Genomic DNA, 72,089 nt, shown 5'->3' on the forward strand with positions numbered 1-72,089 from the left:
TGGCTGGCGGAGACCACCCACATGGCAGTAGGGCTGGGGCGGCTTTGGTGGAAAGATTTATCATAACAATGGTGTCATCAGAGTTTAGGGACTCTACACCAGCAAGACCTGAACATGCCAACACAAATGAAGCAGAAGAGAACAACCTTAAAAACAACTTCATGAAGATGGTAGAGACCCTAAAAGAGGAAATGAGAAAATCCTTTAAAGAAATTGAAGAAAAAACAAACCAAAAATTGCAAGAAACAATTCAAGCAGCAAAATATTTGAAAGCTGAAATACAGACAATAAAAAAGACACAGTCTGCAATAATGCTGCAACTTGAAAAGATGGGAAAACAATCAGGAACCACAGATGCAAGCATAACCAACAGAATAAAAGAGATGGAAGAGAGAATCTCAGGCTTTGAAGATACTCTAGGAGAAATAGATTCATTGACCAAAGAAAATCTTAGGTCCAAAATATTCCTAACACAAAATATCCAGGAAATATGGGACACAGTGGAAAGGCCAAACCTAAGAATGATAGGTATAGAAGAAGAAGAAACCCAACTCAAAGGTGTAGAAAACATATTCAACCAAATTGTAGAAGAAGACTTTCCCAACCTAAAGAAAGACATACCAATGAAAGTATAAGAAGCTTACAGAACTCCAAATAGAGAGGACCATAACAAAAAGTCCCTTCATCAAATAATACCAAAACACCAAACATACAGAATAAAGAAAGAAAATTAGGAGCAGCAATGGAAAAAGGCAAAGTAATATATAAAGACAAACCTATCAGAATTACACCTGACTTTTCCATGGAAACTCTGAAAGCCAGAAGGTCCTGCTTAGATAATGTACCAACACTAAGAGACCATGGATGCCATCCCAGACTGCTATACCCAGCAAAGCTTTCAGCCACCATAGATGGAGAAAATAAGATATTCCAAGACAAAAACAGATTTAAACAATATATATCCACTAATCCAGCCCTACAGAAAGTATTTGAACTCCAACCTAAGGAAGTTAACTACACTCACAAAATCATAGGCAATAGATAATCCCACTTTACCAAAAGTCAAAAGAAAAAGAGGGGAAAATCCACACACACCACCACCACCAACAACAACAACAAATCCAAAACAAACAAGAATGAATACTCAATGATCTTTATTTCCCTCAATATTAATGGTCAAAAAAAAAAAAGACACAGGCTAACAGAATGAATACCAAGACAGAATCCATCCTTCTGCTGCATACAAGAAACACACCTCAACTTCAAAGACAGACATTACCCCAGAGTAAAGGGCTGGGATAATATTTTCCAATCAAATGGACCCAAGAAACAAGCTGGTATATCTATCCTAATATCTAACAGATTAGACTTCAAACTAAAATCAATCAAAAGAGATGAAGAAGGTCATTTCATATTCGTCACAGGAAAAACCCATCAGGATGAAGTCTCAATTGTGAAAGTCTCTGCCCCAAATTCAAAGGCACCAGCATTTGTAAAAGAAACATTATAAAACGTAAATCACACATAAGACCTCACACAGTTATAGTGGGAGACTTCAACACCCCACTCTTACCGTTAGACAGGACCACAAGACAGAAACTTAACAAAGAAACAAAGGAACTAAAAGAAGTTATGACCCAATTGGTTTTAACAGACATCTATAGAACATTCCATCCAAACACAAAAGAATATACCTTCTTCTCAGCACCACATGGAACCTTCTCTAAATTCGACCACATCCTTGGCAACATAGGAAACTTCAACAGGTACAAAAAAATTGGAATAACCCCACACCTGTATCTTTTCAGACCATCATGCTTTAAAGTTAGAATTCAACAACATCAAAAATTGCAGAGACCCTACAAACTCCTGCAAATTGAACAATTGCACCATTCCTCAGTCAAGAAAGAAATTAAAGTCTTCCTAGAATTCAATGAAAAGGAAGACACACCATATCCAAATTTATGGGACACTTTGAGAGCAGTACTAAGAGGAAAGTTCATAACACTAAGTGCCTACTGGAGAAGAGTCACACTAGAGAATTAACAGTACAACTGAAAGCGCTACAACTCCCCTGAGGAGTACATGCTAGGAAATAATCAAACTCAGGGCTGAAATCAATAAAGTAGAAACAAAGAAAACAATACAAAGAATCAATGTAACAAGTAGTTGGTTCTTTGAGAAAATCAACAAGCTAGACAAACCTTTATGCAAACTAAGACAAACCTTTATGCAAACTAACCAAAAGGCAGAGAGAGAACATGCAAGTTAACAAAATCAGAAATGAAAATGGGGACATGACAGCAAACACTGAGGAAATCCAGTGAATCTTCATGTCATATTTTGAAAGGCTATACTGAATAAAATTTGAAAATCTAAAAGAAATGAACAGTTTTCTGGATAGATATCACTTACCAAAATCAAATCAAGAACAGATAGCAATTTAAACAGACCTATAACCCCTAATGAAATAGAAGCAGTCATCAAAAGTCTCCCAAACAAAAAAAGCCCAGGACCAGCAGATGGCTTCATTGCAGAAGTCTTCCAGAAGTTCAAAGAAGAGCTAAAACAAACACTCTTCAAATTGTTCCACACAATAGAAGCAAAAGGTTCATTACAAAACTCTTTAATGAGGCTACAATTACTTGGTACCCAAGCCACACAAAGAAACAACTAAGAAAAAGAACTACAGACCAATATTCCCAATATCACTCATGAACATTGATACAAAAGTACTCATTAATATACTGGCAAATTGAATCCGAGAACACATCAGAGAAATCATCCATAATGATTTGAAAGACAAACACGATATGTACTCTCTCATATATGGATTGTAGACGTAGAGCAAAGGATTGCCAGCCTACAATCCACACAGCCAAAGAAGCTAGGAAACAAGAAGGACCTCAAGGGAGACATACATGGTCCCCCAGAGAAGTGGAAAGGGACAAGATCTCCTGAGCAAATTGAGAGCATGGTGGAAGGGGAGGGGAAGTTAGTTGAAAGAGAAGGGGAGAAGAGGAAAGGAGAGGAAGACATGAGTGAGCAGGAAGGTTGAGTCGGGGGAAGAATAGAAGAGAGCAAGAATAGAGATATCATAATAGCCCTTATATGTTTAAAGAGAAATCTGGTACTACGGAACTATCCAGAGATCTACAAGAATGACCCCAACTAACAATCTAAGCAATAGTGGAGAGGCTACCTTAAATGCCCTTCTCCGATAATGAGATTGATGACTACCTTATATGTCGTCCTGGAGCCTTCATCCAGCAACTGATGGAAGTAGAAGTAGACACCCACAGCTAAGCACTGAATTGAACTGGAATCTAGTTGCATAGAGGGAGGAGTGATGAGCAAAGGTGTCAAGACCAGGCTTGTGAAACCCACAGAAACAGCTGGGCTGAACAAGAGGGAGATCATGAACCCTAGACTGATAGCTGGGAAGCTACCATAAGACTGTTCCAGACACCCCGAATGTGGGTGTCAGTAAGGAGGCCTCGGAAATCTATGGGGCCTCTGGTAGTAGATCAGTATTTATTCCTAGTATAAGAATGGACTTTAGGAGCCCATTCCAGTAGCTGATGGAAGCAGAAGCAGACACTCACAGCTAAACACTGAACTGAACTCCTGGAATCCAGTTGCAGAATGGGAGGAAGGATGACCAAAGGGGTCAAGAGCAGGGTGGTGAGACCCACAGAAACAGCTGACCTGAACAAGGGGGAGCTCCTGGACCCCAGACTGATAGCTGGGAAACCAGCATAGGACTGAATCAGACCCCCTGTTCGTAGGTGTCAGTGAGGAGGCCTCAGCAATCTATGGGGCCTCTGGTAGTTGATCAGTATTCATCCCTAGTATTCGAATGGATTTTGGGAACACATTCCACATAGAGGAATACTCTCTCAGCCTAGACACACAGGGGAGGGCCTTAGGCCGTGGTCCAAATGATATGACAGACTTTGACGATCCCTCATGGAAGGTGTCACCTTCCCTGGGAAGCAGAAATGGGTTGGAATAGGATGTTAGTATGGGGCAGGGGAAGAAGGGGGAGAAAGGGGACTGGGATTGATATTTAAAACAAGCTTGTTTCTAATTTGCATTAAAAATCTGAAAATTGGTTATTTAAATTAAAAATAGATTGTTTTCTTATATAATATATCCTGGTTATAGTTTCCCCTAATTTTCCTAGTTCCTCTGCCGTTCCCATTGCCTTTGGATTCACTCCCTTCTGTCTCTCACAAGAAAAGAACAGGCTTCTAAGAGATACTAACCAAACATGACAAAATAAAATATAATAAAATAAAGCAAGTTCCATCATATAAGTTGGACATGAAAACCTAACAAAGTACAAGAGACCCACTTGTTCTCACTTGGGAGTCTCATAAAATTTTGAAGCTAATAGCTATAATATATACACAGAGGACCTGATGCAGACCTGGATAGATATTGTGCTTGCTTCTTCAGTTTCTGTGAGCTCATATGCACCTTGTTTAGCTGATTCCGGGAGCCTTTTTCTCCTGGTGTCCTCCATCCCCTATTGCTCTTACACTTTCTGCTTCCTCTTCTGTGGGATTCTGTGAGCTCTCAGGAAAGGGAATTAATAGACACATCCCATTAAGAATCTCATTCCATGTAATGTCTGGCTGTGGGTCTCTGGATCTGTTCCAATCTGCTGCCAAACACAGCTTCTATGATGATGGCTGAAGAAGGCACTGATCTATGAGTGTAGCAGAATGTCATTAGGAGTCATTTTATTGGTACTTTTTCTTTGACCATTAGTGTTTTATTTTATGCTAGGTCTCTGGTGTATTTAGTCTCTGATTCATGGTTACTCAGGCAGTGTCAGGTATATGTTCCTTCTCATGGACTAGGCTTTAAGTCAAATCAGACACTGTTTGGCTACTTCCACAGGTTGTGTGTCATCATTGCCCTAAAATATTTTGCAGGCAGGACAGATTGTAGGTCAAAGGATTTGTGGCTGGGTTAGTGTTGGCATTTCTCTTTTGGAAGCTTACAGGGTACCTTACTGCACCATAGACATCAGATAATAAGGATGAAGCCTCCATGTAGGCACCAGCTTGACTTCCCCATGTTCACCAAGTAGTGTGGATGCTGTCCTCAGCAATGGAGCTCCACTATCAGATTGCAGAAAGCAACAACCTGGGTTATTTGGGGATTTCCATGGGACAGCCTTGGCCAACAACTCAATTGAATGTATTCCAGTTCCACTGCTGGAAGCCTCCTTTGGTGAAGAAAGGACCAGTTGGGAATCTGCATCTTCTGTTATTAGGATACCTGGTTGGAATCACCTTCATAAAGTTTAGGAAATCTCCACTGTACTAAGTTTCCATATCATCCCTCAAATGGCCTCAATTCCAGATGTCCCTCCCTGCACTCTCTTCCTCTACCATATCTCCCCTCTGCCTTCTTACCTTATCCTCCTATTCCCATTCTCACCCACCCTAGTTCACCCATAAATTCTATTCTATTTCCTCCCAGGAAGATCCATGTGTCCCCCACTCCCAGAACCTTCCTCTATGCCTAACCTCTCTGGGTCAATGGATTATAGATTGGATGCTAGGCATGTGCTCTCTACTGAACGCCCAGCCCTACCATGTTAAATTTTTAAAGGCACACATATGTGGGTTATAAGAGCACATAAGCATCCATACTATATTTGTCTTTCTGAGTCTGGGTTAACCTTGAGCAGCAGAATGATTTTTCTAGTTCCATCCATTTAACTGAAAACCACATGATGTCAATTTTTTAAATAACCAAATAATACTCTATAGTGTAAATACAACATATTTTCTTTATTCATTCTTCTGTTGAGAAACATCTAGGTTGTTTCCAGTTACTGGGTATTATGAATAAAATAACAATGAACATGACTGAAAAAGTGTCCTTGTGATAGGATAGAGCATCCTTTGGGGCATATGTCCAAGAGGGTATAGCTGGATCCTGAGGTAGATCAATTCACAACTTTCTGAGGAACTACCATCTTGATTTCCATTCAGGTTGTAAAAGTTTGCACTCATACCAGCAATGAATGAGTATTCCCCTTATTCCACATCCTTGACAGTATGAATTATCCTTTGTGATTTTATCTTAACCATTCTGACAGATATAAGATGGAATCTAAAAGTGGTTTTGATTTGCATTTTCCTGATGGTTAAGGATGTTGAACATTTCTTTAAGTGTTTCTTAACTATTTGAATTTTCTCTATCAAAAATTCTCTGTTTAAATCTGTACCCAATTTTAACTGTATTATTTGGTTTTTGATATCTAGTTCTTTGATATTGAGTTATTTATATGTTTTGAACATTGCTCCTCTATTGGACATGGTTTTGATAAAATTCTTTTCCCATTCTGTAGGCTGCTATTTTTTACTATTGACAGTATCCTCTGTCTTACAGAACCTTTTCAGTTTCATAAGATCCCATTTACTTATTGTTGATCTTAGTGCATGAGTTAATGGTGTTCTGTTCAGTAAGTCATGCCCCGTGCCAATGCTCCCCACTTCCTCTTCTAACAGGTTTACTGTATCTGGTAAAACCTTCAAATTTCTTGTCTTCAAATAAGACACATATCATCAATTATCATTCTTTGCTATTAATTTGTACTTCTTTATGCTTTTCCTAATTTCTCTCAAAGAATATATTAGCTTTCTCATGTAAATGGGATATTTGTCCTCAAGTAGAAGATTAGCCTTGATTTTTTCCCTGTAAAGACAGTGATCTGTTTTACTTCACATACTCATTCTGAACTCCCTTGTGTGGAGAATTAGGGTTGATGCCATGTGACAAAAATGGCTACATCCATAGACTCATGGGCTTCTAGGATTGGGAGCAACTTTGGGGATATTCTATTTCTATTTTCCTCCACTGCAAGAAGTCCTATCCTTCCTTCCTAATGATTCCCTGAACACAACCAGGGCAGAAAGCATCTTCCTCACTGGGAGCCATTTCCATTTCACAGAACATCTAATTCTTAGAAGGCACTTCCATTTATTGAGCCAAAATAAGATTCCCTGAACTTCAAACATTGATCCTGGCTCCAGCCTGCAGTGTTTCAAAGATTTAATCTAATCCCTCTTCAAATATTGAAAGGCAGCCATGGTTCCCTCTAGGTATCGCCTATGGCCTATAAACCTGACTAAATCTGTATCAGCCAACCCACATGTGTCTATTAACCACAAGGACATCAGGAGAGATCACTTCAAAGGCCTCACTCATGTATGAATGCCAACATTTCTTCAACTACCAATTTAATAAAGGAGAATTGGTCATGATCACTTCTAAGAAACTCCTGTTGGCTCTTAGCACTCACTGCCTATTTCTGTGTGCACATAACAATCTGTTTAATAACTCAATAGAAACTGTGCTCATTTTGTTTCCAAAATCCATTTTTCTCTTTGTATCAGTCACAGCAAAACCAGAAAGGGAAAATATTCCACTTCAGTATTTAAAATTTGGGGGACAAGTAACCCAAGGATCTCATTACACAGAAACAGAACTTGGTGAACAGGATCCAAAGGGAACGGTAGCAACCCAGTAGCACTGCTGAGTCTGGAGGGGACAAGGCAGGACAGAAGTCAAGGTTAAGTAAAAGTCTGAAATTTTGACATGTATGTGGAACGATTGTCTTAGCTCTACTACTGGAGATATTGAAAAAAAAAAGCACATGTGCATTGTGAGATTAATAAGTAACAGAGCTTTACTATTCTTCTAGTTCTTTGTTCTCCTTCAGGCATCTTGATTTTCCACTGGATGTCCCCCTAGAAGGTTATATGGCTCAGAAGACTGGAAATGAAGCCTTTAGAGACAAGGCAGAACCAGAGGGATAGGGAAAGCTATGTATATACTTTCACAGTTCTCCACAACTCAAGTCTACAAACACATTAAGCACTTCAAATAACTCATTGTTTCTTTGTTTTGTTGTAGAGGTCACGTTCTAAGTATTCTCAAGATGCAAATGAACATGAACCACATTTTATTGCTGCTGTTATTTACCTATATTTAACATTATTGTTGTGAATTTACCTACTTGTTACTCACAAGAGATACTGAATTGCAATGATTTGCTTCATTCTTTAAAAAAAATGTAGTAATCCTCCCTTGTTTAGTGTCTAGTTTCTGCTTAGTCATATTTTCATTATGACCTTTCGCTGACAGTTGGTGCAGTTAGCTGGAGTTTAAAATCTAACTTTCCTTTGTAAGGAGTTAATTTGACTCATTCATTGCCTGTCTTTGAACCACATGTACTCAACTTTAATTGAGAGGAACAAGAAATGAATTACAATGCTCAAGTGAATGTTCAAATGATGCCTATCAAGTGGACTTCAATATTAAATTTCAATTTTTAGAAAGATTTCTTCTTTATTTTGATATTTGACTAAACAAATGTTTACATAGTGTCTCTGGCACAAACATTTTTACATTTAGCAGCCTGTAGCTTTGTTAAATCATGTCAGCTGGCTCAGTCCATGGATTTAACTAATCTTAACAAAATGGCAGGCTTTAACAGTAATTTCCAAAATGAACAGCAATCAGGTCATTGTGTTGAGTTAAGATGCATATCCTGCTTTCCCTGAGTGTCCAAAGTAAGCATTGTGCCTGACATTGTACCAAGCTTCAGATGGCAATGTATGGATCGCTGCTGTCCCACACTAGTCACAAAGAGTGACCAAACTCTTGAGACATAGTGCATCTGTATTGATATGTACTGTGAGCCTGAATTATTAGACATGAATTCAAAGCACCTTGTTCATATTTTATATTGATTGCATTGCACATTAAAATGATAACTATTTCTGTGGACACAATTAAATTAAATGGTAATTTCCTACTTTCTGTAAGTTTAGCTCTCAGAAAAAAAATGATACATTTCATTGAAATAAAATTACATCACTTTCTCCCTTCCTTTCTTCAATACAGCCCTTCCCAGCTATCCTCCTATGCCCTACCACTCTCATGTTTATAGCCTCTTTTTATTTTATTAGTCATATATAAATGTGGGTGCACAAATATATATGCAAATATATATGAATATATATATACATACATATATATATATATATCCTTTTGTATTTAACACTTGACTCTATGTTTCTCTGCTGGACAGTGTGGGTCTGAGTAAATGACAAAGTAATTGTTTGCTGAGCAGACTATTGAAACTAAGGGAAAAGCCATCTCTCCCTTTAATTAGTTTTGTAATTGCAACAGATCCAATGATGGACATTTAAAAGAGACAAGCCTATTCTCTTCAGTCAGGCAAAAATCCCACTGTGCTTCCTAAGAGTTCTGCCTGAGTGAAGCAAATAAGATTAGGCCCATGGTGTTTCCTTCATACTGAAACATTTTCTCTCTCTTCCAAAACTTTTTTAGTGTATTTTTGGCTACCAGGCTGCACAAGGATGGAAGAACAATAACGGAATGACTTGAAAGTGTTGTTTTGAAACCTGTAACTACTGCTGTCAGCTGCTGGTTCTTTCCTCTTTGTACATTTACATTTCCTGACTGTAGTTTAAGAACACTTCACTGCATGTAACTATCAATCATCCTTAACCCAGAAGTGCACTGTACATTAGTAACAGTTAATTGACATATTTAAAGCAAATAGCTACTTAGTTTTGTTGTGAAGGCTTTGCATACAAATCTATAACACCACATGCTTTGTTTGTTTCAATAACAAACATCCCTGTCTGCAGTATTGCTACTCCTGACAGTAGATGGATAGGGATGCAATCCCACTAAAACACCCAGAAAACCACGTGACAGTCTAAGTAGCTTGCAACATGAAAGAAAGTACTCTGCCCACCAAAGGATGCCCATGTGTGGAGAAGAATACAATGATAAGAGATGGCAAAGTGGAACTTTAGAAGAGTGGCCAACAAAGGAAGGAAACAAACAATGAAAGTTAAAAGTTAGTCTATACCTTTTGTACATATTAATGAGCTAAAAGGTAGATTTATTTCATCAGGCATTCATTGGGCCATACTTATTTATTCAATGGCAAGTTCATAATCAGTAAGCAGCAGGGTTTCTATAGTTCAGGGGAGTACATCACTATTCACTACTCTTCTCTGTGTCCAATAATAAATAAAATGGGCCTTATTCACTGGACAACCATGAATGGGTTAAGTACTTGATGAAAGAAGATTGAAGGATAAGGCCTTCTTTTCAACATAGATTTTTAAAAAGTCTATGGTAAATCTCTTTAAAGTAAACAATTCCTACTATATTTGGGTAAGATTCGGTGTCTCCTAAATCTAAAAATATGGATTATTAACTGAGTAAAAGCATTTCTTTTGCCACCTGTACCAAGAAACCAAAAGAGATCATCTGGAACAATTGTGTGTTTTGTGTGGGATTTTGTTTTTCTTGGTTTGTCTGCATGCTTTGTGAGTATGTATGCAAAGGTACATACATGTAAAGCAACAATACACACTATATATAATGGACACCATCATAGTCCATAAAAATCCTATGTCCACAAAATGATTGATGTAGAATTAACCAACAGTATAATTAATTATAAACTGCAATGATAATACAGCTGGCAGTAAGAATATTATTAAAACTCTACTAAAAGTTTAATGAGGAAAAGAAGACTTTACAGAAATAATCTGGAGAGTTAACCACTACTTTCTAATGTTAGTAGCAGAAGGGGAATTTAAATTTTACAATAATTTTGTTTAGTAACATCACTTAGTAGTATCCTAACATCCTCATTATCATGGGTAATTCACTAGTTTTATTTTCTGTAATCCCTAGCCAGGGCAGTTCCTCAAAGCTTTGAAAAGTGACTGCATGACTGACCCACAAAGAAAGGGGCAGTAAGGCATTTGTCCTTTATCCATTTCCACATAGCATCAGCCTAGTAAAGAAAAAAAAGAAAAGTTGCAAGTAGTGTTTTCTCAAGCATTGGAAAATATGAAGAGGATAATTTCTGTTCTCAGTAAAAGTATAGAGAAGAACTTCCCATCTGTTCTAAATTTCTAATATTGAACTCTTCAGTTGAGGCCCACAGTCTTTCATGGTTCACTGTGAATTTGTAAATAGATGTTTTTCCATTGCTAACGCAAAGCTAAAAAGCCAGAATTCTTTTTTCTGGCCCTGTGCTTTTGAAGCCTCCCTGCTGCAGAAGTTTCTGTGTCTGATCCCATCACCCAGGCCAGGGTGGTTGTGGGGCAATATGCGCCTTCTTGTCATGCAGCCCAGTCAGTATGTGATTTCACTCTGTTCCTTCATCACTGAAATGATGCCAATAATGTATTCTTTCCTCTTCACAACCACCACAAAAGTTCCTGAGCATGGGTAACACCAAGTAGAAAGTGGCTACACCCTTCCTCTCCTGCATGGGTTCATTGTCTCTATTTTAGTCCACCTTCAATGAAATGATGGCATTGTAGACTCTAGGTCTCAACTATTTCTCCACAAAAGTGAATAAGGTTTTTATTTCACACAGTCTGTACTAGGTTGATATTTTGTAAACTAAACACAATGAAGTGCTGGGAAAGGGATCACTTGTCTGTCACAGCTGTTTGAACATTTCCAAATTCTGTCATCCCATGTTTGTATTGTCTCATCCCCAATCTCTGCCTGTTTTCTGATCACAGTCAGTCTCCAGACCACATTCCTAGGAGCACCAAGGAGTGCTGCCTATCTAATCATGCTTATTTTCCAGGCTTATTATTTACATCTTCTTTGTTGAGACACTCTCATATTTGTTATTTTCTCAATGGCTGAGTTTGTAAGAAAGACCTCTTTTCTCCATTATTAAACTTTTTGCCTTAAAGCACTTCAAAATCCTACATACTTGATAAAATTGGTAGCAAAATATGGATATCTTGATCAAAGTATATGACTGCAGAATATTTGACAACATTGTAGCAAAATCCTATAGAGAAGAAGAATCCCATATAGATACACACACACACACACACACCACAAATGCACACATCTACACACCTATGTGCACATATGTGCACATACACATATGCACACCTCATCCAAGAGGTTTCAGAAAATACTTAAAATTTTCTGCAAAAGGGCCATAGCTGTACCCACGTTTTTATTATAAAGATCACCAATTAGTATCAAAAGTTAATGCAGGTATAATGTTGAAGTACTTTCCTTCTTTGCTGACACTTTTTCATACCATTGAAATATTTTGTGCAGTATCAACAAAATACCCAGATGAATTCCTAACATTTTACCATATTTACTGATGTTAGTATGTTACCGAGACACAAAGAGAAATCTCAGCAAGATGCAGATACCTCAGTATGTCATTTGTTTTATAGACAAAAATGTAGATAGCATTGCCCTCATCCACAGACTCGAAGGCTGATAATAAGCCCCTTCCTTCTGGGTTCCATTGCTTCAGCCAGATTACTTTTCATACTGTTGCTTCGTATACTTTGCAACACGATCGCATCACATTTTTCTTCAAAACTCTGGCAGATTGTTTGGGCTAGAGATAGATGGAGACAAGAGGCACCATCTGGTGCAAGATCTTTATTCCTTGTTAGCACTACAGGAGTTCTGGTATTTTACATGGTTCAAGCAGTAGCAAAGATTTTTTTCTAATGCATAGATGGAAAAGGTATAAGATGGTCAAATGGCCCTTGGCACTGCCTGATCATATCTTGAGCATTGCTTGTTTAGAGTTGAGGGTGTTTTGAAGGGAGGGGGTCCTTTTTTCCCATCTTCTTCAACTCAGACAACCAGTGGCATATGGTTTCATGATTCACAAAGATGATCCTGGACCATAGATTTGACGATCTCAACATAACTTCCAGGCTTGCCAGGGCTGTTACAGCAGAGCAAGCAAATAACTCATGGTATTTCTCCTGTGATGAGTAAGCTCCAAACTCTCAAGCTGAAATCTAATCTGGAATTGAGAGAAAAGAGCCATGTCCTTTCGTGCCAATGTCGGTACTTTCTCTTTTTCAGATGAGAGTGTGGACTTCTGCACTACTGGCCAGTAACTTTCAGGAATCTCGAAGAGCCTTGAGCAATGCCCAACTCGATTTTGTTGACTCACACTTAATGGGAACTGTCACTGTTTTTTTTTTTATTTTTCTACTCTCTGTACATTTATACTCTTTCTGATGTATAACTATTATTGTAATAATTTGGTGTTTTTACATGAAAACATTAAATGTAATAGGAAAAATGCTCACATTTCATAAATAAAGTCATCATTCTCTAATGGAATTAACTAAGCATTGGGAAATAGATTTCCTGGTGACACTAAGAAGCTAATTCAGCTACTTTGTCAGGAGAAGTGAGCATATGAATTGGAATAGAGTTCTGGCATTCTCTAGCCCCCAACTACCTCTGTTCTTTCTACCCCTGGTATTCTTCCCTTCTCCTTTAGTACTACATATGTTCTACCATACCACCTGGCACTCAAAATGCATGCTCATACATGCAAACACACACCCACACACATATGTGCCCAATACAGGCAAACATGCATATACATACACGTGCACACATAAAAAAATGAAAAAAACCAAGTTGTCTTATTGTTTAAAAGAATTAATCTATAGGAGTGACAGCAAAAATAATCAGGACTGACAGCAAAAATAAAATACACACACTAATGTCCAGTGAGAAAATGCTGAAAAAAGAGCTTGGCCTGTACACTCCCAGTTAAAATCCAAATGAAGCATTTTCTTGAGTAATAGGGACAATGGAGTAGTCTAGAAAGAATTAAAGACAACAAAGCAGGAAACCAATGACAGAAAAACAGTAAACTAAAACAAAATTCATACCAGCTGAAACGTTATATCTACATAGAAATAGTGCATAAATTTCTTATGCCATGGCATCCATTTTCATTTAGCCAAATTCTTGTTAATTCAGTCTGCCAACCCATTGTAAGAACTCTTCCTCTTGAATCAACTGAGTGCTTAATTGAGCTGAGTGCATGCTTGGGTATCAGAAATTTCATGCATACTTAAGAATGATCCCACTCTATTTCTCTTTCAAAAATAAAACAACAAGAAACCAAAGCAAACAATAACATAACCCAATAAGACAAAAAAATAAAAAAACAAAACCAAATGAATGCAAAAAATGGAGTTCTCTTTGTGGTGAAAACTACTCCTGTGCATAGAGCCTGCCCTGGAGTGTGGCTGATATACAAAGGGACACTCCTCCGTTGAAAAAAAAAAAAAAAAAAAAAAAAAAAAAAAAAAAAAAAAAAAAAAAACTAAATTTTCCCTTTCCCAGCAGGCACCAGTTGTAAATAGAATTCAAGGAGTTCATAGCTCCACAAGCATTTTCTAGGATTCAGGTAATGCAGTCTGGTGAGTGAGCACCAGCTCTCCTCCCCTGAACTGTGCATCCCTACTTCTGGAAGCTGAGTGATCAGCCTAAGACTTCACTTTCCTGTCCTTGCTTTTCCATGACACCATGCGACTACTCCTAGTCAAAGAGAACTGAGTTTAAGCCAGACAATAGCATATCACCTTTGTGCCAGCAGAGACAAACAGGTCTTCGTGAGTTCAAGGCCAACCCTGGCTACACAGTGAGATCCCATCTCAAATGTACACATGCATATGTACATACAAAAGTACATACATACATACATACATACATACATACATACATACATACATACATTCACAAAAAATTAAGTACCGTAGGCTATTTGGGGATGAAACAGCTAGAAAAGCTCACCTCCAAAAGTCCTCTACTCCTGTGTACCAGGCTTTTCTTCACAGGCCTAAACCACTGCTGCATATCCATCACTCAAGTTGGAAGAGATTCCATGAAGAGAATATTTCTTTCCCAAATCTCACATTTGTTCATTTCCTCTTTTCCACTTAACTCTTAACAGGAAGCCTAGTTTTTTTTTTTAAGTAATTATCTGGTGAAAACTGGGACCACTAACCATGAGAACTAATTCAAGGTTTGATTTTAATAACATTTATGACGATAGTGATGATAGGAAAGGACTGTGATGTTTGTTTTTAGGGAAAAAAACATTTAATTTAACTTTTTAAGGAAATAGCATGTATTAATAGCTTCTCATTTTAGTCTTTCCAAAGAAAAGAATAAGTCAAGCAATACTGAGCTAAGCCGAATTTAGGAAATCACTCTACAGCCAGAAAAGGCAAGTTCTTAAAAGCTATTGCAGTTTATCCCCTCAAGGTGTTCATTGTAAAGGCCTCCGGGGCATTAGTGTAGCATGGTTTGAAACTTATAGGCTTGAACCACAGTCCATCCAAGTCAGTCTGCTGCAGTGCCCATGCTATTTTGCAGTGCAACGAACAGCATTGTCTTCCAAAAGATCTGATTTTAAATGAATGTATGTGCACTCTTACCTGCCTTGCAGTATCCTGGAACTGGCAAGATCACCCAGGAGCTGGACTGGAGAATAATCTAGAGTCAAGGTAAGAATTGGAAATAGGGAGTCAAACTTAATGTGCCCAAATGATCTTGGAAATTAATTTGCCTAATTGTTTCACAATTTCTTTAACTGTTTGCTAATATTAGCACTTATGATGGAAAATATGCAGTAACATAAAATAAAATCTCATTATTTTAAATACAGACAACTTCCCTTTGCTTAGAACTGAATTCCCCCCCCAAACTTGTGCTATTATTTGGGGTTCATAAATACAATGGAGTTTTTGGACATTCTTAATTGCACCGTAATGGGTGTTAGGTATTGGGAAGTATGCAAACATACAGTTTCCTAGTCTTTGACTGTTCCTTGCCTCTGGCCTCTGTCAAGGAGGCTTGCTAACTGCATCTCAGGGGAGCAATCACACAGCTTGACTCAGCCTGTGACTCTGACTATTGGGACTTCCTGAAGTCACAACCACTTTGGCGTCCAGAACTGGGGCACGGCATGTCTACTCTTCATGAAATGCAGAGTTTGTAAGGGGAGTGTGAAGTATGGGAGCTGATTAGGGATGCACCTTAAATGGTATCAAGGGAGTCTGTTAGTAATGCAAAATATGAGATAATATAAACATAACATTCACTGCCTGACCCTTGATCACTCATGTGTGCACCACAAAAGACAAAACATAGGGTGAAAAAAATAAAGGTGATCAGCAAACAAATGCAAGACTTCTTCAAATATAATTGTCCATAAAAGTTCAGTTTCACAGGCAAAACACATAATAAAATGACATAAAGGGTCATGCTGGTAGATGATGATATATCCATTTGTCTTTCTCAAATTTGCATATTCTTTCCTCATTCTAATAGGCATATCTACTTCTTTTATATACACATCTTTTCCTTATAGCAAGTTATTGTTAGCAGAATTTACAGGGAAAGCATATAATTATTTTGGCTCTCTTGAATATTCTATAACTACAGTTGAGTTATGTACATTTCACTAGTTAAAACGTTGAGGTAATTTTTAATTTGGGAGTTTGTAAATCATTGATTTTTAAGGAATACGACATCACAGCTAGCAGAGAAACCCTTTTTTTGCTTGATATTCTCATACAGATATTCTCCTGTCAACCTAGGCTTTCACGGAGAAGAGAAAAAAGTCTTTCTAAAAGCCTTGGCCTAATTAACACGAATGAACTAGATTTTATGATGAACAATTTATAGGCAGTTAATAGAGCTCATATACGGTAGCCAGGAGCTAGATAATTTATCATAAAAGGAATCTCACTTACACTCTAATCCCTGTTCTCTTAATATTGCAGCCAACTGTATTCACAATTGCCAGTTTTCCAAGCTTTGATTTACTGACTAGTAATGCTTTATATTTTACAGTCAAAACAAAACTTCTAAGCACAATAAATACTAATATCTGTGTCCATTTGCTTCAAAGCACTTGCCAAATAATTTGCTCTAAATTGTTGTCTCTAGACAAACATAATTTTCAAAGATTCCCTAGGACTCTTCATTCCTACTACAAATGAAAATAAAAACAATAGCGACATTGTTTATTAACCACCCTAAGTATTTGTTGAGAAGAAACTGACTTACCCCTAAAAAGCCAGCAGCTGCATAATCAGCTATGAATGGGCAGGGTAAATACATCTCTAAATTGGGAGATAAAGCAGCAAATGTCTCAAAGATATCTTTTAAAAAGAAAAATGTCAAGTGTGTGTTAGCAGTTGGTGTCCTACTGCTGTCTCTGTTTTAAAGCTGAGGGAAACTGAAACACACCTTGGACAGGGCAGCACCGAGGACTGGGCATCTGTAACCATCACTGCATGATAGCTCATTCATCCATTCCTTTCCAGCGGGAGTTGGTGAAGCCTTCAAATCCCAAGGTACCTGCTCCAAGAAGGTGTACTTGATTGTAATGGAGGTTTTTCTCTGGCTGGCCAGTTACAGAATATACAGTCAGAGGCTTAATATTAGTTATAATTGTCTGGCCAGTGGCTCGGGCATATTATTGACTAGCTCTCACAATTAAATTAACCAATTTCTATTAGTTTATAGTTTACTATGAGGCTCATGGCTTATTACCTCACATCTTGCTTCTCCGGCAGCTACGTGGTGTCTTCCTGACTCTGCCTTCTTTCTCTCCATATCTCTCTTTGGATTTTCAGCCTGGCTCTATTTTGCCTGGCCACTGCCAAGTCAGCTTTTTTCAGCAACCAATAAAAGCAACAGACACTAGCAGCATACGGAAGGACATCCCACATTACTTGACCACTTCCGTCCTTCCCACATGACTTCAAGGGTGAGATTCATCCCCCTACTTCGAATCTACATGCACCTAGGTTGTAACCGTATGATTACCATTCATATCCAGATTGACTGTGAGCTCTGGGATAGAAAAGGCCTCTGTGTTACCAGCAGAGCCCAGTATATGCTTGCAGCAATGGATGGTGTTCCACTTTCCAAAACTGTTACTGGAAGCATAACAAAAATCGTCCTAGAGGTAAGTTTGACCCAGCAATACATTTCCTTGTGGGAAGTGATAGAGAACTACTTTTACTTTAAATCATAGAGAATTAATTCACAAATCAAGAATTGTTCAATTTCTTTCTCATGGCCAACTTCATATTTGTAAGCATTATGTTCATTTTAGTTTTTTCACATTTTAAAATAAATATTTTGGAGCAAAATACAGATAAATGAGTAAATAGAGTTACAATAAAAATTCAGATGAGGAGTTCAGAGAACTATGGTTGTTTAACCCAAAGCAGATACAGATACTATGACATGAATCATGACCTGTGGGGACACCCCAAAGAGCTGCTCATTCTGTGAAGAGAGAGATTCATTGTAAAGCTGTTCTTCCCTGGAAATAACAGCTTCCTGACCTAGCATTCATGAAATGTGAGACTGTGTGTCTATGGGTTCACTAAGCAGGACATTTTTCAAGTGATTAGGGATTTGTTTCAGCCTTCCAGGCAACCAGATTTGTCCAGATGATCACATTATAGGCAAGTGGTCAAGCTGATTTTATCACCAACTATTCTCAAATATCAAATGTATTTCTCTTTCACCCAAGGTTTCTTATCTCTTAGCTGGATGTTATGAAGATGGATTACATTGTTTTCTATAGACAGATAGTTTTCTGATTAAAAAAGAAAGGAAGAAAGAAAGAAAGAGAGAAAGAAAGAGAGAAAGAGAGAAAGAAAGAAATGTCCCCTTCTCCTTTGAATTGTCTCCATCATGACAGAGAAACTGAGTCTCTAACAGCTGTACCAGAAGTCAGCCCCACCACTGCCAAAGCACTTACCAGAAAATGCACCCTTAGCAAGCCCAGAGTGGCCAAGAGCACAGGGGAATGTAGCATTTCTCTGTATTTTTCCTGTTTTGTTTGATGCGATAAAGTGTAGGGATAGAAACAGAAGATGCTTCCAGCAAAGTCTACCAAAGATGCCACCCCAGCAGGATTGTGCCAACCCTAGACCTCTAGAAGCAGATGCCCTGAACCAAAAAAAAGCCTGAGAATTCTGTCCCTGTGACTCTTAATGTCAGCTAAAAATAGCAGAGGTGGCTACTTGACACCTAAGCTTCACCTGGGAGGCTTTCCCTAATCATTCATATCCCCCAGACTGTCTTTTTTTCAAATGGAGTTGGTCATTGACATGTGCATGTGCTCCTAATAGCAAAATAAAAATATTCCCTGCCTGGAGCATTATAATGAAGTTGTCTTTCTCCATTTCTTTGTCTCACAACTTTTAATCAATTGACATAAGGCCTGGGGTAGGTCAAAGGGAGCCACCTTATATTACAACATATAATCGCAATAGTCAATAACTTAATATTGCTATGTTAATATTACTTTAACTTACTTTGTACAGATTTTTCTACTTAAGTTAATTAATATTTTTGTGCTGCATACTCAGTAGGGATTCAATGATAAAAATCTAGATACTTAAAAGTTCGTGTTAATTAAAAAACAAGTCAACCTTACAGAAAATTCTAATGTTGACAAATTGTCCAGAAAAAAAAAAAAAAACTGGACTTCCATTTCAAATTTCCTACTCCACCTACTTTCAGGTAGCTAAGATCTTTCATGAAACTGCTAAGTTGAAAACTAAATGAGAAGTTAAAGTAATTTTATTATAACACATAAACAGGCACGTATTCAAAACTCAAAGTCTGCAAGCTCCTTTAGTTCTCTAACTCAGGAAACAATCTATTATCAATTGTTTTCAAATCTATGAAAATATTGATCAAAATTTAACCATATGGAGTATTATATCTTCTCCAGGTATAAAGCATAGTTTTGCCTCCACATGAAAGAAATTGTATGTGATGTTTGTGGATGTATGTTCAGATGGTAAGTTGGAGAGGGAGAAGCAAATGTGCATATACAATTATTAAACTAACACAAATAGTTATTAGGTCCATCCACAAATAAAGCCAACCTTGGCTCCTTGGCTCTTTGCTCTGGGTCTAGGCAGGGTCTGGCTTCTCTGTCTTTATCTTCACAGTTAACAGCAGGAGGCTGACGGCCCTATCTCAATTTTGACAGCAGCCAGCCCCTTACTGACAGTGTAAGGGTTGTCTCAGACAGACAACGGGAAGGAGATAACTGTTTAAAGTGCTTAATTCCAAACATGGAAATGAATTAGCTAAATTGCTTTGACAATGATTTTCCCAGATAACAAATAGCATGAGGAGATGCATTCCATAGTACAATGGTATATGTAGCAAATTCATTCACTGAACCACTCTTTCAAACATTGTGACTAATGTCCTATCTTTGGAACATATTGTCTTCATTTTATTGTGAACTGGTTGTATTTTGAATATGTGGGAACACACCAGACAGACCTCCTCCACCCAAGTACCACAAAATATTATTATAAACAAGAGCTGACTTGGAGAGTCTGCATCCACATCATTTTTACCACATGTGAATTGTGTGCACATGTATATTCACCTGCAAATTCTTTGTTGAACATAAGTATACTCACAAGGCCATTGATTCTCTCTTATTTGTGTAGGCAGAGAATCTACTTAAACAAGAACTAAATTATACATACAGCTCAGGGCAACTTTGAATGGCACAACCTCTCTACAGAAAGTGGGCCACTCATCCAAGAATCCTAGTATTTTGACATAGGTCCTGTCAAATGGAAGATTCCATGCTACCAGATACACTTCTTTTGAAAATGTCATCCAAGGTATAAATTGATTTTCTGTCTCAAATGTAGCTGCTGCTCTGAACTACCTTCTATCCTGTTAAAAGTGCCCCCATTCCTCTGTCATCTAGACATAGAATATATGATGGAATTGGCATCTGTAGAATGCTAAGCCCTCAGTGATTCATTCATTTATTCAACTATTGTACACAAATCACTACTTTAGACTCTGAGAATGCAACAGTGAACAGGATGGCAAAAAGGTTCCATTCTTACTGAATTAATTCCTGGTATGAAAAAAGATAATAAATAATAAGCAAGAAGATTTTAGAGTGTATTTTGAAAGTAACATGAAATAACATAAAGTAATGAAAACAGACTCTTTGAATTGAACAGCCAATAACAGTCTTTCCCAGTGTTATATTTTAGTAAATCAAATGTAATAAACATGACTGAAAATATCCGCAATTCAGAAAAGGTCTCGGGTTCTTTGTTTTTCAAGTCTTTAAGAAAGAACCTGAAAGCCTTCTGCTTTTTAATGTGAAGTTGGTAGCCTATTGGGACATTTTTCAGTATCACTTAAAAGGTTCATACTGGCTCAACTTGATAACCTTTTCCATTATGATATTTATATCATGACTAAACCCCATTACATCCACCTTTCTAAATATGAAGACTCTAAATCAATGGCTCTCAACTCCCTGTGCATAGTAGAGTCACCAAAAATCCTTGCAGAAAATACCCCTATAGCTTCAATTCAGTCTGAGGCTGAGAACAGAGACTAGGCATTGCCATTCCCTCGAGTTATTTGAATGTTAACCTTGAGGGCATTGCTTTACAAGTGGAGGAAAGATTAATTATTAGGAAAGTCTTGCAGGTACAATTTTGGGCAGTTAGAAAAAGAGAGCAAGAGGGCAGAGATCATTCAGGAGATATAAAGAGCGATTGTCTCTAGATGTTCCCTTGTCTTTCATAAAGTGAGCTGTATAAACAAAAAGAAAGAGAAGAAACAATCTAACAATAGCCTCACACATAATTTACCCTAGATAATTAAGCAAAAGATACCTGTATCAGAGGTTAGAAATCCTACTTTGTTATTGTCAAGCAGTTTCAGACTGGACTGCAAGTGATAACGTGTGTGTGTGTGTGTGTGTGTGTGTGTGTGTGTGTGTGTGTGTAAAACCAACTTTTTAAAGTTATACAATAGAAATCACACCCTCTTGAGGTTAAATACTGCCCTACTAGCTTCAAGAGATTTTAAATCTCTCACCTCCACTCACACATTAAATTATCCAAAACTGAGGGTGAAGGTATCTGAGGTTAGCATCACTGTCTTGCATGAGTTTTTCCTTGCACTGCCCATAACAAATGCCTTTACCTTTGTGCCTGTGCTTCACTTGATTCGACATTAATGTATATTCAGGATGTTCTAAGCCTTGCTCTGAGCTACATGGTGACTGGTTATTTGGAAGGCCCAAGGCTAGATTAAAACATGAATCAGGCACATGTAAGTAAACGAAACACCTGTAAATCAGTGTCTTCACTCCTGAGACTTTCTTACCTCCCAGTACCAATGACCATTTATTTTTCCAAACTCAATTCTACCTTGCTTTCAAGGTATTATTCTTTCTACATTTTCCACTCTACTAACCTTTTAAGATATAAAATTTTGCTATCAATGGTGCACATTACCTTTCTAATTGCTTTATATTTCATATGGTTAAAGTTTTAGCTCCTCAAGAAAAAGTATTTCAAAGCCTATCTTTTGCTGTTATCCCCTAATAGTGTTTCAGTAATTAGGCGAGGGTTTGATGCTAGGACACTCTTGGAAAATAAGCAATAAGTGGAACTGATTTCTAAGGAGTCTTCATGCTGAGAGCTGTAGGATTAGAATTGTATTTAAATCATGGGTTCATAAGTCCACAGTAGAACAGACACTATAGGAGTGTTCCTGGAGTGCAGCAAAAGGAAAACAGTGAAGCACCAGAAGCCATAACTGGATTTCTAAAACCAAGCACAGAACGATTAAGATTGTATGCTCTTTCTTAGATGTTCGTGGCGTTCCTGGTTTATGGAGAGCTCCTTTCTGTTTGACTATGGAGCCCTGGGTCAGAATTCTTTTTGACATCCCACCCAAGGTGAAAACTGGTGCCATTGCACTAACAACCTCTTCCTTATTTATTCCTTAGTTATTGGTGCCTAAGATGTATACCATCAATTGACCTAGCCAATTACAAAATTATGATTAAAAAAAAGTCTAAGCTAGAGAGTACTGGAGATTGAGGGCCAGGGAGACACATCTTCATTTTTTTAATTTCCAAAAGGAATTTTGATGACTAAGAAACCTTTCCAAGTAAGGATCCATGAAACAGAGCTAATTTTGATGTCTAATCCCTCTCTCCTAAAAGCAAGAACAGACTAATCCAACCTCTGCCAGAGAAGATGGGAAATTGGCATAAGAGATTCCCTAATTTGTCTTTTTCTAAAACTTGCTGTCATCTATCTGAGAAAACTATTAGACAGGTTAATAAGTATTATAGTCCTCTAATAAAAATCATGTTACAGAAAATAAATTTTTACCATTAATATGCTTATATCACTCACCTTTCAATAACTGATTCAGAATAATTCCCCCTTAGAAAGTTTATCATTTAAATGTGAAAACACCAATAAACTCAAAGAGTAATGCAATTTTTTTATTTTCCTTTTCCATTTTTCCTTTTGGATTATATATTATGGAAGATTTTATGTAGCAGGTGGTGACAAAATATATTTCTTGTTAATGTATAATATTTGCTACATTAATAATTTTATGTCATTAATTATTGATGCAAACTTAATTGTGCCCCATGTCCCTTTTTCTTGCAGCTCAATAAAAACTATATATTTCTTTAATTAGGCTTCACTTGAAGACTGGAAAACAATACAGGAGTGGCGTTTTGCTAATTCACCTATACACAGCCAGGAAAGAAATGAAATTAGTGTCTTGAATGTGATTTAGAAAGGAAGCATTGAGATGTTCAGAAACTGTGGCTTTTCCAAAACAATTAACCTCACCCAGAGGCCAGGAACATGAAGGCAGCTAAATCCCAGCACTGTGGGAGGAGAAGGTTTTCTCCCTTCTGGTCTAGAGAGGTATCCCATTGATTGCAGCAGAGACAGAAGGAGAAAACTGGACTTAGCTATATGGCTATCACATCAGCTTCTCTCTTTATGTTGCTGCTTGATTTCAATATGCTGCTGTGGTTCACTGAAAATCACTGGGAATGCTTTAACCACTTTTTTTTTTCCATTCCTAAATGTTTTATTACAGAAAATGGTGTCTTTGAAAGAAATTAGCATTTGTTAACCATCTAGCCCAGGCTAAAAGAGGTACTTTTAAATATTTTTTGTTCTATCTTAAGATGTCAAAGGGAAGAAGAAAACACACTGGTATTGAGAAACAAAGAACCCTCTGGGCTCCATTTTTTATTTTCTACAACTGATGGAGAAAAAATAACAGAAAGAAAAGGTTATCCTAGTACAACCATAGTAGGACAGCATAAACAGCAATCAGCAGTGAGCATCAGGCCAGCATAGAGAGCAAGGGGCTGTGCTAAACTGGAAGGTGGACTGCACATCCAGATGAGCCTTCCACCCCAGCCGTGTTGCCATCTAAGAACACTTGCTTTGAAAGGCAGGTCTCAAATGAATAAACAAGATGACAAAGTTGAGTTTGTGTGGATTTTTCTTGTTTTTAAATGGTTGTTTCAATTTTTCTTAAAAGAATACAAACATAGCTACTGTTGTACATGGCCTGTGAGTTATTGGTCTGAAATCTGTGTAGCTGATCTAAACACAGCTAAAATACATAGTTGTGTTTTACTTTATTTCAACCATCCAACAACTTCTCTTAGGCCTAGTATAACATTACCCTGGATTTATTCTCAAAAAGCAAAAGTTCTTAAATATGATTTTCTTTGGGAAAAAATTTTGAGCACAGTTTTTTGTTTTCTTATATTCTTAGAATACCTGAAAAATGGAGAACAAATAAAAAGTAAAATAAATTACCATAACCCTGTCATGCAAATATAATCACTATAAACAGTGTTATATATTTTCTTCCAGGATTTTGAATTTCATTTGTATCTCATGATATTTAAATCACACCATAGACACAATTCTACATAAGTCTTCTCCCTTAACTATACTAAGAATCATTACATAGCACTTACTGTTTAATATATTTAAATGGCTATATAACATTCACTGAAAAGTTTTATACTAGCATGCTAAATCAACCTGATTTAGGTTTGTACTTCAAAGTAAATCTAAAAGTTACAAAAACACATTTTTGCATAAAATACTTTACAAGTAAAATCTTGACTACAGACTTTAAAAATATTATGCTGCTATTTACACACCTATCCAAGGCATAGCTATCAAATACCAAGTCCTTTTTTGTCAAGAAAGTATTACAAATTGGTACTGTAGAATATCAATCTCCAGGTGTTAAAGTGCCCTTTCAGCAAAGATAGTTTTGAAAACAATAATAAAGTTTGTAGCAAAGAGTCAAAAGTCTTTCCAATGCTAATTGTAAAAACTTGATAACACTCAGTTGATCCTTTGTTTATTCATTAATTTTATGCATTATTAGTGTTTTTATGAACATGATTGAGATTTTATTTTTAGGAAAAGGTCTATGAGTGATAAGGCATACATAACAGTCAGTCACATACAATCCAATACAAGTTTTGATTCACAGAGATGTTCTGTACAATTCTTTCTCTTCTGGGGACCATTGTAATTTACTAGAAAGAAAGGTACATGCCATCCACCCATTTCAACCTATGACAAACAAAAGGATGCAAATGTAGGTAAAGAGCTATCCATAAACTTTATAACACAGATTACAACCATGGTACATATTTGAGAAATGCTTATATTATTTCATACACATAAAAATTGGATGAGAGGAAGGAAAGCTTTGGAGGAAAGACAGAAATTCACTTGCCTTCTGTATCACTAACATATGAAGCACTATAATCCAGTGTTACACATGACTTGTATTTGTGTGTGCATGTGTACACATTTATATGCATGTATGTGTATGAGAAAAATAAAAGTGTTGTCTAATATTTCCCCTGTAAGCTTCACATACAACCCCTTTCTCACAACCTATCATATGTTACTTTTAACTTTACTGATTTTGTATAGTGTGCACATGGCATTCAAAATCCTTGCCTGGAGTTCACCAAAGAAGCCTGCTGGCAGTGAGCCACAAGGACTCTCCCATCTGTACTTTCCTGTGCTCAGAGTAGAGGCATACTCCACATCCATTTTTTTCATTATTTTTTATTTAAATTAGTAACAAGCTTGCTTCACATGTCAATCCCAGCTCCCTCTCCCTCACCTCCTTCCCTGCCCCACAGCAACTCCCCCAAGTCCCCACTGCATACCCCCTCTACACCCCAGGGAGGTTGAGGTCCTCCATGGGGGATCTCCAAAGTCTGTCATATCATCTCAGAGAGGGCCTAGGCCCTCCCCCATGTGTCCAGGCTGAGAGAACATCCCTCCATCACACCCACTTTTTTATTTAAATTAGAAACAAGATTGTTTTACATGTCAATCCCAGTTCCCTCCCTCTCCCCTCCTCCTTGCCCTCCACTAACACCCTACCTACCCACATTTTTTAGCACTAGTTGTGGAATTCAAACTCACTTTACTGATTGAGATGCCCTAGATTATGGTTTTGTCTTTGATTTTACAACTGCTCTCCACATACAAACCATAACCTCTCATATGTGTGTATCCCAATGCCACAGAACTACATACCAAGAGCTAAGTCGCTGGCAACAGCAAAATTTACTGTCTAACCATTACTTGTCTAACTATTGAGTTTGAACCCAAGTTAGTCTGCCCCAGGTGTAGGCAGACTATTCTGCCCCACCAGCCAGTTCCCAAACAACCACTCAGAGGCATATTATTAATTTAAAATGCCATAGCTTAAGCTTGTTACTGCTCTTACCACTTAAACTAACCCATTTCTATTCCTTTACTTGCTGCTTCCTCTGCATCTGGCTTGTAATTCCTTAGAGTCCACCCTTCTTCTTCCCAGTGTCCTAATATGGCTCTCCAACCAAATCTCTTCCTATACAGCTATAGCCCCGTCAGCTCTTTATTAACTAATGAGAGCAATACATATTTACAGTATACAAAAATTGTTCCACAGCACCCAGGTCTTACCTAACGTTCTAGCAAGGGATACAAAGCCCGGTTTTAGGATTACCTTTTAACCTACTGTTGATAATAGAATCTGATTCATGAAGTGTTATAAGCAAACCCTTGGAAGTATGTTCAGCTTCCAGAGATAACCTTCAAGTCCTTGGCCTGTGGCCTTCAACATAGACACTCTCATTACACAGCAGTTTGCTTTTTCCAGGGAACCAGGCTATCAAGAGAATTTTCCTACTGAACTGGAACCCAGTTGCAGAGTAATGAGCAAAGGGGTCAAGACCAGGCTGGTGAAACCCAAAGAAGCAGCTAACCTGAACAAGGGGAGCTCATGGTCCCCAGACTGATATCTGGGAAACCAGCATAGGATGGACCCAGACCCCCTGAATGTGGGTGTCAGCTAGGAGGCCTGGGAAGTCTATGGCGCCTCTGGTAGTGGATCAGTATTTATCCTTAGTGCACCAATGGACTTTGGGAGCCCATTCCATATATAGAGATACTCTCTCAGCCTAGACACACAGGGGAGGGCCTAGGCCCTGCTCCAAATGATATGACAGACTTTGAAGATCCCCATGGAAGGCCTCACCCTCCCTGGGTAAGCAGAAAGTGGATGGGATAGGGGATCGGGGAGGAGAGGAGGAAGAGGGACCTGGGATTGACATGTAAAAGAAGGTTGTTTCTAATTTAAATAAAAAAGAGAGAAGAAAAAAGAGAGGCAGTTATACACAGAGGATGGGACTACCATAGCCCCTTTCCTCGGACTTTCCATTAAAATATTGGGTTCCCCTGAAAACAAGAAGCTGAATAGACTCACTTTCTTAACTGCTTTTCAATTTCTAGAAATTCTTTGACCTCTCAGTGCTATCTTATACATGATCTGATTGGTCTACCTCTCAGGCCTGTTTTACACATGTTCTGATTGGCCCAATGCCTTCTACGTGCAATGCCTGCCAGTGTTTTTAAAGTGTCAGTGCTGGGGCCTTTTTCCTGCCACTTGATAAGTATAATAAATACTTGTCACAAAAGCTGACTGTGTGGTGTCAATAATGGGTATAGTTTTTGTAGCAGTAATGTAGTTTGATTTTTGAAATCTTAAATTTATTGTTAGTACATGCTATTCAGAGGGTCTTAACTCTTGATATATATAGAAAACTCAAACTTCAAAGCATTTTAGAAAAATGACAGGCATCTCAGAGTCTTACTTTTTATTCCAATGAAAATACCTTTTACCAAGAAGTTAAAATTTCCCACAAAATGTAAAAGACTAAAGAAAATAAAGGCAATAAAGTGCTATTATTCTCAGTTAGACATCCCATAATCCTGTTGATTTAAAAAAATCTTTGAGCCTTACCCTCACAGTTGCAAGGAAAGTTCCATTCTCACAATGCAAAGAAAATCTCTGAAGAGTTGTCTGGGGCTTCTACTCAGTTTGTTTCCTTCTCTGCCCAGCAAGCTATTTCACATCACGCTTTCACACTATTCTTAAGGATATAAGAAATACTTAGATCTTGAGAAGAAATCCATCTATAGGACTTCAAATTTATTTTTGCCATCATGTAAACATCCCTATCAATAAAATCAGTGATTTCCCTGGGTCCTTTTAAAAAATAAGTAAAAGCTAACTAGTTCTGCTGTCTCATTGGCTATTTGAATGTAGATGAGTGATGTGCTGGCAATCTAGGGAATTTTTGTTATTATTTCATGCCTTACAAGTTACAGCACAATATTTCATGGTTTAGAAAAGAACTACTGAGCTATGGCACTGCTTTGCTCTTCAGAGTAGTAATCAGCTCACTTCATGCATCAGAGAAATTTCTCCAAGCTCTTCCTCTTCAATAAATATTCAACAGATAAATGATGAGTTCATTTTTAAAAGAAATTTTCCATATGTCCACCACTATCACTAATGAATCTCTCGTTTATAATTTAGAAATTATTTGTGTAACTGATCAGCTCAAAATAGACTAGCTTATGCTTTTTGTATCACATTGATTTACTAGATCAATTGCATCAAATAATAGTATTTTACCCTGCTTTATTTTCTGCACAGTGTGCTGCTTTAAAACCATATGGAGAAATGTTTTTGGAGATATGACTTGAAACTTCTCAGGAGACAATGAGTTTACACAGAAATGTAACTTAACCTGAATGCTTGATAAAGAAACTGATCCCTTTTCTAAATGTTGGTTTTGCCTGGGACATGCCCAAGTATCTGAGTTTCTTATGAATATCATTTTTATGTTTTGACTAAAGTGAAAAAGGAGACTTTTTCAGTAGTCTCTTAGACCCACAGGAAACCTGACCTGTGATGGGAGGCAAAGCTGTCAGTTAGCAACTTTAACAACTAGTACCAAGCATGAGTCAACTTCATTTGCTTTTTGTCCATTAGCAATCACCTCTGAAATTGTCAGAGCATGAGAGTAAAGCTGAGGTAAGGTGCTTGTTGAAGAACAATACTTTAATTTTGCATACTGATCACTTTACTCAAGCTCATGTAGATGACACAGTGAAACTCTACAATTATAATACGAACATTCAAATGTCCCCCACGGTGGTTCCTGCTAGATAATTTGTGAAAACTTAATTTCTCTAATTAATTTTTGTTTCTTGTCTCATCTTCTTCTCAGTAGTTTTTCAACCCAGCTGTTTCCCAAAGCTTTGTTGCTTGGGTCCTATGGGAAAAGGGTAGATGTTCGTACAACACACAGAGAGCCCAGGATTTGTAACCCTGGGAATTTCTGTATTTTCCCCATCAGTTTTCAGAGGGTCTGATCATTCAATTGCATTTAATCAGAGGGACTTAATATCTTTGCTAATTTGTTTTTGTTGTTTTGTTTTGTTTTGTCATTTAAGAGTCTCACTGTGCAACTCTGGCTAGCCTGCCCCTCTCTATATATAGACCAAACTGGCCTTGAACTCATGATCCACTTGCTTCTCCTTTCCAAGTGCTGAGATTAAAGGCATGCACCAGGATATCCAGATTCAGTAACTTATTTTAATAAAAGCTTCCTGTCTGTATCAAGTGGGCAATTTATCTAGTCCCAAAATAAAGAATTATAACATTTCTTTTTGAGTAAAGCCAGGAAGATTCTGCTACAGTTCCAAGTGAGAATATTTGACTATAGCTTAAGTTCCCTTTCATTCTATATCATAAAAGCAATGATTAAAAAATGTCTTTATTTTGTTAATAATTTCAAGCCTCTCATTTCACAAAGGAGAAAGATTAAGACTGGAACTACTGCCCAGAATTCCCACTCCAGTTTTCTTTGGGAGTGGACTATACAGGAACTATCTCTTGTCATACAAATTTCAATATGCCAGCTGAGGTATAAGAAAACCTAAGTTCCATGTTAAAATCCACATCTGCTTATGCTAGAATGAAAACCCATCTGAGAATCAATGAAGCACATGGAGAGGGTCTAATTAAATCCCCATGCCATTTCCTTTAAAACTGTCAAATTGAAATTGTAATCGTGTATTCATTCACCCCCAATGGTGTAGTGGTAATTTTAGAAGTGGGAATATTTAAGCAATGAGACCCAACAGTGTGTATTTTGCTTGGCTATCAACAATGGTGGATATTTCTTGGGTGTTCAGCCAGTAGTCTGGAAACAAAACCTCTCCTAAACAATGAACCACAAAAGCTTTTCCAAGTATTCACCCATACTAATAAAAAACACAGACTCCTGTGTGGAGAAGAAGAATTCAAAATAAATGTATTTATTAAGCAATAACAAAATAAACCTAAACTAATAAAAATAATACAAGGGCTTCGCACATTAAGTCAAAGTGGTGATACATACAGTAAATTGGAAATCAAACAGAAGGTTTCTGGCATTGAAGTCACATTATGCTGCTATCCTTTGTCATCTGCCAGGGTCTGGCCAGTATCAGTCCCACGCTACAGAGGCCATCTATTCTGGACTGATGTCTTTGGAGCTGCGATTGGAGCCAGCCAAACAGCCCCAGGTCCATCCCTGAGTGGGGGAGTGAAGACTGGGAAACTCATAGCTACACAATGGTGTTAAGGATGAGACTGAGACATCTTGTCATCTCAGGAGGGCTCTCAGTTCATATTGGAATTCAGTTTATTCAAGAATCCTCTTAAATAGCTTTTCAACAGTGGGGGTGATAGCAGAAGACATCTATTACCATGTATAAAGCTGATATCAAATATTTCCTTTAATCCCAGAGACAGTCTTAGAACTGCACATCCTCACCAGCCTCTCTCACCAGTCCCTAGGCACATTACAAGCCCTCAGACATTCCACAAATGCCCCAGCTTTCAGGCACCAGGCACATTTCATTAGCCCTCAGAATAGGTGTGGGTCCACCCAGGGCCAAGGTCTATAGTTATACAAACTAGGAACCAGTCCCCACCAAGGCCAGGCATCCAGAGGTAACCAGCCCACATCTGAAAAGACAATGGGAGCTTCGAACTCGTGTGATCAATATTTTTGGGGCCGTACAGTCATCTAATTTTGTTCTTGCCTTAAATGGCTCTCAACTAAAATCCAATTGAGTAAATATGGGAGGAGTATTGCTTTGCTAGTTGATATTGTACCTTCTGTCTAATTTAGAGGGTAGTGAATGTTTGAAAATAAGGCTATTAGGAATGTGAATTGAAATAGCAGTATCTTCTTTACATACACAAAAACTCATAAAACCCAAAACTGTAATTGCCTTAAGCTCTGTTGAATAACAAGTAATAGACAACAGCAATCAAATGATGCAGCTAATTCCCTGGCTGAATGTGGTCACACCTAACTTTAGATACAAACATTGTTTGAGTTTTTAAGGGAAAATCTTTATCTTCTTACTTCTGAGATACAGTAGAGTTTACATAACATAAAGACAAAAAAATACTCCTGCTGAAATTGTTAAACCTTTTCCCCTTTTATACATGCTGACTAAAGGATTGAATAGAACCAAGAATACAAGGAGAGCATGTTGGCATTGTAAGCACCTACATATAAAAAATGCCATGCTTTTGCTCATCTCCTATTGTTTTAAACACTCCCACCCTGTCCTTTTCCATAGGAAGAGGAGTCTGTCTGTTCTATAGCTATATCCCAGGTAGGAAAGGTTATTGCAATTGAGCATCCACAGTAAACAACACACAGAGAGAGAAGGCTTTGAGTTGCTGCTCACCCATCTCTATGCCAGTCCCCACTCCACACAAGTGCCTCTCAGCAAGCTCTCCTCAGTAAAACTAGGCCATCCTTCAAGGTCACCATGTGAAAATGCAGCAACAGCAAGGAAAACTTAGGGAGGTTCCATTGTCCTGTGTGTCTAAGGTGACCTTCAGGGAAGAATCAAGAAAAGTAAAGCTGACAACAAAAAAAAGGAAAACTTAACATCATGTCTCTGTAAAGTTGTATAGAAAACAGAGTAGACTAAGGGTTCATACAAACCAAAGGATTAACTAGGCAAGCCAAGGGCATGCTTCCCAGAGGCATCCTGTCTTTGCTTACCCCATTCCTCTTTTGGTGGCTGGGATAGGAGTTGGGATGTGGGTACTCAGGTAAATGGAAACAGTCCACTACTTTCACTAAATTAACTTTCCTGCTCTCATCCCTCTCTTGTTGGAGAGGAGTCTCTTAGGAGAGGAGAGACACAATAGTCAGTCACATGTTACATTCTGTACACTGCTCTAGCAACATCCCCAAAAAGAATAGGAATTTAAAGACAACCAACATAATGAAATGTGAAACTCATGAATCATCTTTAAGAACTGAAAACCACTGAAATACTAGGAGAATCCATAAACTGCATCTCTCCACAATAAATAATCAGACTCCACCAACAGGGAAACATATACAAAGTTATAATAAATTTCAAATGTTAAACTCTGGTTAAAAAAAAAAGGTAAAAATATGAAGAAAGCATAAATATTATGGGCTGTTTCAAGGTAAGGTCAACATTCAAATTACAAAGAATTGCTCTCTGGGGATCTATGTGTCCCTGGTTCTATTTTTTTCTATTAAACAAGCACATTGTTTTAATATGCACATACTGTCATTCTCCCAGCTTATTTATAAATTTCTAAAATCTTGTAAAAACTTATGCAACCACTATTGTCAGTGTTGGAATAACTGCAAAATTACCCAGTGTTTATTAGTGATGTCAAATACATTACTCAAAATTAAAATAATGATTATCTTACAGTTTTATTTGCAAAAGTTAAATGAATTTCACAGATGTAAGAGTATTATCTCTCAAACAAGCACTCAATGTAGCTTGTGTTTTTATTTTTATTTTATTTTTTGTTGTACTATGTACAAGGGCTCCATGCATGCTAGGCATGTGCTCTCTACTGAACACCCAGTCCTACCTTTAAATTTTTAAAGACACATATATGTGGGTTATAAGAGCATCTTTTGTTTTTATAATTGTAGAACAAGCTTTTTCATTTTTACATATAATATCATAATATCTACAATGCAAGAGGTGCGTCTCCATTAAAATAAATGTGCTGTTACCAACAAACTGAATTAAGAGGCAGTAATTTTATAATATTCAGATGACTCATTCTTTCATTTGTATACAAAAACTGAACTGAGACATTTGTAAGGATAAAATATTACTGCCAGCCTAAAATATGTTTCTGATGCAGTATAAGCAGGTTAATAATAAAAATTTTCTGCCTACTTAATTGGTCTTTGTCCAGATAAAAGATGTATAGAAGATACACTGTTCTAGGCATTTCAGATAACACCTCACTTACCTTGAGAGAAGAAAACAAAAACTTGTTATAATGGCCACTGTTTTAATTAGAGATGTTGTGTCATGAAATACTATTTTCCTTTTTTCCCTCTCCCTACTTGTAGAAAAACCCCTGCCCAATGCCCATCATCTAATCCTGCTGGTCCTCAAATAGTGAAGTAAAAACATGCCTTTCTCATCAGCCCTTCAAAACTAAACTTTACAAGCAGAGCAATGACTTAAATAATGACTAATGATCCAAGTTACCCTAGTAAAAAACTTACTGTAAAACTATGTATGTATGCTTTTCTGCTTGCTGTAGATTTTGTCACACCTGTGGTATCCTTGCCACAGGAATTCTGAGATCTCAAAGGTGGGCTAATATGAAAAGTAGTGTCTATTAGGGTCCAGTAAAATCAAGCTTAAGAAAATTAGCCTAATTCTAGATCTAATCTTCTCAGAATTCAAATGTTATGTTTAAGAGGGTATTGCAATATCTGCTATAATAAGCATGAGACAATACACCTGTTTGAAGGAACTCAGGCTGAATACCTGGGATGGCTGGCAGAGGAACTGCAGGGAAGTCATCCATGAGGTGAGTCTCCAGGACAGCAGTGGTTTGGGGTTTGCGATGGGAAGAGCACACTGCCTGAGAGATAGCTTAGTTCAGATGATTCAGACACAACTCTGTCCAAGTAAGTAACAGTTTCAGGGTGCAACAGTTAGTGCTAAATCTCTGTGCTGGTGCAGATGTGACTCACATGTCTCTCTTAGTTGTAGTGGCTTTATCCTGACCAGAAATGTGTCTGCAAACCACTGGTTTACAGTAACTAGTGTAAGACAAGGCTAAAGAACTGGGAAACCTACCTTTCAGTGTTATTTTTCCCCTGCATGAGCATGTACACACAGGTACAGTCATGTACTTTTAGTTAGTCTATATTATGAATGATTTTCTCCAATTGGGGTCTTTTTATTGATCCAAATTTATTGCTATCAAGTCTTAAAATATGACATATTGGTGGTTTATGCCTGTAATTACAGCAGTTGGGAGCTTGAGGCAGGAAAAAAAATACCTGCATTTCAAGTCCATCTTGGTCGACACAGTTAGTTCCAAGCCACTGTGGGCTGTAAGTGGGACACTTTCTCAAAAACATGACAAATTCATACTAAAAAATATGAATTTTATTGCTTATGATATTTGACATTAAGTATATTATCTTAAATGTTTAAAATGAATGATCTTACTGAGAGGATTTATGAATTTTTATCATAGATTGCAAAAGTTATTGGGAAAACAGAGTCATGGAGTAACAGAGAGAATATACACATTTCCAAATCTAATTTTTCTAATTTTAAGCTCTTTAGCTCTTGATTTAGTAAATGTAAACTTCTCCAGCAGTAATGTTTCTTAAATACAGATATAGAAAGATTTGTGTATAATTCCCATTGTTTCATTTACTCAGGAAACAGATTGGAAGAACAATGATGCTGGCTTTTAGATGACTGAAGGAAATACAGTGTGCATGACATCTGTTTCCCCTAGGAATTTGACACAAATTTACTTTAATGTACTTGTGCTCCTCATTAGTTTAAATGCTTTCTGCTAAAAACAAGAATATGTTCCAGGCTTAGAGAAAAAGAAAAGAATCATAAATCCTAAGGTCCTTTCAAAAGGAATGATAATTTAGGGGTTAGCCTTTCAAACAGGAAAACATACAAATAATCATGTTTTTAACTGCCTAATATTTCAAAGATTATATATAAGTATAAACCTTCCAAAAATATAAGTCTGCATCATCATTAAAGAGTTAATCCAAAGTCAAAAATAACATGGTTTTGAAAGTCAACAGCTAAAAGAAAAAGATCAGCATCCTTAGGAGTTCAAATCATTGACTTAAAATATTTAAGGTATTAAACCTCTGGAAAATTATTTGGCTTCCAGAAGCACTGAGTGCTAAATATCTCTGATGGATGCCCTAGACTTGTGCACACACTGATACAAAAAGCTCCACACTAGAGCCAGAGGGCCACTGTCCCATACCACCAGCTGTCTTGCCACCTCTGCATTTTTGTGTAATTGCATTTAATTCAAAACATACAGATACTTCCATGATTCTCATTTAGTATTCATATTAGTGCTTTTCTAATTGGTGAAAGAAAATACCCCACAGGAAGTGACTTAGAGGCATGGTTTGCTTTGGCTGACAGTTCCAGGATGCATTCTGTCAGGGTGAGAAAGTCGTGGTAGCAGGACCTTGAGCCAGATGGCCACATTGCAGCCACAGTCAGGAAGGGAAGTGGTGAATTTTGATGGTTAGTTCGCTTTTTCCTTATAGTTCAGTCCAGAATATGAAGCCCGTGATGCCACCCACAGGGAAGATAGTTCTTACCACCTCAACTAAAATAATCTAGATAATCTCTCCCAGGCACACCCAGAGGCTAACCTATTGTAGATAGCCCCTCTTTGGCATTCATAAAGGTTTGTGTCCTAGGTTCTAGATCTGTCAAATAAACATGTATTCCATATTACCATATCTGTTTAAATGATAATCAAATTACAATGTTTGCCCCCTTCCCTCAAATAAGAAGCTGCTGTAAAAAGAACGTAAGAGTTGCTGAAATACTAAAATTTGGTACAAGAGTATGAGAAACAAAATTATTATTAATACATTAAAATTATCACATCTCATGGATGGATGTGACAAAAATCACTTGTTTTAATTTTGTCTTTTGCCTGAGATAACAATAGTCAGATGTCACTCTGAAGTCTGAGAGCTGAAATGTTCCAAATCCAGACAATGGCAATGAACATTTCCTGAAGGGTCTAAGCCAGAACCACTAGGAAACATATGCAGCACCCAGCAGCTGAGAAAAAAATCAGTCTCAAGGAATTAAAGAGCAATTGCTGCCGACATTTGCTTTTCCCTGCTGCCATGTTTAGAATCTTAGATTCAGACCTTTAACTTGTGTATCCTGATGTGCTTCAATAAACTAAAAATACTTTAAAATCCCCTGCTGAGTGAATTAAACAAAGCACATTTATTTGATAAATTATTGGGGTGTTTTGAAAGAAAATGGCCCCAAAGGGAGTGACACTATTACCAAGTGTGACCTTGTTGAAGGATGTGTGTCACTGTGATGGTGGGCTTTGAGGTCTCTTTTGCTACCCTCAGTGTGACAGTCAGAAAGACTTCCTGTTGCCTGCAAGACATAGGGCACGCAATATTCCTCCAGCACCACATCTCCCTTCTTGCCAACAAGCTCCTGCCATGACAATAATGCACTGAACCTCTGAAACTGTAAGACACCACCTCAATTAAATGTTTACTTTATAAGAGTTTCCATGGTCATGCTGTCTCTTCATAGCGATAAAATCCCTAACTATGACAGTTATATACACACACATTTAATTATCACAACTTGCTTGGAGAATTAGAATAAAATTTTCATTTCTTACAGTAGATTTTCCTACTAAAAATGGAGACTCTAGGCTGATAAGGTGGCTCAGTGCGTGAAAGACAACACCAGAAATCATTATGGCAAGTACTTCCTTATAACTATTACATTCAAATCATTTTCTGTATTAACATCTATATGAGCATAGACTTAAAGAGATTTTTTTTAAAAAAGAAGACAGTATTAGACTTCAGACCCACTCAACAAAAAGGAAATCAAGCTTGGTACTAGAAACATGGGGCCCTGGCAGTCAAATCCCCAGGACTAATGAAGTCCTTCCAGCAGAACTCACAACCAGCTCTTTACTAAAACAATGTAAACCCCAACTACACTCTAAAAATGTGTCCTCAATCCCACAGTGGAATCCTTGCCCCTCGGTAAGGAAACTTCTCTTTGCAACAGATCAAGACCATAGCAGAAAGCCACAACCAATCAAAATGCTTAGCTGTGGAGCCCAGTCCCAGTGGATGCTTCTACAAAACAATTTCCATGCCTAAGGCTCAGGAAATGATGGGGAAGCAGTTGCAAGGAGAGTGTAAGAATCAGAGGATCCAGGAGTTTGTTCTGAGATTGTGTCCCCTAGTAATACCAGAAGCCATATCCACACAGTCTCACCAACACAACTGCCTAAAGATGAGCTGAATGAGAACAACAGACATTCACACTGAAAGGGTGGAATCCCAGAGACCTCAACCCTACATGCAGAACTATAGGCCACTAAGGAAAGCTGAGAGTGGGAGAAGTGGTCTTCCCCATGGAATAGCACACCAATTGGTTGGTTATCCAATACCAAACATCAGCCCTTAAAACAAGTATCACATAGGCTGAGCAGGTTGCATTTATGTATTTAAAAATATATATGTATGTGTACATATATGTGTATATTGCATATTGTGTGTTTGTGTGTTAAAAAGAAGCAATAAATATTTGAAAGAGAGAAAGGATATATGGGAAGGTTCAGAGAAAAGAAAGGGAGGGGGATATAATACAATTATATTATAATTTCAAAATGTTAAGGAAATAACTTTTTAAACATACATTGTTTCATATATGGAATACACACATATATATATATATATATATATCAATGTCCTAGACATTGTGATAACTCACTAATAAAAGTTTTCTATGATAACAACACCAGAAAAAAAAACCTAGCCTGGGCAAATTAATGAACTTAATGATAGCCTTTCACAAAATCAAGAGATAAAAAGGTTAAATCAAGTTGGGGGTGGGGTGTGAATCACTTACCTTGCATTCATAAGACTCTAGGTTCAATCTCAAGTACTATAAAACAAAACAAAAATAACTTTATCTTTACAATATTTCAGTTATTTATATTTATTAAAAACACTTTATTTCAAATGTACTCACTAAACATACATATTCTATCAGAACAAATAACCAGATCATGACAAACTAAATTCCCCATGTACTCATGTCATTTCCAAATGCAAATTAAGTACTAGCTGAAGACATATCAGTAGAGTATAATTTATTAAGCTATCCCTGCATTAATGCAACTTCCAAAGGTGACTCACTATCGGTGACTCGTTTAGTCCCTAGAAGACCCTGACTCATTATATTCAGTCATGACTACTTCAAATCTTAAACACCAAAAGCTAATGCTGACCTCAGAGGAGATTGGGACCTCGTGAATTTAATTATATTTGAAATCTATAAAAGTCGAAGTAATTCATTTCCCACTGATGCTAATGCAGGTAACTGTATGAAAAACTACAAGGCATATAACTCCCTTGCTTCACAAACATGCATATGGCAGAATCATAGAGAGGGCTTATTTTACTCTCGGATTCTTACACCGTTATGACACTATCCAATATGTTATGGCAATTGTAATACATTGTAGACTGGTGGAAAAATACATCTAAAAATAACTGTGCCATTTCTGAGCCAAAGCAGAGGTAATTGATGTTTCCTAGAAAAATGATCCCACCTGGCTTTGTAGAAGATCGGCGTGAGCGCTTCAGTGCAGGTGGACCCGGAGCAGAGCTTTGTCCTCGGTATCACCGCAATTCTCTGAAGCCCCAAACCAAGGTTCATCGAGTTTCTTTAGGATGCTCTACTTGAAACCCAGATTTCACTATTTAAGTGGCCTATGGAGTCCTCTATTAAAGGCTCCCTGCTGCTCAGGCATTTTTTCCCTATTATAATACATTGCTGTAGATATTACATTGTAGATTCTCTACCATTTGTCTAACACCGCTCAAAAGGTTTCCATCACTTTGGATGCTTCTAAATTATGTCACTACAAATAAGCTTACTACCAAAAGAATGCTTGTTTAGCAAAGACGCTATATGGCATATCAGCATCAAAGCCCTGGATCTGTATTTCAAATTCATCTATAATATAGGTGCTAAACAGAAAAGGACTAGATAAGTTACAAATATAAACAATTTTGTCAGCAAGCTCGGTGGTAAACGCACATTTGTAAACATTAAGTACACTGCTATGCTCTAACCAACAGTATGTTTGTCCCTGCTTTATGTGGCTGGCAAATCAGGCAAATGAAGCAATTCAAGCAAGGCAGTTTCCAAAACGGAATAAAACATAGGTCCTATGGTTACATTGTTTGAATTTTTTTCAACTTTCTCTGAAAACAGGGTTAAAGGGAATGCTGACGCTAAAGCTGACTTGAGATTGAAATTTACTTCTCAAGAATTTCTTCTCTTCATCATTGCAGCTGTGTGTCCTTACTTGCTGCACTTTGTAAAGTGTGTTAATTGCTTGGGTTTTAGATGCCTGAATTCAGCATTAGCCTCAACATCGTGTCTTTTAAGCTCTTAGACAAGTTGTTTGACTAAAACTCCTCGTATGTTTTCTCATGTCTATAACATATTAATCTTTGTGGTTTAAGTTAATAGCTTTCTGAACTAGAGGAAGCATATTTTTTAGCCACATTCTGCAAGGAAGGAAATGAGCACTTGATGAACTTGGGAGATTGGTACTATCTTAAACACAGAACTGTAACAGAACTGAACATAGACTCCATGGCCTCTGGCTTCTAACCGGCAGCTATTTCTATTCCAATATTCAGGATTCTCAACATGCTTTGTTTTTGTTGAGTATTCTAACCTTACTAATGTAAAGAGTTATTTTCATTTTTAACCCAAACAAATCTTTATTTAATCCAGGCATGTTAAAAAGTGAAGAGGAAAAATATGTCAAACAGCTCGTCAGGTCAAATATATCTTACATCTGTTATTTTGAAACTTTCTACCTAGTTCTCCTAAACTGTTTCTACTTTTCTCTGATTTTTTCTTGTATTTCATTTCTGAGCTGAGATGAGCTGCTCATCTCTAGGATTCACTGAGTACCATGGAAGAAGTACAGGATGAAGGATATCCTCCATATAAGTACTTATATGTCCTCCATATAAGTACAACTCTCTTGTGTACTGATGTTCTCTAGGAACTGTTGTGAATGATATAAACTTATCATATTTCTCTATGTAATTTATTTCGTGATTTAAATAATTACATTATTTATAGTGAACAATATGTCTACAAATTATTCCTAAAATTTTAAATGCAGATTGTATCCATTCCAATCATAATATGTCATAGTATATAAGTTTTTCTATTTACTTGCACCTCTCACTATAAACAAAATACAGAAATCAGTAAGTGTTGTTGTTCTAATTACTCATTAACACTTAGAAAAAGTGCCAAGAATATGGGCTCTTAATAGATATCTGCTATATGAGTGAATGGATGTTTCCTTTGACCAAACTATCTCTTCACCTTTCTGTATTCTTATATATACTGTCTTCCATCTACACAGTGAATATCATTATGAATTCCCATCTAGTGCCAATGCAGCTTTTACACTGCATCAATCTTTTTCAACTACATAATAATAGTCATCCCTAATTAAGATATAATATTCCCCTCTAATGCCTGTGCCATCTGTCATACTCTCAAATGATTTACGTGGCCATACAATAATGTGTTAATATCTATCAACATGAAAAAAAGCTTGATCCTGTATATTTCCTCAACTTTATCTCCATTTCTTTACTCTCCCTTTTTCACTGAAAAATAATTTTTTCCTAAAATGTATTTTTAATTGTTTCTCCTCCCCAGTTGGTCCCATATCCTCCCTTTCTCTGTAGCAAACCAACTTTATGTTCTTTATCTCTTGCCTCTTTCTTTTCTAACTTAAATTTTTATTGATTCCTTGCAGATGTCACATCTTGCTTTTTGATCCCACTCATCTCCCTGTCCCTTCTCATTGGCCCTAAGATTTTGCAACCTCCCCACCAAGATAAAACAAAATAAAAGTCAAAAGAAGAAAATTATCATCCTGGAAGCTGTAGTGTGTCACAGTGAGCCTCACGTATACCCATTAGTCCATACATCTTTAGTTGTAAATGTCCAACATAATAAAAATGGCAATCTTGCCAAAAGCAATCTACACATTCAATGCAGTCCCCATCAGAATACCAGCACAATTCTTCACAGACCTTGAAAGAACAATAACCAACTTTATATGGAAAAACAAAAGACCCGGGATAGCCGAAACAACCCTATACAATAAAGGAAATTCTGGAGGCATCACCATCCCTAACTTCACGCTCTATTACAGAGCTATAGTCCTGAAAACAGCTTGGTATTGGCACAAAAACAGACAGGTAGAGCAATGGAATCCAGTTGAAAACCCTGATATTAACCCACACACCTACAAACACCTGACTTTTTACAAAGAATCTAAATTTATATGATGAAATAAAGAAAGCATCTTCAACAAATGAAGCTGGCATAACTGGATGCTGGCATGTAGAAGACTGCAGATAGATCCATGTATATCACAGTGCACAAAACTTAAGTCCAAATGGATCAATGGCCTCAACATAAATCCAGCCACTCTGAACCTATTAGAAGACAAAGTGGGAAATACCCTTTAATTAACTGGTACAGGGGCCAGACATTGAGATCAACAATTGATTAATGGGACCTCCTGAAACTGAGAAGCTTCTGTAAGGCAAAGGACACAGTCAGAAAGACAAAACAAGCAGCCCACATACTGGGAAAAGATATTCACCAACCCCACATCTGACAGAAGGCTGATTTCCAAAATATAAAAAGAACCCAAGAAGCTAGTCTCCAAAACACCAAACAATCCAATTAAAAAGTGGGGTATAGAGCTAAATAGACAATTCTCAATAGAGGAATCTAAAATGGCTGAAAGATACAAAAGAAAGTGGTCAACATTCTTAGCCATCAGGGAAATGTAAATCAAAACAACTCTGAGATACCATCTTACTCCTGTCAGATTGGCTAAAATCAAAAACACCAATGACAGTTTTTCTTCCTTAATTTTATTAAGAAATTCCTTTTTGAACATTCCTCCATTGCTGGTGGGAGTGCAAACTTGTAAGACCACTTTGGAAATCAGTATGGCAGTTGCTCACAAAAATGGGAATAAGTCTACCTCTAGATCCAGCAATTCCTCTCTTAGGCATATACGCAAATAATTCACGTCCATACAACAAGGGCATATGTTCAACCATGTTCATAGCTGCATTGTTTGTAATAGCCAGAACCTGGAAGCAATCTAGATGCCCCTCAACTGAAAAATGGATTGAGAAAATGTGGCATATTTATACAATGGAGTACTATTCAGCAGAAAAAAGCAATGGAATCTTGAAATTCACAGGCAAATGTATGGAACTAGAAGAAATCATCCTGAGTAAGGTAACCCAGTCACAAAAAGACAAACATGGAATGTACTCACTCATTTATGAATTTTAGACATAGAGCAAAGGATTACCAGCCTCTTCACCAAAGAAACTAGGAAACAAGAAGGACTCTAAGGGAAAAATGCAAGGACCGCAAGAAGGGGAAAGGGCAGGAATTCCTGAGCTAATTGGAAGCATGAGGGTAGGAGAGAGGGAGCTGCCAGAACGAGAGGAGGAGAAGAGGAGAGGAGAGGAGGAAATGGAGGAGCCCAAATACTGAGTTGAGGGAAGAATAGAGGAGAGCAGGATGAGAGATACCATATTAGAGGGAGCCATTATAGGTCAGAGCAGAGATCTGGCACTAGGGAGACTTCCAGAGACCTACAAGGATGATACGAACTGACAATCTAGGCAATGGTGGAGAGGATAACCTAAATGCCCTTCCCCTATGAGACTGATGACTACTTTTATGCCATCCTAGAGCCCTCATCCAGTGGCTGAATGGAAGCACAGGCAGACACCCACAGATATACACTGAACTGAACTCTGGAATTTAGTTGCAGACAAGGAGGAATGAAGATCAAAGGGGTTGGTACCAGGCTGGTAAAACCCACAGAAGCAGCTGGCCTGTACAAGGGGGAGCACATAGACTCCAGACTGCTGTCTCGGAGGCCAGTACAGGACTGATCCAGACCACTGAACATGGATGTCAATAAGGAGGCCTCTGCACTCTAGGGGGCCCCTGGTAGGGGATTAGTATTTTTCCCAGGTGTAAGAAGGGACTTTGAGAGCCCATCCCATGTAAAGGGATGCACTCTCGGCCTGGACACATGGGAGAGGGCCTAGGCCCGGCTCAGGATGATGTGGTGGTCTTTGGGGAGCCCCCATAAAGGGCCCTACCCTGCCTGGGGAGTGGAGGGTGGATGGGCTAGGCGGTAAGTCGGGGGTAGGGGGCAAGGGTGGGGGAGGGGAGGGAGAAGGAGAACAGATTGACATGTGAAACAAGCTTGTTCCTAATGTGAACTAATAAAAAAAAATTACAAAAGAAAAAGAAAAAAAAAGAAATTCCTTTTTGTCTTCTAAACCTTGATGAATTCTGTGACAGATCCCTGTCCATGGTTGATACTTACATATCTTGAAACACTTCAATGATTCCTCTTAATTATGAAAATATACAGAAAGAATACAATAGTATCACAGGCACAGTTACATGACTTCTTGGTCTGTCTTCATCATCCTTGACTTCATTGCTATCCCTTTGGAATTCAAACTTCTTTGGAGGGCTTCAGTTTGAATCAAGAGAACACAGTTATTCAGTGAACAGTCTACCAAGACCACCCGTACATTCCTCCAAGGTCTAAGGCTAGACAAACTTTTAAACTACCAATAATTCACAGTAGCTACCCTCCCAGTCCAAAAGAAAATTAAGGCCCATAGTAGGAACTCATTAACACAGCACCAGCCAGGAGTTTGAGTGGGAGAGCCAGAATCAACCCAAGCCTGCATGTGTAGGAGACATAATTGACTATGAAGCCAGACTCTTCGAAGTTGCTAAGCTTTGGGGAGCTGTGGCTGAGTAATGACTATGAGGTGGGAATCTAGCACTAGAATACTAACTAGTAAGGAACAACTGTTGCGAGATAATACATAGTCAGTAAGGCTAAGATTTCTTTATTTCTTTATTCAGATAAACACCAGCCCAAACGCAAGCTAGAGCATGCCCAGAGGCCGCAAGCTAGAGGGGCCAGAGCGAAGAGGCCCTGGTCCCTTAAGAATTGTCCCCACGTCATCTTTGCCCTCACGGGCGTGGCCAGGCACACCTGCTACTGAGAGGCGGGGCTACAATGTTTCCCTATAGAACAACAGGATCTACGGTAGGACTGCCAAAGAGAGCATTTGCATTAGCTTCTGATGAACTGACACTAGGCTCCCCCTGAGGGACCAGACATTGCAAGGAATGTACGGGGAGTCAGTCTTTTAGTGGATATATATCCCCACTATTGGAAAAGAGATAAACTTCCTCTTTTTAACTGAGTGAAGGTCAAAGTGAGTTTTTAACTCAAGAGAATGAGGATAAGCTAGGGATTTGAGAAAATGGTAGCCAACTATGTGGGAGTTCCCACTCACAATGACAAAGGCAGTCTTCAGAATTTTAATCAGCCGTAAGACTTTATTTGCTTTCTGGGTGTAACAAATCTGACTGGCTACATGAACAATCACAAAACATATTCCATGACTAGGTAACTGTAACTAGAAGTCACCTAGAAAATAGTTTTCCTATGGTCAATTAAAGTGAGAAAATTGAAGCTTAAATAAATTTGAATACATTGGAAGGGAAGGAAGATAAAGTATAGCAGGCCTCAGATATGTAGAGTAATGAAAATTTTATGACTACATGAGATTAACATTCTAGAGAACACAAATGAAGAAATGCTGCCAAGACTAAAAAGCACAGACCAGAATGATTTCAAAGGGAAATTTTATTTTATGGTCTGATTGAACACTAGAACTTGGAACCAGATAAGCAAAGCTTTGGAATTCATACAAAGTAACTGATTTTCTGAAAATATTTCATTTTAATATTATAGTTGTTTAAAAGTAAGTATGTATAAACTTCTGAATATGATATAATTCGGAATTTAATTATCTATTTGTGTGGCGAGCAAAAGTCACACAGAACTCATGTCATTTTCATAGAGACCTTATAAAACATGTGGCATTATTCAAATTTTTCCAAATACATGCAGCAAAACTTTTGCTATTTAAGAAATTAATAATATTGTTCGTTCCACTGTCAAAACAGCACACTTCCTTCTTTCCTTTTTTCTTTCTGTGTCATTCACGAAGATTTTCTAAAATATAAAGTCAACAAAAAAAAAATCCACAGAGTATCTACCGTGAAACAGAAAATTAAAAGAGAAGTATTATATTTTTGGAAATAGTGAGGGGGGAACCCTGAAGGTTTCATAGAAAAAAGAAAGAAAGAAAGAAAGAAAGAAAGAAAGAAAGAAAGAAAGAAAGAAAGAATGGTCCAACAGAATTACAGCAATCCATTATTTTTATGGTCACCCTGCATTTCTGATATTTTTCCAGGCTCTTTTTGCTTCATTTGAGCATGTTTTTCCCTTAAAACGAAAGTTTCATTTAAGATTAAATTAATTCTTATTTAAAGGGTGTTCAAATGCCATTTGGGATCACACCTGTTTGCTCCCTTCTAAAGGATCCCACTTATATGTGAGATGACACAATTATGGATGTTCTTTTTCTAGTGTATTTGCTGCACTCTGTGTTTTAGATCTTTGCATGGTAAGAAACAAAAGAATCAGGTAGATGTGCTCAGTTAACACTTGAGAACCATGTTTCTACCTTCTCTCACTTGCCTTTCAAATTGATTATAATGTTCCTATTTCACATCCAAATGGGCTTTTACCTTAAATACGGGTATTTCTCACCAACTTGTGCTCTGAAATATTTGAGCTCTAATAAATCTGGACTATAAGGACTTCACCTTATAATACTTACATTGTCTTGCACACTGAAATATTTTTAATGTTTTTGGAATGAGTCATGGAATGCCAATATTGTAGATTCATTTTCTGGTAAATTCCAATTGCTGCTTCAATTGCTTAATATTTTATTAATTCAGGTTACGATTCTATATTTTAAATATTATGTATTTATATGTAGAACCACAATCAGGAAAGAAAATTTAAACAATAATTAAATACCATTTTATGCATCTTTTTGACAAAAACATCATCAAACAATAAGCACCCTAAGTAGAAGGAGAGCCATTTAGAGGAGTAAATTGGAAGTACATAGTTAAACTCCTGATGGAAAATGGATACCATCTATGATAAAGGCACTCTTAATAAAATACCACAGACTGAGTGGGCTGAATAACAGACTTCCATTTATTATTTACTTAACTTTTTATAGTTCTGAGGGCTAGAAAAACCACCTACCAGGTCATTACCTGGATTTGGTTCTAGATTAGGGCCTTCTTTCTGGCTTGTCCATAGTGCATACCTCATTGTGTAAACATATAACCTTCTTTTGTACGAAGGGTGGAGGAAGGGAAGGAGGGAGAGAAGGTGGAATGGTCTTTCTTTTTGTACAAATTTGTTTTTTTAATTTATTAATTAAATTTTTCATTTTTTGCATCCCAATTTCAGCTTTCCTTCCCCCTCCTCTTATTTCCTTCCTCCACCTCCCCTCTGTCCCCTTCCCCAATCCACCCATCCTCCACATCTGTTTAGAAAGGGGCAGTCCTCCCACTGGTGTCAACAAAGCATGACATTACCAAGTTCAGGTAGAACTAAGCTGCTCTTCTTGTATAAAAGTTGGGTAAGGGGTAAGTAGCTTACAACCATTTGCAACTCCACTACCAGTGCATCCAACACTCTCTTCTGACCTCCACAGCATTGTACACATGTGGTTCAAATATATACATGAAACTTAAACACTCATCCACATAAAATAAAATAAAGCCTAGAGTATTTCAAAGAAATAGTCATCCAACTGAGATTTTTACAAGACATTTACAAATACAGAAAATTTGTGAAAATGTATACTGTACTATACTAAGACTACTCACATGGGTAATGGACTGAATGTACTGTTTGCATTAACTACAATATGAGTAAAAAAACGAAGCACTCATATCCTATACCGAGCAATCTAAGGGAAGATTATAATGTTGCTAGAAAAAGACAAGGTAGGCAAGAACTCTAGGCTAAACTCATAATGGACTTAACCATTTGTGTTTCAAAACAAATTGGACTAACATCAGGACACTTTACAGGAAAATATAGAGTACTGAAACAGTAGAGAAATCTGCATGTAAATGAAGGAACTTTCTAAAGCATTTATGCTGATTAGAGATACTCTGAATTAATTATTATTTGAAAGACAATTCAAATGCCATTTCAATTCATACCAATTTCTGCTTCAAAGGCAATAGTTAGAACTGATGCTGTGGGAGATGCTCTTCTTCTAAAATTGTCTTTTCTTTCACACCTCACATCTTTATTTAGGCGGCATATTCAAAGACTAAAATGTCAAAAGTTTAAGCAGTAGTGGATATTAGGATTTTATTTCACTTGATAAATAGTAAATCACTTATTATTTGGGACATTTAGGTACTAGAGATTTATTCTTGCCAAAGTTGTGGTATTGGCTGAGGCAACCCCTTCAATTTATTTTCTTCCTCTAGTTCTACCCATTTTAAATCTGACATCTTATCCAACATTGTATGATCCAATATTCACATACAAAGTTCTGAGTCATTTATTATCCATGGCTGTTCTGGAACTCCCTTTTTAGATCAGGTTTGCCTCAAACTCACAGAGATCCACCTACTTCTTCCTCTTAAGTGCTGGGATTAAATGTGTGTGCCACCATGCCTGGATGACCCTTGATTTTTAATGTGTGAAGTTAGTTCATATTCCAAAATGGGATGCTAGCATTTTCAAACAAGATTTGAAAGGCAATGGAGCTGGTACTTTGTACTTCACATCTAGATGAAGAGTTAACAATGAACTTCACTGAGGAAAGTTGTTGGAGCCTAGGACAATTGTCATCTCTCTCATCTATAAGAGAGACTTTAAAAGCATCACTCACAAAGCTTGATGATTATTTTATAATGTGTGGAGGAGAGATGAGGTAACCACTTTGTCCATCCTTGAAAGTATCAAAGTCTCCTTCTCAGGAACTATGCCCCCATGGACAACTCAACAGAAGTCTGTGTGTCCATGGCCTATGTGGGAGCCTGTTACAAAAGGTCTGGCTCCAGGATTCTTTGTAAATGATTGTTTGTTGGCTTTAGGAGAATGGCTACCTGAACACCAAGACAATATGGAAAGTGGTGAAGAAGCTGAAGAACTCACAACAATAAAGCTGCAGAAAGGACAATTGTAGTTCTAATGAAAGAACCTCAAATGGAGGCCCCACAAGTGACTCACTTGTATGATCTACACAAGCCAGCACATGTCACAAGACTATCTTCCCCTCAGTGTGTCTTCCTTCTTCACCAAAGGTTAGCAAAGCAGTTTGGGGAGATGACTAAGCCAGTTGGTTATAGTCAGATTTTTCTTTGAGCCACCAGCTCAAAAATAATGACACAGAGACTTGTTACTAATTCTGAAGACTTGGCCTTCATAGCTTAAGCTTGTTTTTAACTAGCTCTTATAATTTGAATTAACCCATTTATATGAATCTACATTCTATCATGTAGCATTACCTCTCTTCCATCTTTTTTTTTTTTTTTTTTTTGGTTTTTCAAGACTGGGTTTCTCTGTGTAGCTTTGAAACATATCCTGGCACTCACTCTGGAGACCATGCTGGCCTCGAACTCACAGCTATCCACCTGCCTTTGTCTCCCGAGTGCTGGGATTAAAGGCATGCGCCACCAACGCCTCTCTTCCATCTTACACTTCCTGTTTCTTCTCCATATCTCCTGGAATCTTCCCTGTACCTCCTACTTCCTCTGTCTCTCCAGAAAGTCCCACCTATACCTCCTGCCTAACTACTGGCCATTCAGTGTTTTATTGCACTAATCACAGCAATATATCTTCACACGGTGTACAAATATCCCACAACAGTTGGTAAAGTGCTTACAACACAAGCATAATACCTGAGTTTAGATCCTCAGGAAATGTATAAAAATTGGCTATGAAAGCATGCAACTATAGCACTAACAGTAGAAAAGAGAGATTGAAGGATTGCTGGATCTAATTAGATAGTCCAGCTGAATAGAAGAACTCTGGGTACATTGAAAAATGTTGTACCAAAAGTAAGTAAATAAACAATAAGACAGAGGGTAACCAAGATAAACATCTAATATCAACTCTGACCACCACATGCATGATCATTCATGCACATTCACTTTGATGTGTATTTACAACACACACACATTCACACACAGCTGTAATTAGATGGGTGCAGGGACATTTTCTTCATCTGTATCAGAACCAACATGAGAAGAATCTACACTAAGTTGGTAACAAGTTAGGACTATGATTACTGTATGGGGCACTAGTCACTTTGATGACTAAAATGGTATTAAGTGATCATAGTACTTTTTTATTATCCAAAAAATGAATAGAAATGTTGTAGAATTAATTTCAGATTCTATTAGATATAGACATGGTTCTAATCCATAAGCAGGGCCTGAGTTTATTTTGTTCTAGTTCTTAAAAAATTAATTGTGTATGCTATTTTACACAACAGGAATGAAGTGAAAATACATTTTAATTTTTATAAATTTCTTCTTAATGTGAAGAAAAAAAACTAGTGTATACTTGACTCAGAAAGAAATACTGGGTCATTTTATCTTGAAGATAAACACTAGAGTAACTTGTCTGTTTCATCATGTACATACATACTATGTGTATAAATATACATATCAAATAGCATAAAGCAACTTGAACAATAATGTTTTTACAAATCGAAAGTATTCTCTGAATTTCTTCATTGAGACTCACAGTTAAATCACTTTAAAAATTAAAACACACACACACAAAAAAAACTATCTTCATAAATAATGTATGTGCATGTGATATATGTTCCTGTATGGTCACATGTGCATGAGCACACACACACAGTTCTTAGGAGCCACCAACATTGTTTTGTGACACAATGTCTCATTGGTCTAGTGTGTACCAATAGACTAGGAAGCCTAGTAACTAAATCTGAAAGACCTGTTAGGTTTGCCTCCTAGCTATAGGATACAGACACACACCACTACACCTGGCTTTGACATTCTGATCATGTTGTTCATTTCTGAGATTGTAATTTAATTAGAATTTTCCCCTTCCCTTTTCTCCCTCCAAACACTTCCATATACCTATCTCCTTGCTCTTAATTGTTGTTGCATGTGTGTGTGTTTGTATACATGTATATATTTCTAAATATAACTTTTTGAGTCCATATAATGTTACTTGTATATATAATACACCTGGCTTTTTTATGTTGATTAGGGGAAATGAACTCAGGCCCTCCTGCTTGTTTGGAAAGCTTACTAGCACACTCTAAGAAAACATTTTTTGGCTACATCAATTTACCATATGTGTGGTGGGATTCTAAGCACCATGGAAAGAAATATTTTAAAAGGTCACATCTTTGCTTTTAAGAAGTTATTTAAAAGCATAGAGGAAAGACAAAACAAAATAAAGCTGTGCACTGAACTAGTGAAAGCCCTCGTCAGAATATATAGGGATTAGCAGGTGTTACCCAAAAGTATTGATGCCTCTGGATTTGAACCCCTTTAATCTACCCTAAATACTAAAACTAAATCTGACCATAAAACCTGTAATATTGAATGCTCCGTTGGATTCTAGTAATGCTAAATTGAATGATTTAATCTAAGATCAAATTATGGTCTTCCCTCTGCTTTCTTCTCTTGTCTCCCTTCAAAGTGACACCTTCTTTTTAACCTTATATTCCTGGGTTTCAACTCTAGTATATCATGCCCCACTTCCTACCCTAACCCACACTTTCTTTTCTTCCTAGAATCCAACCTTTATCTCATATGTTTGCAAGATTCCAACTTGGTCTTTGAACACTGACCTGTTTAAGATACTCAGTTCTTCTGTAAGCTCTGTCTTGCCCTTTCCCTGGCTATGTCCTAATTCATGTAACTTTGTTTTGAGCCATTCTTACACAAGAGCACTTACAACACTAGTCTAAAAGTATTTCTTGAACACTTATCGTCACTAGTCACTAAGTGATTAGCAACTAGAATTGTGGTGGAAACCTTTTAGACTGCATAAATGAAATACCTGAACCAAGATGAATTTGTTAGCATTGCATGGTAGCAGTAACTTAAGCTATTGCTAACTCCAGATTCTGTGAAGCTTTTGTCATAAACTTAGCTAATAGAGCATGTTCTATGGTTGGACTATCCACATAGCAAAATTTGCTTTTAAAATTTCAATTGAGGGGGAGAGGTGAGCTTGGGCCCCTGTCTTAGGCCCAACTTCTATTTACCCACTCTGGGATCTCCTGGCCTGGAATCAGCAGGCAGGTTGATTCAACCCCAGCGGACCAAGCAATCGCTAGTCTGCTGATATCCCTGGGCTACTCATGACCACAACAAAAAGTTCCCTAATCACATAATAGTCAAAAAACCAAACATACAGAATGAAGAATATTAAGAGCAACAAGGAAAAGGCCAAGTAACATCTAAAGGCAAAGCTATCGGAATTACACCTGAATTCTCCATAGAAACTCTGAAAGCAAGAAGGTCTGGATAGATATTCTACAAAAACTAAGAGACCATGGATGCCAGCCTAGACTATTATAGGCAGAAAAGGTTTCAATCACTGTAGATGGAGAAAACAAAATATTCCATGACAAAACAAGATTTAAACAATACATATCCACTAATCCAGCACTACAGAAAGTACTGGAAGGAAAACTCCGACATAACAAAATTAACAACACTCACAAAAACATAGGAAATACATAATCCCACTTTACCAAAAGCCAGAAGAAAAGGTGAGGAACATCCACACACAATACCACCAAGAACAACAAATCCAAAACAAACAAGAATTAACACTCAATGATCCTTAATGTCCCTCAAAATTAATGGTCTTAACTTGCCTATAAAAAGACACAGACTAACAGAATGGATACCAAGACAGAATCCTTCTGTTGCATACAAGAAACACACCTCAACTTCAAAGGCAGACATTACTTCAGAGTAAAGGGTTGGGATAAGATTTTTTCAATCAAATGAACCCAAAACACAAGTTGGTGTAGCTATCCTAATACCTAACAAATTAGACCTACAAATTAAAATCAATCAAAACAGATGAAGATCATCATTTCATATTCATCACAGGAAAAATCCATCAGGAAAAAGTCTGAGATACCGTCTTACTCCTGTCAGAATAGCTAAAATTAAAAACACCATGGCAGTTTACGCTGGAGAGGATGTGGATAAAGGGGGAAACTCCTCTACTGCTGGTGGGAGTGCCAACTCATACAGCCACTTTGGGAATCAGAATGGAGATTGCTCAGGAAAATGGGAATCAGTCTACCACAAGATCCAGCAATTTCACTCTAAGGCAAATACCCAAAAGATGCACATTCATTCAACAAGGACATCTGCTAAATTATGTTCATAGCAGCATTTTTTATAATAGCCAGAACCTGGAAGCAAGATAAATGCCCCTCCACTAAAGAATGGATAGAGAAAATGTGATACATTTACACAATGGAGTACTACTCAGTGGACAAAAACAATAGAAATTTGAAATTTGCAGGCAAATGGATGGAACTAGAAGAAACCATTCTGATTGAGGTAACCCAGTCACAAAAATACAAATAGGGTACGTACTCACTCATATATGGATTTTAGACATAGAGCAAATGATTACCAGACTACAATCCACACTACCAGAGAAGCTAGGAAATAAGGAGGACCATAAGAGAGATATACATGGTCCCCTGGAGAAGGGGAAAAGGACAAGATATGATGAGCAAATTGTAAGCATGGAGAGAGGGGAGAGGAGTTAGGAGAAAGGGAAGGGGAGAAGTGGAAGGGAGAGGAGGACATGAGGGAGCAGGAAGATTGAGTCGGGGGAAAAATAGGAGAGAACAAGATAAGACATACCATAATAGAGGGAGCCATTATAGGTTTAAAGAGAAATCTTGCACTAGGGAAATGTCCAGATATCTACAAGGATGACACCAACTAATAATCTAAGCAATAGTGGAGAGGCCACCTTAAATGCCCTTCTCTGATAATGAGATTGATGGCTAACTTATATGCCATCCTAGAGCCTTCATCCAGTAGCAGATGGAAGCAGAAGCAGACACCCACAGCTAAACACTGATCTGAACTCCTGGAATCCAGTTGCAGAGAGGGAGGAGTGATGAGCAAAGGGGTCAAGACCAGACTGGAGAAACCCACAGAAATAGCTGATCTGAACAAGGGGGAGCTCATGGACCCCAGACTAATAGCTGAAAAACTATCATAGAACTGATTCAGACCCCATGAATGTTGGTATCAGTGAGGAGGCCTGGGCAATCTATGGGGCCTCTGTAGATCAGTATTTATCCCTAGTATACAAATGTACTTTGGGAGCCCATTCCACATAGAGGGATACTCTCTCAGCCTAGACACTTGGGGGAAGGTCTATGCCCTGCTCCAAATTATATGATAGACTTTGAAGATCCCCCATGGAAGGCCTCACCCTCCCTGGGGAGCAGAAAGGAATGGGATAGGGGGTTAGTGGAGGGCAGGTGAATAGGGGAGAGGGAACTGGACTGACATGTAAAACAAGTTTTTTCATTTTTTAAAAAATCAAAAAAAAAGAGAAAAAAATCCTATTACTTTTGATTTTTGTCTGGAGTTACAAAAAAATGAAAAAAATGTGCTACTGTAGAACCTTTCTAAAATATGCACACACATATATGTACATACACACAGACATATACATATATATATATATATATAATATATATATATATAAAGGGACAACAATACTCCAACTAGACTACAAACTATCAAATAAGAAAACTAAGTGCTGGAGATGGACTACCTCCTTCAGAGTTGTTGGCAAGTGATGTACCATAGTCCCTCAAACATTTTAAGCTATTACCAATACTACTGATTACTCATCAAAATTTGATAGTAAGCCCCTATTGCTGAAAATACACTTGAGTCATAGAATATGTAGAAATGAAGATGATATTGACCTGCAAGCTTCATCCTTAATGGTGCATGTTGCTGGAAGACATTATACAAGTACCAGAGAAGAAAAGGAATCTCCAACCTCACTGGTGCAATATTGGCATAAATATTATGGAAGTAATAATTTTCCTTGGTTTCTCAAGACCAACTCCACAAGTTGCAATCCATAACTAACACTTTTATTAAGGCTAAGAACTTATGACTATGCAGATCATAGGTCCTAGGAAAGCCCACTACTATTATTCTGCCAAAGGGACATAGCACTAAGTCAGCTCCTAATGAGCTAGCCTTAGATTCGTAGGTTAATGTATCTATCGGCCCTCATAAGGTAAGGAAAAGCTTCTTCTTACTGTAGGTGTCGAATTACCCATGATCAAGATATGGAAAATAAGAGATTTCAGAATGCTCATCGATATGGGACTTCTATATCAGACCTCACTACCTATGGCTCAGGGATCATGGTAAAAGCAGGGGCATAATGATTGTAATAGCCACAGGTGGTAGAAGACTACAAGAAAGCTGTTTTCTGGACACAATAGGGCAGTTGCACAGTGAAGTTCACTGTGGTTGTGACAGCATGCACAAGAACAGCCAGACAAAATTCCAGATGGGGAATGGGCATGAAGCCCACCCTTGGCTAAGGAGAACTGGCTATGGTTAACTACTGGGAAGAGGAGAGACTGGTTTTTAAAGTTGTGGCTCATTGTGGGTAGACCACTCTCCAGTAAAGGTCATGCATCCCAGAGAATAGGCAACATGAACTGTACATGATCAACTTTTTAAAGCATGGACACAGATTTAGGTGAGTAGGGAAAGGGATGAACAGGAGAAACAGTTCAAAATGTATTATTCAATATTCTCGAACAACTAATAAAAGTAATTTTTTAGAAAGCAAAGAAATGAGAGGAAAAAAAACTGTGCTGTCCAAATACCCAATTGTCTGCTTACTGGGAAATTGGTGCTAAAGAAACAAAGAAAGCCATTCATATCCTTCCCCGGGGCTGTGTTCATTGACAAGCAACCCTCCGAGCACAAGAAGGTAGGACAAGAGAAGCAGAGACTATGCTGTGGTGAGTGTGCTGAACAGAATTGTGGTTTCATGGTGTTTTCATCTGGTTTGCTAATCTCTAGAAAATTCACAGGTAGCTACACAGTTTTGGAAACAATGTTATACAGTCCTTTGTCATTCTTTCTTACAGAGAAAAATACTTTTATAAGTATATTTTAAGTACTTACCTCTTCGTAGTATGTCACAACATTACACTTCAGGTTTCTGCAAATAGAAAGGAAGGTCCAACCTAGTTAATAGAACTGTTTCTAACAACAAAGTAATGAATATCTTTTGATCTTTATTCTTTGTACATGTTAAAGAAATATTTCATTTAAATGTTGTATATGTATGCACATGCGTATGAACATATGTATACAACCATATGGAGGCCAAAGGTCAATGTCAAGTGTTCTCTCCATTTTTTTTTTGTTTGTTTTTTTCCGAGACAGGGTTTCTCTGTGTAGCTTTGGAGCCTATCCTGGAACTCCCTCCGGAGACCAGGCTGGCCTCTAACTCACAGAGATCTGCCTGCCTCTGCCTCCCGAGTGCTGGGATTAAAGGCGTGCGCCACCAACGTCCCTCTCCATTTTTTTTAAACAGGTTCTATCACTGAACCTAGAGCTCACTAATTCAGTTAGACTACATGGGCAACAAGCCCCTGGGATCCTCTTTCTCTTCCAGCAGCACTATGACTATAGATGGCTTGTGTGTGTGTGTGTGTGTGTGTGTGTGTGTGTGTGAAAGAGAGAGTGAGTGTGTGTGTGTGTGTGTGAGTGCTGAATATCTATAACAAATAACCTTGAGTTTGCATTTTACCTACTGAGCTATCTTCCCAGATCCTTCTATCTCTATTTCAAAAATGAATGACTAGAAGCTCCAGAGATATCTCAGTGGTTAAGGACAATGACTGCTCTTCCAGAGGACCAGGGTTCAATTCCTAGCACCCACATAGTGCCTCACAACTGAGTACAACTCTAGTAACAGGGATTTGATACCTTCTTCTAGCATCTGCAGACACTACATGCACATGGTACACAGACATACATTGAGGGAAACATTCACATGCATGAAATAATAATAAATAAAATCTCAAAAATGGATAGCTAAAATATATAAATTGATATGAGTGCCAGACAATGCAAATAATAGACTGAATAACCAAACAAGCGTACTGGGCTTTTATTCAATGATGAAAAGCCAAACTTTTTTAATATGCTTTCTTATGTAAATAGCCATAAAATTGCAGTGATTTTAGTTTCCAAATCAATTTTGAAAACTTTGAAATGTTTAACATATGATTAACTCCAAAACTTGCAATTTCAGAAAAAGGAAATATTTCATTAAGTCTTGATTTAACTAGTAAATTTAAAGTGAGAAATTTTTATAAGACTAAACTTCTCAGAATATTAAGAATTAGCTAAGGGCACCAAGCTTTTATTTTTAATGTTTTTTCATTTTTATGTACATTATACCAAAATTAAAAATCAGTTTATTGACTTTATCTGGTGTGCTAAAAAAAAAAAAAAGTACTGAGTTTGTAAGTACTGCTTTAGGTTCAAGCCCCCCCGCCAAGGAACTTATGTCCTCATATTCTTATGTCCTCAGCACCTTTCCTACCTCTTGATAGAACTGACTGGAAATTCAATGATTTCTTTAGAATTAAATAAAACAAAACTGGTTTCTTAATAACTTTGATATGCCTTGTCTGTTATGTGGTTGTCCTACTGCTGGGAGTCTGGTCAGGTTCAACCACCCATCTAGTGCCCAATCTAGCTGCCTGGTCGTGAGCATCTCTCTACTCTGGTGTCATTTAAATTGTATTTGATGTTTCACTGATTTCCTGTTATGACTTTTGAAGCAAAACATTATTACTACCACCATGGTCTATGACTGGTGTGGTGGAGGTGATTTAAGTATTAGGTAAGTTTTTAAAAAGCAAAACATCCACATTGTAAGCCAAAGGCATTTGGAGAAAAATGTAAAACTTAAAATTGTAAACTTCAGAGAATTTCCTAGGAGTCTCACACCATTTCTGTATTTTGAAAAGAGTGTGAGAAACAAAACACTCACCCAAATAAATAATAATAAGGAAATAATAACATTCGATGAATCAAAAAAGGACAATGTTTTGAATGTCTGCTTCATATACAGCTACAGAAGTGACTAGATATATTCTAAGTGGAACCATATGGTTTCTTAGAACAATTAGGGTTCTGTCTCTGTAATGATGATGCATGAAATGTCACAGTCAGGAAGACTCTCAGAACTACCATTGCCACATTTTACTTGTGACTGCTTTTAGTCCATCAGTGCTAAATATCATAGAGTACAATCTCTTTGAACAGAATGCTTTGCAGCTTAGAGGAGGATTACAACTTACTAATATAGTCAGTCTGAAATGCAGATAAATTTACTACAGGTCATAACACAGCAGGTTTGAGAGTAGAACCTCCTCCTAACGGCTGTTCTTGGTTTTATTTAGCTATCTCATACTCGTTCAAATGATGTCAGACAATAAATAGGTAAGAGACTGTCACAGCATATTATAGCTAGGTAAGAGTCTCACTTTCCTTTATGCATTGTCTTTTTGACATGGGCTTTTGGGTGTTTTGTATGAAGTTCTGGGCTGGATTTCTTTGCTGTAAGACTTGTAGCAGTGATGATCCATTGCCTACCTGATTTTAATTTACTCTTTCTGCCTTGACAGCAGAATCCAATTTAGTGTCGAGTTAGAATGTGGTGGGCTTGGAAGCCTGGTTCCCATAGGGGCATCTCACCTAGCATGTGTACACATTGGCCACTTTTCCTTCTCAGAATTTACTCAGAATTTTACCAATTATTACTATGAGAAGAAATCTAGACGGATCCTGAAGCACAGCGTGACATTTAGTAAATAACATACCAGTCTAGAACTGCATGCTTTCCTTGCTTGGCGGATGTTAGTTGCAACCCTTCCTGATATACTTTGATACAGAAGTATATAGCTAATGATTCATTAGTGTCTCCCACAGTTCAAATGTAGCACAACAGCAAATGTACAAAGCAGAGATTCACCAGATGTAACATCATTTGATTCTTCTACTCATGATTTCAAGAAGACCCGAAATTCTAGATGTGAAGGTAGAACCAAATCTGAGGCTTGGTGTGTAAAAGTACATTCCCCGGGAAATTCCTGTTTTAAAAATTATTTGCGCTTTCTGACGACCGACCCAGGAACGAGATGAGTGAGCCTCTGCCCTTATCCAATCCCCACCCAAACCATCACTCACCTCGACCACCCCGGGCCTGTGCCCACCTGCTTGGGGTAGACACGCACAGACAAGGAGGAGCTCCCTGAATCTGGAGACACCCCACTCTTCCATCTCCTTCCGCCAACCGATCCACAATGAGTGAGGAGACTACCAGGAGAGGCAAGACCATCCAGAGTGTGGACATTGAATTCCTGGCCCCCACACACCACTGGGTCACAAGAGGAGATAGAGAGACCCCACCTGCACCCACTAAAAGAAGATACGGGAAGAAGACAGAATAAGATTTCACTCAACAACAGAAAGACCAATATGACACCACCAGAATCTAGGGACTCCACTCCAGCAAGATCTGAAAAGCCCAACACAGAGCATGAAGATGAGATGGACCTCAAAAATTATTTCAGCAAGATGATAGAGACCTTTAAAGAGGAAACAGGAAAATTCCTTAAAGAAATAGAAGAAAAAGCAAACAAAAATTACATGAAATGGAAGAAAAGACAAACAAAAAAATTCAAGAAATAAACAAATCTCTTAAAGAATCTAAAGAAACCCAAGGAAAAACATCCAAACAAGTGAAAGAAGTTCTTGAAACAGTTCAAAGCATGAGAGCTGATATTGACACAATAAAGAAAACACAGAATGAGGCCATGCTGGAAATGGAAAGGCTGGATAAACGATCAGGAACTAAAGATGTGAGTATAACCAATAGACTTCAAGAGATGAAAGAGAGAATCTCAGCTTGAAGACTTGTTAGAGGATATACATTCATCAACCAAAGAAAACCTCAAGTCCAACAAATCCCTAACACAAAATATCCAGGAATTATGGGACACTGTAAAAAGACCAAACCTAAGAATAATAGGTGTAGAAGAAGGTGAAGAAACACTGCTCAAAGGTACAGAAAACATATTCAACAAAATCATAGAAGAAAACTTCCCCAACCTACGGAAGGATATGCCTATGAAAGTACAAGAAGCTTACAGGACACCAAACAGACTGGACCACAAAAAGAAGTCCCCCTGACACATAATAATCAAAACACCAAATCTACAGAATAAAGAGAAAATATTAAGAGCAGCAAAGGAAAAAGACAAGTAACATATAAAGGCAAACCAATCAGAATGACACCCACCCGACTTCTCAATGGAAACTCTGAAAGCCAGAGGGACTTGGATAGATACCCTACAAGCACTAAAGGAGCATGGATGTCAACCCAGACTACTGTACCCAGCAAAATTTTCAATCACTATAGATGGAGAAAACAAGATATTCCATGACAAAAACAGATTTAAACAATACATATCCACAAATCCAGCACTACAGAAGGTTCTAGAAGGAAAACTCCAACCCAACGAACATAACTACACTCACAAAAACACTGGTAATAGATAATCTAATTCTACCAAACACAAAAAGAAACAGGAGGGCGAAATCTACACACACTGACACGACCAACAATACATCCAAAACAAAGAAGAACCAATGAACAGTGGACATTAATATCCCTAAATGTCAATGGTCTTAACTTAACTATAAAAAGATATAGGCAAACAGAATGGATACGAAGACAGAATCCATCCTTCTGCTGTTTACAAAAAACACACCTCAATTTCAAAAACAGGCGATACCTCAGAGTAAAAGGATAGGAAAAAAATTTCCAATCAAATGGGCTCAAGAAACAAGCTGGTGTCGCAATCCTAATATCTAACAAATTAGACTTTAAACTAAAAGCAATCAAAAGAAATGAAGAAGGGCATTTCATGCTCATCACAGGAAAAGTCCATCAAGATGAAGTCTCAATGCTGAACATCTATGCCCCAAATACGAAAGCACCCACATTTGTAAAAGAAACATTACTAAAGCTCAAACCACACATAAAACCACACACACTTATAGTAGGAGACTTCAACACCCCCTTACACCACTAGACAGGACCACCAGACAGAAACTTAACAAAGAAACAAAGGATCTGACAGAAGTTATGACCCAACTGGGTTTAACAGATATCTATAGAACATTCCATCCAAACACAAAAGAATATACCTTCTTCTCAGCACCACATGGAACCTTCTCAAAAATTGACCACATACATGGCAGCAAAGCAAACCTCCACAGTTACAAAAGAATTGAAATAACCCCCTGTATCTTATCAGACCGCCATGCATTAAAGTTAGGATTCAACAGCAATACAAATTCCAGAAAACCTACATTCTCATGGAAAATGAATAACACCCAATTGCACCATTCCTGGGTTAAAGAAGAAATAAAAAAAGAAATTAAAGACTTCGTAGAATTTAATGAGAATGTCGACACAACATACCAAAACTTATGGGACACTCTGAAAGCAGTGCTAAGAGGGAAAAGTTCATAGCACTAAGTGCCCACATGAAGAAACTGGAGGAAAATCACATTAGAGAATTGAAAGAACAACTGAAATCTTTAGAGCAAAAAGAAGCAAACACACCAAGGAGGAGTAGGCGCCAGGAAATAATCAACCTGAGAGCCGAAATCAACAAAGTAGAAACTAGGAAAACAGTACAAAGAATCAATGGAACAAAGAGTTGGTTCTTTGAGAAGATCAATAAGATAGACAAACCTCTAGCCAAACTAACCAAGAGGCAGAGAGAGAGCATGCTAATTAACAAAATCAGAAATGAAAAGGTGGATATAACAACAGACACTGAGGAAATCCAGAGAATCTTCAGGTCATACTTTGAAAACCTGTACTCCACAAAATTGGAAAATCTAAAGGAAATGGACAGTTTTCTGGATAAATATCACTTACCAAAATTAATTCAAGATCAGATAAACAGTTTAAATCGACCTATAACCCCTAATGAAATAGAAGCAGTCATCAAAAGCCTCCCAACCAAAAAAAGCCCAAGGACAGATGGCTTCACTGCAGAATTCTACCAGAAATTCAAACAAGAGCTGATACCAGTACTCCTCAAACTGTTCCGCACAATAGAAGCAGATGGGATATTGCCAAACTCTATCTACGAGGCTACAATCACTTTGATACCCAAGCCACACAAAGATATCACTAAGAAAGAGAACTACAGACCGATATCCCTCATGAACATCGATGCTAAAATACTCAATAAAATATTGGTGAACCGAATCCAAGAACATATCAGAAAAATCATGATCAAGAAGGCTTCATCCCAGGGATGCAAGGATGGTTCAACATACGAAAATCCATCAATGTAATCCACCATATAAACAAACTGAAAAAGAAAAACCACATGATCATCTCACTAGACGCTGAAAAAGCCTTTGACAAAATCCAACATCCCTTCATGATAAAGATCTTGGAGAGAACAGGAATAACAGGAACATATCTAAACATGATAAACGCAATATACACCAAACCAATAGCCAACATCAAATTAAATGGAGAGAAACTCAAAGCGTTTCCACTAAAATCAGGAACAAGACAAGGCTGTCCACTCTCTCCATATCTCTTCAATATTGTACTTGAAGTTCTGGCTAGAGCAATAAGACAAGAAAAGGGGATCAAAGGGTTACAAATTGGAAAGGATGAAGTCAAACTTTCACTATTTGCAGACGACATGATAGTCTATATCAGTGACCTGAAAAACTCTACCAGGGAACTCCTACGGCTGATAAACACCTTCAGCAAGGTAGCAGGATACAAAATTAACTCAGAAAAATCAGTAGCCCTACTATATACAGATGATAAATCCAATGAGAAAGAAATCAGGGAAACATCACCTTTCACAATATCCACAAGAAACATAAAATATCTTGGGGTAACACTAACCAAAAAAGTGAAAGACCTGTATAATAAGAACTTTGAGACTTTAAAGAAATAAATTAAAGAAGATACCAGAAAATGGAAAAATCTCCCATGCTCTTGGATAGGTAGAATTAACATAGTAAAAATAGCAATCCTACCAAAAGCAATCTACAGATTCAATGCAATCCCCATCAAAATCCCAACACAGTTTTTCACAGACATTGAAAGAACAATACTCAACTTTATATGGAAAAATAAAAAACCCAGGATAGCCAAAACAACTCTTTACAATAAAGGATCTTCTGGAGGCATCACCATCCCCGACTTCAAGCTCTACTATAGAGCCATAGTTCTGAAAACAGCTTGGTATTGGCACAAAAATAGACAGATAGACCAATGGAATCGAATTGAAAACCCTGATATTAACCCACATACCTACGAATACCTTATCTTTGACAAAGGTGCTAAATCTATACAATGGAAAAAAGATAGCATCTTCAACCAATGGTGCTGGTACAATTGGATTCGGACATGCCAGAAAATTGCAGATAGATCCATACCTGTCACCATGCACAAAACTTAAGTGCAAATGGATCAAAGATCTCTCCATAAATCCAGCCACACTGAATCTTCTAGAAGAGAAAGTGGGAATTACCCTTAAACAAATTGGCACAGGAGACCGCTTCCTGAACATTACGCCAGTAGCACAGACATTGAAGTCTGCAATTAATAAATGGGACCTCCTGAAACTGATAAGCTTCTGCAAGGCAAAGGAAACAGTCAGTAGGACAAAACGACTACCCACAGAATGGGAAAAGGTCTTCACCGATCCCACATCTGACAGAGGACTGACTTCCAAAATATATAAGGAGCTGAAGAAACTAGCCACCAAAACACCAAACAATGAAATTAAAAAGTGGGGTGCAGAACTAAATAGAGAATTCTCAATAGAGGAATCTGCAATGGCTGAAAGACACTTAAGAAAGTGGGCAAAATCATTGGCCATCAGAGAAATGCAACTCAAAACAACCCTGAGATACCACCTCACACCTGTCAGAATGGCTAAAATCAAAAATAGCAATGACAATCTATGCTGGAGAGGAAGTGGAGAAAAAGGAACACTCCTCCGTTGCTGGTGGGAGTGCGAACTTGTAAGACCTCTCTGGAAATCAGTATGGAGGATGCTCAGAAAAATGGGAATCAGTCTACCTCAAGATCCAGCCATTCTTCTCTTGGGTATATACCCAAATAGTGCATGTTCATACAACAAGGACATATGTTCAACCATGTTCATAGCAGCATTGTTTGTAATAGTCAGAACCTGGAAGCAACCTAGATGCCCCTCAACTGACGAATGGATTGAAAAATGTGGTCCATTTATACAATGGAGTACTACTCAGCAGAAAAAAGCAATGGAATCTTGAAATTCACAGGCAAATGGATGGAACTAGAGGAAACCATCCTGAGTGAGGTAACCCAGTCACAAAAAGACAAACATGGTATGTACTCACTCATATATGAATTTTAGACATAGAGCAAAGGATTACCAGCCTATAATCCTCTTCACCAAAGAAACTAGGAAACACGATGGACTCTAAGGGATAAATGATCCCCAGGATTGGAAGTGGCATGAACTCCTGAACTAATTGGGAGCATGAGGGTAGGGGGGAGGGAGCTGCTACAATAAGAGCAAGAAAAGAGGAGTAGAGGAAAAGGAAATGGAGGGGCAGAAATATTGAGTTGGAGGAAGAATAGAGGAGAGAGAGCAGGATGAGAGATACCATATCAGAGGGAGCCACTATAGGTCCGAGAAGAGATCTGGAACCAGGGAGATCTCCAGAGACCGACAAGGATGACACGATCTGATAATCCAGGCAATGGTGGAGAGGATAACCTAAAAGTCCTTCCCCTAAAATGAGATTGATGACTTCTCTTTATGCCATCCTAGAGCCCTCATCCAGTGGCTGATGGAAGCAGAGACAGACATCCACAGATATACACTGAGCTGAAATCGGGAATTTAGTTGAAGAGAGGGAGGAATGAAGAACGAAGGGGTCTGTACCAGGTTGGAGAAACACACAGGAACAATTGGCCTGAACAAGGGAGAGCACATCGACCCCAGATGCTGTCAGGGAGGCCAGTACAAGACTGATCCAGACCCCTGAACATGGATGTCATTAAGGAGGCCTCTGCACTCCAGGGAGCCTCTGAAATGTACGATCCAAGGCTCAGTTGCTGCCTCATCCAGAAAGCTGCCTCTATCTGGTCTTGCCCTCAGCATGCTAACCCCTGCCTGCCCTTGCCCTCAACATGTTCATTCTTGGCACAGTGAGGATCTGTTCTCCTTCCCTGGATCCACACCATAAGAACCAGCACATCATGTCCTATCCTGATGCCCTGAAAATGACTTCATTCTTAAACTAGATGTGGTGGCTGTTCTTGATTGCCAAACTGACTAGATCTGGAATGAACTACAGTCCAGAAATGGAGGGCACACTTACTTGTGAATGGTTATCTGCTTGGTTGGAAGTGGGCAAATCCACTTCTAGTCTGGACTTTTGGATAAGAAGACACATGCCGTTTGTCCAAATCTTGAGGTGAGAAAACACACCTTTAATTTGAGCTACACCTTCTGCTTGAAGCCTATATAAGGACATGGAAGATGGAAGGTTTTGCTTTTTGCCTGCTTGCCCTCACCTTGCTAATACATCCATTCCTTTATGGGTACTGGAACCTATTTCTTTTGGATTCCAACATATACTGAAACCCAGCTAATACACCCAGTCTTGTAAGACTGAACAGTTACTAAATTCTTGGACTTTCTGTCATTCCAATAATATATATATATATATATATATATATATATATATATATATATATGTATATATTCCATAAGTTCTGTGACTCTAGAGAACTCTAATACACTGACAAGGTCAAGGACCACTGTGCAATGTGAGATCTGGTCAAATATACTTGCCTTAACACTTACTTTTTAGATGCTGTAAACCAACGAACCTTAGTGTACCAGGGACAAAACTTGACTCTGGGATTTTAGTCAGTTCTCTACTGTATTTTGAACCTGTCTCCTGATTTTCATTGCCAAACAGATTTTCATAATCTCAGAACAACTAAATTTAAAAAGCCTTGAAGAGAGTTGTGAGCACTAGAAAGCAGTAAATAACAATTTTAAGGTGCCATAGAACATTCAAAGAACACAATTTTGTCATTTAGGAAGGCAGAAAGTTTCAGGTCTAAGGAGCAGATAAAGGCAGCTAAGCACACAGAGGGCCCTGGGCCATATCATTTATACAAATCTCTGGTTGCTTAGGCTTGGTTTCCTAGCACTTTGTGATAGATATGGATTTTGAAATTAATAGGTTAATCTAAGCTTAAGAAAAGAAGATATAAGAATGGAAACAACAGTGATACAAAGTACATCAGGAAACCAACCATTGAAAGAAGCACATTGCCCAAGGCAGAGAGAAGAGAAATTCTAATGCCCCAATGATATTCTTTACCATACTGATGCTGTTTACCAGACCATCTACAATGTGGCAATTTTAGTTTGAGATCATTCTAAATGAGAGTTTTCTGGTATTTTCCCCTACTTGTTTTTCTAGATGATTTTTCCCACTCATCATCTTTTAAAGGATTCTATAAATAGTTTTTTATATTAAAACATAGTTTTCTTTATAGAATAGAATAAATGGGGGTCTTATATAAAAGATCCTACAGTGTGAAATATTAGAAAATAACTTAAGCAAATAATTGATATAGTCATTTTAATTTCCACCTTGTTATTTCTGACCTAGTTTTTTTTTTTTTTTTTTGGAGTTTTTTATGGAGCCTGACTCTCTAATTTACAGGAGAATGTTAGATTTAGAATGGATGCAAGACTATGCTGATACCTCTTCTATTTTGCTAAATTGACTATATTTCTTTCACAGAAAATCAAAGCTAGCCAAACTCGTTGTGGATATGGTTTTCCTAACAGCAATTTTATATTTAATTAGCTTTAATAAAGAAGAAAAGCAATTTTTCTATAATTATGATTCCCTATAGAGTATCTGCATCAAGGAAGACAGGAAAGAAGGCTATCTTAAGTTCTGCTATGCTGTCACTACACCCAATTCAAGCAAATGAAGCAGAAGTTACAGACTAGTATAGGAGGGGATTTGCACCCCGATTTTCTATTTCCTATAGCAGACTTTGCCTGCAAACTCTTCCCTAAAGACTGGTCACCATGAGTCACCCCAACTAACATAACAAAACATTCATCTGTGATGAAAAGTGTCCCGATTACACAGATCCCATTTCTGGAACATATAAAGGTCTAAATTAAAGCAATTTAGAACTGTGAAGTGGTTGCCAGTTGCAGGTACTCAAGAGTTTTTTTCATGGACAATAATGAGAATAATAAACAAATGATGACAGCCAAAGCTAAAGACCCAAAACAGGTTTCTGTAAAACACTCTCATGCTGACACATCCTGGCACCAAGCATATGTGCCCATGACATAACTGCAGCATAAACTCTCTCAGCAGAGTATTTAGATCAGATCCCTCAGATGACAGTAATGAATTAGAGATGGAAGACCAGCTCTCCAGAGAGAGTACATATTCTGATTTTCAATGATTTGTTCATTCTGGGGTTTGTGGATACACACCCCAGGAACTTACTCATAAAATTATAATAGCAAATCTATTTTAGAAATTAAATATTTAGAAAAATTATTTAGAAATTAAACCAGACCATCAGAAACCTGCACCACATATGCTTACAATGGCCATCATATGAAACACTCTGTGTGAAACTCAAATACTATTCTTTGGGGGTAGTTGTTAGATTACTAAATTGGTTACCTTTATCTTTTTTGAGTATTGCTGCTAAAAAATTCATCATTGTTACTAAATTGATATCTAGCCTTATATTTCTTCTTATCTTGGTCTTCGTTTTAGCTATGTGGTATCATTATAAATATGCCAAAAAAATTTTTGCTCATTTTGTTGTATTTCTTTTGTGAAACATTTGACTGTGATAGGCAGGTTGTAGGAAGCGAAGAAGGCAGAAGGTAAAAGAGCAGGTGAACCTTGGGTTCTGGGCTTCGCAAGATATACTCAATAGTTTTTACTGTCAATTTGATATAATCAGGAATAACTGAGAAGGGGTAGTATTGAGCATTTATTTAGTTCAGAATAGCCTGGGGCCATGTCTGTGGGGAATTGCCTTGATTGGAAATTGACATGAGAGGACCCTTCCCAATATGGGTAGTGTCACTTGTGGGCAGCTGAGCCTGGATTGTATAAGAAGGATGGCTGAGCACAAGGCAGAAGGAGCAAGTGAGTTAGCATCATTCCTCCACAGTTCCTTCCCAAGACTTTGCCTAAAGTTCTTACTCTGAATTCCCGCAATAATGAATGGGCCTGGAAGATCAAAGATGAAACAAACTTTCCTTCCCAAGTTGTTTGGGTTGCTGTTCTTATCACAGAGCCAAAAAGCAGCCTTGAACAGGGCACATTGAGATCTATCCTAAATTGTATTAGTTCCTAGCTTTTTAAAAATTCATTTTGATAAGTCTGTCCTGTGAATTACTTAACTTCTCTGAGCCTCAGTTTCATCTAAAGGGGAAGAATATAAGCTATACCTAGCAGAAGAAACAGTCCATCAAGTAATGTTAGCTTCTTATTAATATTTCTGTCAATGCATGGATTATGTGCTTAAGTTCTATCACTAACATAAAAGCGTGTGTGTGTGTGTGTGTGTGTGTGTGTGTGTGTGTGTGTGTGTGTGTAATCCATACACAGGTACACAAGTTTTCTCCAACACACACACACATACACCCCTGTTTTTTTTACTTTGATATCAAAAACTCATTCAGAAAGTCTCTATTAAAATTTCCAAAGCACTTCTATGTGAGCAGAGTTAGGAAACTCACCTGTCCTTCACAGAAAATGCTATTTTATTTTTTGTCAAAATCATGATATGCAAAATATAATGGAAATACATCTAGAAACTGAGTCATTTTATGAAGGCAGTTTGGATAATCTATGTATTTAATAGAAACCTAAAAGGAATTTCTCCCTACGAGCCCCCCCCCCAACCACCCTGGTGATTTACTCAGCCTGTCTGTTACAATAATCATCACCAAGGTACACAGAACTCACCAAAGACCTATTTCAGACAGTCAATCAAGAGCAGAGAGACCAGCTTTCACAGTACAAGTAGTTACTTGTTCTCAACTTTTTAAAGTTCATAACTCAGTCTTACTGTCATTTCTTTCCGCTTGCCGGTGCTTTTATGAAGGGTAAAGCTGAACAGAAAGAAAACCAGAGTCATTAACTGCTTGAAAGTTTAATGTGCTACCAAAACCAGAATTAGATGTGATAATGAAATTTCCACTGCTGAAAGCAGTCTTTGCTGGCTGATGTATGTAGTGAGAAGGTGGTCTCATAACCAATGAAAATAAAAAAATACCTAATTTTTCTCTTTCTCATTCAAGTTTTTGTCGATAAAGGCCAAACATCAAATTAAACTTCAGTAAGACTACTTTAAAAAGAATATGTAGTAAAAATCCCTTGTTCCTTTTAGAAAATACATTGTAAATATATAGATGTCAATCAAATCCCTTTCCATCTAGAGACATTCTGGAGCAGCAGATATGGTTTAACACTTTACATTTCTATGCTTTATTCATTTATACCGAGGGAGCATTCCAAATCACCAGTGCTCCTTCCACGAGTCCTAGCACAGCCCTAAATCCAGCATTCATGGTATATCTAAATAAAATTCCAAACTTTCTAACTACAGATGGTCCCAAATTTTGATGATTCAATTTATAATTTTCCAGTTTTACCATGAAAGTTTCCTTTGAACTTTAACTTCCCCTTCAGACTAGCCTTATGCAGTATGATACTCCTTAAAGAATTTGGACAGCAACAGCAAAACGTTCATCCAGTTGGGGTAAAATAGCTTCTTCTCTACAAGGCACTGTTGCTAAGCAAGGTAGGATGCTCAGTGGGTTAATATCTTAAATACACTTTCAATTTATTGTCAACTTACAGTACATACCAACAGCTATATTGGGACATAATCACACTTTAAATGAAAGAATATCAATACTTCAGCTTCTGTCTCTATGCTTAATATTTATGGTCAGATGGATCATGTACTATTCTCCAAATACAATACAGTCTTGCCTGCCTTTTTTGTCTTTGCATATGCCACTTTCTCACCCTGAAGTTCTGGAGCAGAACTGTTTCTACTTGCTTCCTGCCTCTAGGTACCAACTGTGTCTTTTTTCCCACTACTTCCACTCAGGGACCTGTTATAGATCACCATCTGTTGAAATTATATTCATTTTAAATTCAGTTAACCTACCCCTTTCAAGCAAAGTTTCCTTCTTGCCCACCCCAAACTGGCCTGATCTCTTTCTCCTCTCCATTCATCAGTTACATTGATTTACATGTTCTATCTCAGTTTTCTTATCCTGTGGCACATAGTAAGAGTTCATTCACTATGTGATTAGTGACTGTGGGTGACTTTGCACTTTTATTTACCCCCAGTCTTCTCCTATTCCTGTGTTTATAAGCTTCTTAGTCATCAAAGGAAGGGGGTGGAAGGTGAATGCTTATTAATCTTTATAACATTTCATTATCTAATAGGCTCATTGTAAAAATGTAGGCTTGGTAAATATTTCTTGAATTGCATCACTAAACTGGGTCAGTCAGTCTCAGCTAGAAGCACCTCAGTATTGCTTTTAGATTTATCAGGAGCAATGCTAGTGATGCAAAAGGCAATTGTCTTTGCTGAATCATAACTGAATTTCTATCACACTAACCTTTGGAAGGTACCACTTTTTGAATTAAATAAAAAACAATAATCTTTTATATGTAACAGTTTACAATCTCTTGGCTTCTTTCAGGCATGCGGACATCTCTGTAAGGTGTTGACCTAAATTTCTGCTGACCTAATTTCCTTGTTGCAAACGGATTTCGGTGCAGCCAGTCCCCACTGCGGAAAGGTTTTGTTCTACATCACTGTCAAATTTCAATGACAAATGGAATGAACTTTGTTAGTCCTTCTGAGATTTCAGAATAGCTCAGGACATTCCCTTTTACTATCTAAGAGGATTTCAGTGATTTGTCCTACCGGCTTCGGAGTGTAAAGGGGCCTCCCTATTTCCCATGCACTTACTCTAAGCTGTCAGGCATGTCCCATGAAGCAGTAAACACTCACTACCTGCAAACATTTTTACTGTGTAGTAGCAGGAGAAGGTTGCTAATGAAACGGAAATTAATACAAATGACAAAATGGACTTACTGGACTCTTGAGTCAGGTAAAGAAGTGTTTTCAGCACTAACAGGCTACTTTAATTCTGGTCCTCTGTATTTTGAAACAAATGGAAAATAACCACTCTTATGATTTAAATTAATATTCTTCCAATGGTACAAATACTAAAATCTATTCCCAATATGCTATTAACATTTCATCTTGTGTGTATTTGTACTTGGGAAGGGTTGTGGTAAAGGAAAAATGGGATTTAGCTCAAATAATTCAGTAGCTGTAACAAAATTATGTAACCATAAACAGGAATGTATCAAAAAATCTTTTCCTTTGAGTATTTAAGAAAATGGAAGATCAAGTCTACTACTTTTTGAAAAGAGGGGTATACCAGATGTCTATACAAGCTTCTTTCTGATATTGTTAGAATCAAGTATTTACAGTTAGTCTTTATATGAGAGATATTGATTTTGAGATTGAGAATTTTAAGAACTTAGAGTGATATGGTAAAAGTGTCTCCAACTGTTTGAAATTACTAGAATTCTCTTATTTCTGATCACAAATTACAGCTCAACAATGTTATTCCAGTGTTTCCATTGGAAGCAAGTCTCTTGAAGCCCTTCAGGCACCACATCCCGGGCAGTCAGAGATGTGGTCAGCAAATGGAGAGGAGGTCAAAGAAAGCAGATGTCCCAGCAATTTAGAAGAACTTAAGTTATAATATGAAGTAGTACAAAAGGAAAGAAGAAAGCTGGCAAGGAAAAGCAAAACCTATTCTCAAGAGAGAAAAGACATACGAAAATCAACTGCAGGTCAAAAGAGATATGGTGAGGAGTTGTTTTTAATAAGAAAAAGATTAGACACAATCAATAAAGAAAAAATTGTAAAAAACCAAAATCTGTTGAATATCTTTTTGAAAAATGTTCTGGATGTTAAAAAGAGTGAATGATACACCTTTCACTCTTTAGTAATCCGGTTATGTGAAAAGAAAGCCAAGTAAGTGTCCTTCATCATTAAGAATCTATTGGAAACAGACAGTGATCCAAGTGTCAGGAAAAGTAATGACTCACACTGGCAAACCCATTACCAATGCATTGCTATACCATAACTAGGTTAAATAATGACCGGAGAAACTGATAATTCAGAATTGAGAATTTTACAGCAGTCCAGTGTGCCATATTAAATCAAAAGCAAAGAGGAAGACATAGCGTGTAAGACCAAAAGGGGGAAAAAAAGGTGGAAGAAGACAGGGCAAAAGGAGGAGGAACAGCAGGAGAAGCGGAAATATGTGAGAGACAATGCACCCTGTGACTGCTTCCTCAGCAGTGGGTGTTGATATGGTTGCCTACTACAGAATAGACACTCCCTAGATAGTATTTTCCAGGATTTCTAAAGATATTTATTAAGAAAAGAAATCC

This window comes from Cricetulus griseus, chromosome 2, assembly GCF_003668045.3.
Source record: "Cricetulus griseus strain 17A/GY chromosome 2, alternate assembly CriGri-PICRH-1.0, whole genome shotgun sequence".
Lineage (NCBI taxonomy): Eukaryota > Metazoa > Chordata > Mammalia > Rodentia > Cricetidae > Cricetulus > Cricetulus griseus.